The 61,076-nt window shown below is 39.6% G+C and overlaps 2 protein-coding genes across 3 annotated transcripts; one reads left to right on the top strand and one right to left on the bottom strand.

Annotated features, from left to right (window-relative positions):
• Positions 1-2,433: 2,433 nt before the first annotated feature.
• On the bottom strand, positions 2,434-38,547 carry galnt13 (UDP-N-acetyl-alpha-D-galactosamine:polypeptide N-acetylgalactosaminyltransferase 13). 2 transcript variants are annotated; one of them, XM_061054327.1, is made up of 14 exons: positions 38,078-38,547; positions 34,247-34,531; positions 27,368-27,536; positions 24,668-24,834; positions 23,993-24,200; positions 21,844-22,014; positions 21,079-21,196; positions 19,417-19,597; positions 17,528-17,667; positions 15,158-15,256; positions 14,439-14,573; positions 14,123-14,152; positions 11,727-11,945; positions 5,419-5,552 (listed from the first exon to the last, which is right to left on the bottom strand). In XM_061054327.1, the coding sequence occupies exons 2-13, from the start codon at positions 34,386-34,388 to the stop codon at positions 11,760-11,762; spliced, it is 1,746 nt and encodes a 581-aa protein (XP_060910310.1). In that variant the 5' UTR covers positions 34,389-34,531; positions 38,078-38,547; the 3' UTR covers positions 5,419-5,552; positions 11,727-11,759. The 2 variants fall into 2 exon arrangements, with proteins under 2 accessions (XP_060910311.1, XP_060910310.1); XM_061054328.1 differs by lacking the exons at positions 11,727-11,945; positions 14,123-14,152 and having other exon boundaries at positions 2,434-5,552; positions 38,078-38,546.
• A 4,568-nt stretch (positions 38,548-43,115) lies between these two features.
• On the top strand, positions 43,116-43,424 carry rprma (reprimo, TP53 dependent G2 arrest mediator candidate a). Its single transcript, XM_061052979.1, has one exon. It carries the CDS (start codon positions 43,116-43,118, stop codon positions 43,422-43,424), a length of 309 nt encoding a protein of 102 aa, XP_060908962.1.
• The last annotated feature ends 17,652 nt before the right edge of the window (positions 43,425-61,076 follow it).

Below are 61,076 nucleotides of genomic sequence, written 5' to 3'. Positions count from 1 at the left end.
CAAACCTTGTTTCGTAATTAAGAAAGATAGATATTATATGAAAATCTTAAGTAGAAGTTTGACAGTATGTTCCAATAAGCCAGGCTAGATGCTTTCAGTCTTAAACTGATAAAAAGATACGCTAGGCTAACTGTGACTTTTTTTTTCTTTTTGACCTTATTTATTCATTTATGGACTTTTACTTATTTTAGTGTCTTTTTATATTGACTTTATTGTTGGCTGGATAAATGTATAATAATTTTTACTGCTGACTATAAAACAAAAAGCCCTCTCACAGGGACAATAAAGACAACATTCACCTTGAGCTAACCAGTTGTAGTTTGTTAGCTTTAGCATATATTTAGCCTACAGACATGCAGAATCTTCATCATTTTTGTACTCTAAATATAAGAACCAGCTTGTTAACCTAACTTAGCATAAAGAATGGAAGTTTGGGAGCTAGCATGTTTTTATTCATCACGTTTTTATGAAGATAGAAATACTGATTAATCACTGAAAGGAAGAAGTACTCGATTTCTTTTAAAGGGATACTTCACCCATTGAAACATGAATCTGTATTGACATTGGGTCATATATGGCCTTTTTGGCTCATGTAGATGAAAGACACCAAGTCCCAGAATGCACAGCACCGCAGGTCACTCCCACTAAGGTCAGGTTTACAGACATATTTACTTCAACACATAAGGCCGTTTCCTCAACTGATTCAGAGATTTCTTCCAGAAGGAATTGGTATCTTGGAAATTCCTGGCAGAAAACAGACTCTATGTCTGTGTCCATAGACAAACAGTGAGAGCACCGACACTACCAGTCTGCCCCAGCTCGAGCCGGCCCCGGCTCCTCGTCCTCACCGCCGCTGACAGGCAAGCATTATGTCTCGGCTGCTGAGCTGGCAGCTAGAGGCCAGCAGCAGTCCCTGTGGCCAGCGGCGGCAGCAGTCAAAACATAAGACCGGCCTGTCGGCAGCAGCCATCTCGCCGCTATATTTATTTTTTCGCCATTATCAGCTTTCTCCATAGAGCCTGTTAGCATAGCTTTCAAGCAATATGGCGGACGTTAAGTTTCGATCCTGGGAGTGAGTTCCCACCCACTGATCTGTGATTGGTCTGTAGCTTCAGTGGTCGAAAATATGAGGAACTAGCGTTGTAGTTTCACCCCGCTAACCGCAGCAGCTTCCAGTGACGCAAAATGACGATTTTTGCATCACTGGAAGCTCCTTTACAGACTCAGAAATACAAAGATTTCCCATCTCAGGGGAAAATGAGGGCGGGATGCACGACCATTCAAAAATACTACCAGGTTTCTAATGATACAAAGCTTAATGCTAATGGGTGAAGTATCCCTTTAAGCTGTCATCACAAGCAAGCTATCTGTTTCTAGTCTTTTAGCTAAGATATTCAGTTGTAATGTAGAAAAAATATATAAATTAATACATTATTTGAAGAACCTCTTGTTGGCTTAGCTAGGAGCATTTGTTTTATACACTTTGGTTTTAGATACATTAAAGGTTTATAAATTACTTTAGTTAATGATGATGGTTTTTATGCCTTTTAACAAGACCTGGCCAATGTTTTCCAGTCTTTACTTTTATATAAGCTAAACAATTGTGCCTTATAGCTTTTTTTTTTTTTTTTAAGATTTTATTTTGTGGCTTTCATTTTTCAGCTGGATGAGACAGGGCAGCTTTAGACAGACAAGAAATGAGGGGAAAGAATTGAGGATCACATGCACCCAACAGCACCAGGATGTCAAACCTGCAACCGGTTCAATAAGGACCATAGTGTCTGCACACATGATGCCCACTCCACCCACTGAGCTAAAACCCATCCCGTCTTGTAGTTTTTAATAGAACCAATAAGCTAACCAGTTGAGCCTCACAGTTTTAAATGTATCATAGTGATACAGGTTGTGAAATATTTTTCATCCAACTCTTGTAAATACTTTGACATTTCCCAAAATGTCAAACTTTTTGGTTGATCAATTATTCAATCAAGAGAAATTAATCAGTAAGTTTGATAAATGAATAGCCAAAGTCATTGTCAAGAAAAAATCCCACCTGCTGCAGCTTCTTAAATTGTTGGATTACATATTGTTTTGACATTTCACAGAAGAAAATATTAATGTGTTGATCAAAATATTGACAGATTAATGATGTGATGAAAGTAATTAGTTTTAGCCCTATAATGTTCACAATTCAAGTGTTAGCAATGAGCTACCTTCTGTTCTTCATTGAGTTGTGTCAGATTTACCACCATCAGCTAACGATCGAGGAGCCTAAGCAGACAGGAGAAAAAGAAAACACCCAATACGACGTTTCTCTTATGGCATCATGTACAGTCTGTCCTTTGGTCACCATAAAAGAGCGACTGTCATTAACCACCTTTAAAGCCCACACACTGAGGCCAGGGTAATGAGATGTACAGGGGTCTTAAAAGCTTCAAGAACAAGGTTTTATTAAACCACTGATGCATTGGTGTGATGTGCTAGTGTTCACATGTACATCAGTTGCTTCACACTGAAATTAATGCTAAATCTATGTTCAGTTTTTCTACAAAAAAAGGCAAAATGTACAAACAGGAAACATCACTTTGCAAACAGTACATTGAAACATTACATTCCTATTTAAACACCATGCACTTTAAGATAATCAAAAACAATAAATGTGTGTACGTATTAAGAAAGAGGTGATTGAATTTCAGTCTGAATGCAGACCAGGCTCTTGGCAAGGATTCAGCATTCAAGCAGCATTGATAATGTTTCACCGTTAGTTGCTCCCTCGTGTATGCTCGCCTAAGGTCCTTTAGGTAGTCTGAGAATTGGTTTCATGGGGCCGATGATGATTTCCGAAATACGCCGCAATTTCAAAAACCCGAGGTAAGCACTGGTTTTTAATACCACAATTCAAAATGAACCACTGCAATACCTCGTGATATTTTTACCATTCAATTTCTTTTTCTCCGAGGAGTGTTCAAGTTTTACAGCATCTTAAAAAAATAACTGGTTCTGTATGTACAACAACAACAGTGGTGATATAACAACACTGTGTACAATAACACATTGTTGTCTGATCCTGATCAGCTATGTTGTGAAACCTGCCATGCCTGCATGAATGACTGGTGAGTCTTGATATACCTAAGGGAATGACCAAATGTTTGATCATATAGGATAAGATTATCTTTATGAAGTCATGAGATATGCCAATTATTTCAATGAGTATGAAGTAGTTTTTATACTTAAAACAAACAGATGAAAATAATCAATCCCCAATTTCATTAACAAAATAAAACAAATCATCTAAAGATCAACAACGGCATTCAAAAAACATTCTAAAGGCACAAGTAACTATGTGGCTCAAGACATCATGATTTCTCAAGGTGTTAGAAGGATTGAACAAACATCTCAGAATCAGAAACCTGAAAACTTTAGTAACTGATAAAGGTGATGTGTTTTGTTATGTAGCTCACAGGTTGCCTTGATAACACAGTTACACTATATCAGGTCATTGTCATGATCATCTTGGAAACACTCTTACATTCATTTCATATCTTGTTCTATCTCCAACAGCCACAATATTCACTTCTTTAACGATCAGTAATAAATACCACATGTCCATCCAAAGAGCTGCCTCATATTTTCTTCTGTAACATACATTCTGTTTCACTGAATAGCATGTTTTTAAATAAAAAAAGGGGAGGATGTTATAGCTGCACTCTTGCCTTGCGATCTTAATGTTTACCCTCCAAAACGTCTTAAGAAATACAAGCTAACAGCTAGAGCCCAACCATTAAACAGGCTGATATTGGCTTATCAATAATGTTTCACTATCTTTCAACGTGTCAGGCAGTAATGAACAAAACATGTCAGGAAAGATATGTTTGATGTAATTTAAAAGTTTCTTGATAACAAATGTACAAACATTTGAAACTTAACTAAATGTATGCAATAATGCTCACAAAGATTGTTCTCCTTGAAGTCAAACTGAAATGTTCAATCTAGTTTTACAAAAAATAAATCTTCTCTAATTACCAAAAACAATACATGCTTTTATTGATTATGTTTACATGTGATATGAATTCTTTGTACTGACCGTAATCACACTTTTGTACCGTCTTACAAATGGACCAAATTCTGTGTGACATTCAAAGTGTGTATGTTACAAAAGGCTTTAAATGAGAAGAAAGTGGTGCCATAAGGACATCACTGGTTTTTGAAATATTGTTTTGGTGGGACATTTTGGCCATCACTATCTCCATTGTTTGGATTGCAACTTGTTTACCCTGTCTAACTATGACTAAAATATGTCAATAACTGTGGCAGCAAACTTTTCAGTAACCCTTAAGAACCTGCTTTATTGTTGACTAACTTTTTTAACTGGACCTTATTCTGCCTCCTGCTGGCCATTAGAAAGAATGCAGGTTTAAGGCACTTCCACATTGGCTTCACTCTTTAAACCAAGACGCTACATAAGGTCTTCATTTGTCACACAATGTCCCTGGTGGACTACAGGGATGATAGAGTGCTCAGATTAGAGGACTTTTCAAAGCTTCTGGACTTTTTCTAACACCACAACTTGACCCATTTAAAAAAGGACATCTAATGCGGGCTATCTTATCTACAGTGTGAAATACAATGTAAGCCCCTGTTGATTTAGCTAGATATGTTTCAAGTTGAAGAAAAACAAACAAAGGCTGTAGTATCATAATTCATAGTTTTTACATCAAAATGAGAATTTAATTAAATTAATACAATTTCAGTTTGACTTTAAATGGAAATATCAGCAAGCAGAAACTATAATCTTCTGATATTTTAGCTTGAATTGGTCAGGCTCTCAATCACTCTCCTGTTATCTGAATGTAACTCCGACACTGATATGGAAAAAGGAGGAGCAGCAGCTTTAATACAACAGTCCTGCTTTTAGATTGTATCGTGTACAGTGGACAATGATGCACTGCATGTACACGGCACAAGGAGGTAATTCACAGACCATCTCAGAAACATGCCTTCTCAGTGATGCTCTTCTGTTACATTTTGTCCGGCAGTCCGAGCAGCATGGTGGATGCTTGGCTAGCAGCTGGTCCGACACCGTGCGAGTGCTTTGATTTTCATGTTCTCCATGCATAGATCTTGCACATCGTTCTCCCTCGCTTCGACACGAGGTCCCCCAAAAGCCACGGCTCACCATGTCACATGACGGGGCAGGTGCAGCCTCTCGCATAACCTGTAAAAGGAGACGCCTCCATCGTGGAAGTTAAGCCGCTGCTGCTGCCTGGATCTCTGCATTGGCTGTTACAGGAAGAGGCGGATGATGTGCGTGGTTAAGAGCCACCTGTTCAGGGTTTGGAGAGCCAAGACTGGTTAGGATGAGGACAGAGTGTTGTGGTGGGGGGGGGGGGGGGGAGCAGAGAGGTGGGAGATCAGATGCTCAGAGTCATGTTACGGAGCAACCACTGCTGAGAGCGGCTGTCGTTGCAGTCTCTCAGGGTGGGGACCATCTTGTCCTCCTCAGACGGCATGTCCAAACACTGGTTGCTGTTCACGTGCAGCAGGGTGAGACGCTGCAGGCAGAGGGGAGGAGAAAATGACAAAGAAGTGAAACGTTAATAGATGAATAAGCCTTTTTGTTTGTGCAAATAAATAAATAAATTCCTTCCTACGGTTTGTTTTTTATGTGGTGTGAAGAGTTATACTTTCCATCAACCTGCCTAATTGACTGCTCCAGCTCTTTTCTCGAGGAACTTCAATCCACCTGGATGACTAAAACCTTCACAGACACACACATCAACTTCTACTTCAACTATTGATTTCCCACATTTCACAAAAAATACCTCTCAACACGGTAAATGGCCCGGGCTTGTTGCACTTGGTAACTGCAGCAGAAGCAAGCAAAAAAAAAACAAACAAAAAAAAACAATAGGAACATCAAGAGAGCAGGATTTTCTTGTCGAGAAAAAAGTTGGAGTCGTGAACCCTTATACAACACAACATGCTCTGAGGCTGCTGGGAGAATGGAGGCTCCTGTTTGTGTGAAGACTGTTGTCATCGCCACTTTATACAAAAGATTTCTCTGAGAATAAAGAAAGAGCTAAAAAAAATCCATTTCTCAACATCAGAAAGGCTGAAACCAGCACCTACTGCTTTTGTTTAGAGCCGAGTTCAGCTGTACTTCAGACACTCATGGACCATCGAATGAAATGCTCTAATGTGAAACAGTTTTTATTTGTACCAATACCACCATGCTAGTCTATAGCTCCTATGACTTTGGGTTTTACAAACAGATTCTACGCCTTTTTCAATGGAAGCAATGACAAGACAAAAATGGTTAATAAAGATGTTTGAGCTAAAGAATAAAAAATTGTTTCTAAAATGATGGTGGGTTTAACCAGGGATTTAATTCCAGCAGGTTTTAGTCTCACATGGAAACAAGACGAATACGCTCTGGTGGAATCATTGGGTCCCATTCAGGCAAGCTTAAAGATTTATTTTTTGGCTTTTTGTACCTTTATTCGAGAGATAGGACAGTGGATAGAGTCAGAAATCTGGGAGAGAGAGAGAGAGAGTGGGGAATGGCATGCGGGAAAGGAACCACAGGTTGGATTTGAACCCAGGCTGCCCGCTTGGAGGAGTACAGCCTCCATTAGAATCATAGTCAGGAAACTGCTCGGATCTTTTGGTTTAACTCGTGCTCATATCTGCAAACAAAGCCAGCTAACTAACAAGTGGAGCACCACTGACAGACCCCTGAATGACATCGCATAAAACGGGTGCTTAATCTGTCATGGCAGCAAACACAACACAAAGGAGTTATTTTTACCTTTAAACCGCTCACTACTGTAACTTAGCAACTCCTGGAAACCTGTGCTTCATTAAGTCCACCGTTAATCCTCAAAGTTTTTCATAACCCCACACAAGAAAGACTCACTTCTTACGACAAATGGATGCCACACTACATCCACTGTGAGCATCAAGGCCACTGATCTTAAAGGGGAAGGTAATGGGAGGAACTCTACAGCAAGACCTGAGCTTCTAGAAATCACTTCATGATCCTTGTTTTGCTTCATATAATCCTCAAGCTTTATCAATATTCTCGCTCATATACTTCTCATTAACTGAATTCCACACAATATCATAAATATAGATGACGTATGTATCAATGTTAAAACATTTATATGTAATATCGGATCATTGAAGTTTTTTTAATTTAGGTAGTTTTGAGATCAGAACCATTTAGATGTAAATCCCTGTCACATTGCATCTCTCCTCACACTGTCGTCTCCTCCTCACTGGTCCCGTGTTTTGTCAGTTTCATCCCGTAGAGCGGCGAGAACAGAACACGGAATACTGGCTTTTAAAATGTCAAGACTGCAAACAACACACCTGTTGTGATGAGCTCAACCCGAGCACCACACGAGAGAGTGAACCACATACATCTGTGGCTATCTGCCTCAGAGGATCCAGAGATAACACCACCCGAGTGGTCCTGACACACACACACCCCGACACACACACACACACGCAACTGGAAGAGAGCTCTCAATGGCCTTGATTAACCATTTATGCTCATTCCCTCAGAAGAAACACACTTCCGCAATTTGGATCCTCACTTGAGTTGCTTTTCTGGTTGTAATGATCACATGCAGAGAAGCAGCTCAGATGAAGTTGGTGCATAAGGAAAATGACTCTGCTGAGGAAAACAATGCCATGATAAAATAGGGGAAATTAAATTAAAAATAAAAATTCTGTTTTCATCAGTTGTAATTTACACATTGATTAATTTGTTAAATGCTTTTGATCACAAATGAGTAATGACCTGTTTCACGGGTCTGCTCGCTGCTATCTTGGGGGTTATTTTTTCAAACTAAATAGCATAGCATACATTAAGAAATAGATGTAAACAAACTACATACTAATACATACACATCGGTATGATGTATCCTGTGGTTATGATACAATTTTTCATTACAACAAGACTGTGCTGTGACTGTTGGCAGAGGATAGTCAGCCTAATGAGCACACACAGACGCTCAGGCCATGTTTGATCTTAAGCTATTAAACACAAGGGTCTGATATCCCCTGACTGGATACAAAGAGGTACACACACACACAAACACACACACCTTTTCTGAAGTACACATTGCAGACGGCCCTACAGGCACATTTGTTCAAACAAAACAAGAACAAAGAGAGCAGGTGGCGCTCGACCTTCCACACCTGCTAAAAAACAAGACCGAACAATAAAGTGGCTCTGCACTGGAGAGGTTTTAAAAATAAGAAAAAATATTCTACAGCTCAGACAAAGGAAGAGTCATCCCTCCCTAGTTTCAAGGACAAGTAGAGATCATCAAAAAATGAAACAATATTCAATGTGAAAATTACAAAGCAGAATAATCAACAAATACTTTTCTTAAAGACTTATTCATGCATGGAGCTTCTCGTATCTGGAGTTAGATCTAATCTATAAATGATAACAACCTCACAGAGGCAGTAATGAAAACACTATTTCATCCTCTCGTTCAAGGATCCAAACCCACTCTAGTAGCCGAGAAGACAGAGGGATAGTATAACGACGACGGCTGGTTAAAAAAAATACTCCAGATTTAATGAAAATACTAGAAATGTGGAGGTCCTGTCCTTTGCTCATAATTATTTCACAGCTCCTCTGGGGCAGAGAAAACTCCTATCTAAGCCTCCCAGCAAACCAACCGGCGTCTCCGGAGCGAGTTGCTGAGTGTGTGCACAGCTGAGACTGGCTAATTAAATGAGGATGGTTTCTAACCACGAGGCCGGGCTGAGGAGCATTATCCTCTTTGTCACCAAGCAGCATGCTGGACTTGCTGAAAGGCAAAAGAGTTCCTGTTTGATGTGATCTTGTGCTGACACTGGAGGAACATCTAGAGGGCGAGGACGTCTTTTGTGGGAAATACAAAACCAGCGGATTTCTTTTGTCTCTCGGCAGAGTCAGGCAACAGTCTCATTTGCACTAATGGTTCGCCCGCTCCTGTGTACATGTTCTCCTCTGGAGCTGGCTATGCCACAAGGACCTCGGAGAGGGAACAACAAATCAGGCCATCTAACAGCAGGTCACTTTACTGTCGCTGCTCTGAAACACACCAGCAGCCTTGGGAGTTTCTTACCCAATTTACCCTGCTTGGTCGCAAAAACTGAGATGTGCTACAGAGAAATGTCTCTTTAGCTTTTTAAAAGACACAACAGTACAGGACTCCAAGGTGCAAACTGGCTATAACTCAGCAGAAAAAAAGTTGGCGACAGAGAAAACGAGAGGCAGACAGAGAGGACTGAATGGCAGCAGAATAACAAACCTGAGTGACGGAAATGCTGAGCCAAAAAACCTTCTTTACAAAAAGTATGTAAATAAGCAGGCAGAGTGGTGGAAAGCTCTGATAATTGGAATGCATTGCTTCGACAATATGTACATGGCACACGGTGTACACAGCTGCTTCAGGCCAAAAGGAGAGCAGCCTGAGAGGCCAGGGCCATGAAAGCTAGGTTCACAATGAAGGATCACTTCAAAAGAACTTGTACACAATGGCAAGCCCGTTTCAATCAGCCCTGCACGGAGATAATCAGCCGAAAATAAACACGTCCTCCAGCTCAGGCATCGTTCAGCAAAATGCTGGCAGTGCAGTGAATTTTCCCATCAAAATAAAATATTTATGTTGGAAAACAAATGTCAAATGAGATCTAATTTAGTGTGAAGAACAGCTAAAGGTCTGGCAGATAGCATTTTATACACAGAACCATCTTGATGGGACATCCGTCATTGCTTAATGTGGCTCTGCTCTGCTCTGCATAGGTTTCCCTCACTGAAAGGTCACCGGAATGAGCTACTTAATACACCATGAAACTATTTTCATTCACATTCGGACTAATATCTGAAAGATCAACATCATAAGATCTGCATTCATCCTTCTAAAACAGGAAAATACTAAGTTCTATTTAAGCTCCGGTGGGGAACTTTAAAGTGGAGTCGATGTTGGCTTCCCCTGTGAACAAAGCCGACGCCGTACCGATTTTCTTTTTGTCTAAGGAAGTATTTTCTAAAAAAAAAAAATCTCATCCTGCTTTAACAGTCACACCCATCAATCAATCTCATATCATTCTGAATATTTGCTGTGGAAAGAATAATTAATGTTGTCTCCTCAGCATGTCTCAGAATAGCTCAGCCCCTTTATTGAGAAACTGGACAGAGTGCCGGCGAGTCAGCTAGGCTATCCACTGCTGGAGATGAGGAATTTTGTACCACATAATTTAGCCACAAATTTTATTATTTAACATTTAAGAAAAACCGACTTAGCAACCAAAGACAATGTAAATGCAAGCTATGCAAGACGTTTTTCAGCCACTTCTTCGGTGTAACACATACATCTTCTCAGCCTACAGAGCACCTATTAACTTTTTGGGCCTGCAGGTAACAAAAGAGACAACAAATACAACCAAACTAAATAATGAGCGATGTTTTCAGTGACTCTGACATGTCGTTTACTGTGGATACGAGAGGATACTTAAATGGATTGGAGTACACAGAGGAAAAACTTTTGAGGATGGAGACTCAACCTGTCTGAAAAGAGACAAGAGAGAGAGGGGGAAACTTCTGTGGAAACTGGAGGACCAGACAGATCCTAAGTCACCTGGTGGTGCAGGTATATAAACTGTGAGCCCACAAACCCGGTGAGTTACGATGGGGACTTGGTATAAACAGTACTTCAGGACCTTTCTGAATAAGAGCATACAAACTGCTCACATATATGCCTGCAGTCTGCATCAATCACCATCCAGAGTTCCCTGCCTTACTGAACACCGGTGTTTTATGGACTTTCTTCACATACTGGAAAACCAGAAAAGGCGAATGGAAATTTGTCTTGAAAGAACGTTTTCTGCCTGCATTGTTTTTGTATTGCATAATGACACAACCCATGGTCGCATGGCACGATATGTTCACCTTATCAAAAAACACTAATGTCTGCTTTTGAGAGTAAAAGGGAGATGTGTCATCTGGATAATCTTTTAACATTTGTTGCTAAAAATAATCTCAAACTGGATGCCATAATATCAAATAAAATGATCAGTCAACTTACAAAGATTCAAATCTCGACTGCTGCACTGTAGACCCAGTGCTCTGCAGGCACAGAAAGATGTATGTGCTAAAACACAAAGTCTTAATAACTGCAAAGTAAAGCACTGGAAACATTTGTAAATATAGGTTAAACTTACCTAGTTCAGATCAGTTTTTCCTAAAATGAGCAAAATGACGTGGTACAAATGGCCCCATCTGCAGTGGTGTGTATAGCCTAGCTTCTGTGCCAGGACTCGTTTTCTCAATAAAAGGGCCGAGCTGACTGGGATCACGTGTGGCTAACACACTTACTATTGACAAGTATCTCACAATCCCACAGAAAAAACAACAAACTATCCCTTTAATTAGCCCCTTCTACATCTGACAGCTACAGGGACAATGAATTACAAAACAGAAACATATTTCATCTCGTCATGAATAACCTTATTGCTTTTTGTAGGTCACAAAGAAGCCTTACTATCCAGTTCAGTCTGTTTCAGGAAAAGTTAACAACTCCCCAAAGAGGCAGCTTAAGCCAAGCCAAACAGATCAAACTAATCTATTCTAAGTTTAAACAATGCTAATGCTAAAATATCACTATGTCACAGCTAAAACGAGCACTCGCTTCATCTGCTCTAATCTCTACTAACGTGCTCACCTCAGGCCCCACAGTCCGCAGAGCATCGGGAGCTCAGAGAAAATAATCAGTGGGACTGTAGTAGAGGTTTCTAGCGACCTCCACGTGGGTGTAGTTGTGGAGGATCCAGTTTTGTATTGGACTGTTGTTACAGTACTCCACCGTGGGCCCGTAGGTGCCGTCCTGCAGGCGGCTGATGGTCAGACATGATTGGGTGATGATGTGGAGGAAGGTGTGCTTCTGCGGTGAGCCAGGAGTGAGAGGGACAGATGGTAGTGAAGGTAAGTCTTGTTAAATGAATTGGTCTACTCTCTACAGGAAACTCTTGTTAGCTTAATAAAGATGATGATTTTTTTTTTAAGCACTGATATAATTTGTTTTTATTAAATTGAATGATAGGTCCGTTTTTTTTATTTCAAACTGAGACTCAATATCAGCCTACTGCAAAATTAAATGTGATAAAGCTGCTGTGTTATTCATTATTTCAAAAACTCATCGTAGACAATCATCAGAGATACGAGACGTAAGGTTGTTAAAGAAAAAAGAAGCTTGAATTTGCTCAAACTGTTAGTAGGTTTTTTTTTTTTTAGAGACATATGCTGGACATCGACCTTTAGCAGGCACAAATATCAAAACATGTAAGCCTCATATCCCCTGAGACAATTGCATCATTGATAAAGACTAAATAACAACCCAAAAAACGATTTCAAAATTTGTGTAAAACTTTGTTAGTAGTAGTAGGAGGAATATTTCCTTTTCTCATTATGCTACTGTAGTTTATCAAGCTAGCTTATTTTTCTATTTGTCTCCCTACCCATTGCTTTCACCAGTTCTTTACAAGATGTTTACAGATCTTTATCATCCCATATGACAAGACCATGACATTTAGAACTTGATGTTTTAAATTGTGAATTTGATTCCTGATTAAAGGTCCACACATAAACAGTTATGTCTCATTGCTTACAGCCCTCTATTGGAAAACTGTAGTATAAGAGAAAAATCCCATTTAAAAGTGAAATTCTTTGACAACACAATGTTTGTTATTGTATCTTCATGACTGTCAGACACAGCCGTATGAACACTGCTAATACCAGTGACTAGAGCAGGGGAAATGAAGGACTGCGTCCCCTCATGCTTGTGAGTGAAGTCAGCAGATATGTGAAAAAGTCAGGTATTCCTGTGACAGTGAAACTGATGACCAGATGAAATGTTAATGGTACTGTAGTCGCAGAGGATTCGGTCCCTGTCTGTCACACTTGTTCTATAAATAACCCCGGCCACCCACAGCGGTGAAGCCCCAATGCTGTGTACAACGGAGACCAGCCCTCTAGCTTTATGAATTATTCAATCTTCTTCCCATATTAAGAATGCACCCAGAGAAAAAAGTGTAATGAAAGGATTCCTCCTCGGGTTTGTTCAGGGTTTGACGGAAAGCCTCCAGGCTTCCTCACCTTGCCATCTTTTCATGTCAGCGATATGACATCTCAATCACTGACAGGTATCACTTTATTCAGAGGAGTCTTTTCTTAGCCTCCCCCAGTGATTTGAAAATAAAAAAAGACCCATAAATAGTTAATTTAAATGATGCTTTATGACTTGTATAATCCATAATGTACTCTAGAGTGAACACAGCTTAATGAGAATATTTCTCTGAGCCTGCATCATCGTTTTCTGCATTCAGCTGAATATAAACGTCATCAGAAGAACACAGCTCACATAAATATGAAATCAAATGAAGCTCTGTTGTTTGATTTGCAGTTTTTTGGCTTGGTCATTTATCCCATCTTTGTTTTCATGTTGGTGCTACTATGGATAAATGAACAATGACTCACTCATACATTTTTGCGTGGTATAAATTCAATACGGCTTGTATGAGCGCGACTTGCAGGCTGTAAGGTCTCTAATGAACAGCACAAAAAGAAAATATCATGAAGATTATTTCTCTTACAGGCTCATTTATCTTTGTTTTGTTTTGATTTACGGGAGATTAGGTCAGTATTATTTTTAGCTCTGACATTTGTTTTATAGACTTTGTCCATACAGCTGTTTGTTCCATCATTTGCCTGAATGATTCGGCCACTCACTTTTGGATTTTTAATGGTCGATACTTTAGAGATACGCAATCATTTTTAAAAGCAACACCAACTGCAGCCTTTGAAACAATCATATGGCTGAATCAAAACGTTTCTCCTTCGATTTTACCAAACACATACTACAGTGCGTTTACTTTATCTATCATAATCTTCTAGATTTATTTTGATCCGACTACAAAAAAAAAGTCTCCAGTTTTAAACAAGGCTTATTTCTTCTCTTCTAATAATCACTGACACGTCACAGTGTTCAAGGATCTCACAAAACTGGGTGCACAGGACTCAAACTACGAGGCGACATTCAGAACGATGATTTGAAAAGCTTACCTCAAAATCATATTCCCACTTGCCAACATACTACATGAAGGAAACAAAAAACACATGAGAGGAGGGAAACAGCTGCTGGTTGGGAAAAACAAGTCAACCTCCACACAACGAAAAAAAACTGACACACGGCGCCATCCGGTGGCACCCAACAAGTACTACCCAAATCAAAGTTCACGCCACTAAAATGCAATCTCCTCATGCCGTGATCAATCAGCATTTTGTCAAAGTCATTTTGGAAATCAGAAGTCATGAGGAGCGAGAACGGCTGCTTGGATGTATGGATTGTCTGGATGCTTTGTGAGACATAAGCTCTTACCTCAGCATCATACTCGAACATCTGATTGCCCTTCATGTGGTGACACTTGAGCATGACCACAGGCCCGTTGAGGCGGGAGACATCCAGACAGAGGTCATCTGTCCTGATTTCTTTGTCTGCGGTGTACGAGAACACCTGGAAACAAAATATCTGTCAGCCAATGAAAAACATCTGCAAGTCCAACAATGGTCATCTTTCTTTTTTTTTAAAGAAATTAAGGCAGTCTGTCATTTGAATTGAAACAATATTTATTTTTGGTATATATTGATTGATGGTCTATACCTTAATACTAATCCTCCTCAGAACAGAGTACTATTATGTCTCAAGAAAATTGTTATTACAGGTAAGTAATAACACTATAATAATAACTTGTCACTTAATGATTTATGGTGTAAAACAGAGATGATGTCCAATGTCCAATGATTTGGACAGAAATAAAATCATATTCTAATGTGAACCATGTGGATTGACTTTGCAATTTACCCAACTTTGTGTCCAACCCGATTGAGCTGAAGCTTTGTAGACCAAATCTCAAAAGCATGTTTCAAAGATAAAGACTTATTTAAGGCTTGGTTGGTTTAGTATTCATTAATAGAGATTTCATGCTTAAGCACGATCCGGGACAATTGGGCCTCGAGTGAGTGTGTCCTTATACCTCCCATGTACAGTACTTATTCCAATAATTCTAAATACATGTTTTGATGATGTTAGGGAATCACCTGGTTTCCGCCCATGCCATGGCAGTTGAAGAAGCCGACTTTCTCGTTCTCCTTTCGTCCCATATTGTCCACACACTGGTTGGTCTCAACATTTCGGATCTACATGAAGGAGCAAGTTGAAAAGAATTAGAAGTATCATTTAACATTTGAGATTTTTTTCTGCAACATTGTAAAAGTTTTTAAGTGTTAAGAGGCACTTTACTTTATTAATGCCAGGGCTGATCTTTACAATGTATGTGACATACTTCAGACTTTGTGTCCAAAACACATGTTTGATTTTTAATGCCAAACTGAGGGCAGTCAAGTGCGGCTCAATATTTCTCACAAAGAATACATCTGTTAAACTTTTAATTTATCTATATTTTTATTAATTAAACCTTTATTCTACCAGATAGAAGATCTCTTTTTCAAGAGCGTCCTGGTCAAGACAGCAGAATAACAGTTTCAAACAGAGAACAAAAGACAGACAATAAACAGAAATGACATGAATCACCAAATCAAACGAGAGATCAATCCTGTCTTTTGTAGGGCTGTTGATTCAGTTCCATTACATTTTACTTCATTAAACAGTCAAATCAACATACTCCTTTTTTTAAGGTTAAAGTAGTAGGTTGTGAACAACCTCTTGAAGTTTATAAAGCTCAAACAGCGATCATTACATCTGTTCATTGTAGCAGCTACAGTAAGTGGATTTAAAGAATATACATCAGCAACAATCCTTTTACTATTAATCGAAAAATAATTTGAGTTACAGTATTTAATTAAAAAATTCTGGTTACCTTAACTCTAGTCTTTTCTTTGTTGTATCTCAGTGTAAACTGAATATCTTTAGGAGATATTTTGGGGACATTTTAAAGGTAAAATGGCAAACCAATAAAGTCATTATTACTTAATTCAAAAAGTCATGTACAGTACGGTTCATAAAGTTAGATAAATCCAAATTTCTCATTTTTCAACCTTAATAAGATGAAATAAATGAGTGATCTGATGGCTCAGCCTGACTAGCACCTGCATTCACAGCTTCCGTAGACTTTACAGTCAACTTTGCTTTCTAATGAACTCGTACATTCACAGAGCTAAAGCTGAGCTGGCTTTAAATGTTGCCATAGCAACTTTTATGCCCATCATGCAGGACCAGAACAGCGTTCATAATTAAGTGATATAAAACCTAATGGCTCCAGCTGTTAAAGAAGGGCTGACTGTGTGTTATGGAGGATGAGAGTCAGTCAGGAGAAGTCTGCTTTAGAGGAAGATGGAGAGAGAGCGAGAGAGCAAGAGAGCGAGAGAGCGAGAGAGCGAGAGAGCGAGGGAAATAGAGAGAGAGAAAGAGAGAGAGAGCGAGTGAGAGAGAGAGAAAGAGAGCGAGAGAGCGAGAGAGAGAGAGAAATAGAGAGAGAGAGAACGAGAGAAAGAGAGAGAGCGAGTGAGAGAGAGAGAAAGAGAGAGAGCAAGTGAGAGAGAGAGAGAGAAAGGGAGAGAGAGCATGTACTGCAGTACAGCACAGATGAAAAAATAAAATCCTGTCATCCTCAGCTGTATGACTGTCGGAGGATTACAAGCTCATTTCACCACAAGTTCTTAAACTGACATTACATTTAAATGGCCCTCGTCTATCACGCAGACAGCACAGTGCATGTCAGCGCTGACTGAGCCCTGTGCTGCATGTGTTACTGTCCACACACAGACATGGGCCTTAAAAGGCAAATTCAGGTCATAAAATACATTTCCCTATATGACTGGGAACTAACTAATTAAAGGAACTGCTATTATCTCTGACACAATTAACAATGCACTCTCACGCCTAATCAGGAAATGATCGCACAGTTCCCACATTCGCTTTTTAATTTCTAAAGGAGTTACTCTCCTAAGTTTCATCACTGCTTATTAACGTAATCATGTAATTAAACATTTCCTGTTTTTCAGATTTTTTTAAATTGGATATATTTATATTGAAGTACTTGCTGATTAATAACTTTGAAAGAAATTCTGACTGATATTTGCTTGCTGTGTTTTTAAGTGGGTTTTCTCCTGCTGAGAGAAACCCAACATGTCCAACAATACTGCGCAGAATGTATCCATGAGCCTTATCTCCCCTACACATACAGTAAACTGTGTTAACATGTGACTGGGATCAATACTGACCGCCCCAACATTTTTTTGTTTATCATACGCATTCAATACCAGCTAGGGCTGTTTGTTTTTATCTGGTTTTCTGAAGCCTCAGATCCTGAGATGTTGTGATTTTTCTCAAAGTGATATTGTATTTCTGAGAAAACATCCTAGAGGCTAAAAGGACATCTCTGACTGACTGCAGGGCGAGGCGGCATATCTGCTGCATTAGGGGAGATCAGAGTAGGAGAGAGGTCATACTTCACCAAGTGAGTAGTATCTTCTCGGGATCTGGGAGTCTGGGTAGACATTCTCTAGATACCAGGCAAATGGTTTGCAGTGCAGGGCCTCGCGGAGGGCTCTGCGAGAGGAAACGTCTCCATAGTCAACACGCATCACACCTGCAGACACAAGATGAGGATTCAGCCGTACAATACGCATCTTAGATCATCTGTATTTGAGAATTTTCATTTTGTGCTGCAACTTTAAGAGGTAAAACATGCAAGAGTGCATTACCAAGACTAAACACCAGGGGGACCCTGTGAAAAATAAATAAATACAAACCTACCAGAAATTATGAGGTTGTTCATAGAATAGAATTACTTTATTGATCCCAAACTGGGAAATTGTGGAAATTGTAAGATTTCTAATTAGTAAGGCATTAATCACCTCATTTCAGCAACGAGGGCATGTGAGGAAACTATGGCAAACCTTTTTTATTCATGTGGATTGCTTAAAGTGGGGCATAGCCTTCAGAAAGGCAGAAAATATACAATAATGTAATATTGTGTGCCATGATATGTTTTTTTTTTGTTGCCAAATTGATACTATGTGATGCATCAGCCTTGATTCAACTGAAGACTGAGTAAGGATTCCACACTGACTGGGCATGGACACATACAAATACATTAGGCAGATGGTTTCTCCCCAGAGTGCCTCTTGCAGACTCAGAGCTTGTGTGTGTGTAGATACATCCAGGGGGGGTAATTTATCATGAAAGAGCGTGACTGCAATGAGGGAAACAGAGTGCAACTTCCAAAAAAAACGGGCCAACATGTTTAACCTACAGCATTGTGTAATAATCTATCAAAAAAGGAGTCCGGCAATGCAAAGAGCACCTTCTGTCACACCAGCAACATTTTACACACGTCTGTGAAATAGAAATTTCAAGTTGGCAGATAAAAGCTATCAGCGGAAGCCTGCTCTTCCTCCCTTGGTGCTCTTGTTCCCCTCTCTCTCTCTCTTTCCCTCTGTAGGGTCCACGCATCACATGTTGAAGATGATGAATAGCCTCTTTGATCTTGAAATCACCAGTGTAGAGGAGGGAGATGCACTTTTAATAGGATCACTTGATGCCCCTCCCAAACTCAGCCTGAGCAGCATACTGTGCTCCTGTGTGCCAACAAGTGAGGCCTGGCAGCAGCGTGGCCCAGATCATTCTCCCTAATGTCCTGGAGGAACAGACAGTCAATGTAGGGCTCACAATACGCAGAAAGCTTCATCCATCACAACACCGGCTCTGTCTGCACACCTGCCCGTGGAGAACCTTCCCCGACTGAGCAGAGGAGAAGGTCACAGTTTGTGCCGGGGAGATCGGCAGATTATGGATGATCCCTTATAGGGAGGCTGGCATCTAAAACACTTAACCAGAGATTTCCGGGACACTGCTGTCTTCTAAAGGGTAATCACATTACTAAATCGACAGATGGAGGGGTACTCATCTCTCAATCTGCACAGTCCTATTGTTCTTGTTTGTCCAAGTGTGAATGTGTTTGAGCTCTGTCTCAGACAAGACCACAGTGAAAAAAAAAAAAAAAAAAAGTCTAAACGCAACTTCAGCAAGTTCCAATGTAAGACAAGAGATGAGGGAGAAATAAAAATTCTTAAACGATCCAGATAAAATAGTATGAAAAACTAACTGAGAGCAGAGGAGTTTTTCAGTGAAATCATTTAAATGTAATAACAGCGGACACATCAGAAGAGTCTGGTGGTGAGATTTGGTGCACGATGAATAACTTATTCTTCAGACAGAACAATATATATTTCCTTGAAATCTAAAACATTCAGAACTCTACTTGTTAATTATAGTCATCAATATGTGAGTCTACCATTTAGGTTTTAGAGAGAATGAATGAGACAGACAGAGGCACCTGGAGATATGATGTAGAAGAACTCTTTGAAATCGTCCATCCACACTTCTGCCAGCCGCCTGTTGTTCTTGTTGATGACTTGGCCCGTTCCTCCCGGGAAGCTGTATGGGGTGGCCTTCCGAAAGACATGGCCCACGTGTGAACAAGTTACGATTTCTAAAGATCCTCCACACTGCCAGATCTGCAGGCACAGACGCACGTTGTTGATTTACAGAGTGTAACAGTTAATAGAAGTCAGTCATAATTACCTGAGGTCAAGTCAGGTGACTCAAGACTGCTGATTATGATTTCTTCACTAAATCAAGATATACTGAATGTGCATGTGAATTAAACATAAAACTGATTCTATAGACTTTTCTTCTTTTTCAGTTTTAATGTGCATCAAAAGGTTTTCTCTTTCTGATCTCTCATTCCCTCCTTTAGTTGGATTGTTCAGTCCAGGAGGCCAGACGGGTCTAAAGCCTTGACTCTATGTCCTGTTGTCACTGCTGCCTTTAACATTTCCATTTTGTTTTGTTTTCATGTGAAGCTGCAGATGAAAAGACTGTGACAGGCAGAAAGTTGAATCTATCCCTTCCTTTCCTCTAAAATAAAAAAACATCTTAGGGCGCAGTCACACTGGCCATCTGTACCGTGCCCAAGCACGCTTCAACCCTAAAGTCCAGTTCGTTTGGCCAGTGTGACTGTACACTTCCTTGGCTTTGGCACACTTCGGAGAGGTGTGCTTTGGCGTGGTACACTTCATGCACGAGCACAAGCACGCGGGTAAACAACGCTGACAGCCTTCATTATGGAGAAATCCAGAGTTTCATGTCTGTATCTGACTGAAATGATACAATATAAGACACAAAGTAGCTGTCATGTTCTCTGTGTTGTTCTCCGATGTGCAGCCACGGACTCGACTGCCCGTCTCTTTTTTTTTCGCCTGTTAGTCAACTGAGCACGCTTCATAATGACATAAAGCATGCATGCGTTGTATTACGACGTACAAGAGGTAATCGTGCTTAAGCACGGTTAGTCCTGGCCAGTGTGCCTTGCCAGCCAGCGTGGGATTGGCGCAGTGGGGGGCCACTCGTGCTTGAGTACGGCACGGTACGGATGGCCAGTGTGACCGCGCCCTTAATACCTTTAAATACATTCTAATCGTTATTCGATGTAGATACATTTTTCTTTAAAAAGCTCATAAGGAAAAAAAAAGAACTTGGCTGAGAAGTGAACTCAAAGAAGGTGCTCTGGCTGATGGTCTAAACAGCCCTTTGTTTGTAGTGCACAATGATGAATCTTATATTTCACATTGCTTACTTTGTCGATACTCTTAAAGAAAATCTTTTTAAGCTAGGCTAGGGCTTATATAAGGGACTGTTGCCCTTATTATATCATATGGTATATCTGAATAATATTTCTGAGGGAACATTGCTGTGTATTCAAAGCCGATGAATCTGTTGCTTTTCATGGCACTTGAGAGTTTAAACTCATCTCACTAAATATTTTCAGGATTCTGCTTTCTTTATATCTTTTTTTAAATATCTCCTTTGAGTCTGATTCAACGAAAGATGCAAGTGAGAGTGAGGGCAGTCATGAAAACATTGAAGGGAGTTGGCATGAACTAAGTCTGGTGGCACACCGACATCATGATAGCGTCCTTTCCCCGCCGTCACTTACTCTAAAAGACATTTCCAGGTTCTCTCCGCCCCAGATGTCCATCCCAGGATCGTAGTTTCCAATTTCTTCAAAGTATGCTTTGTCTATAGAGAACAATCCTCCTGCCATTGTTGGAGTCCTGCAAGAGACGCAAAATAATACTTTTGCTTCATTACATCTCGTTATGTTGTATCTCTTAGAGATGATGGTGATTCTGAGGAACATTCAGAAAATAATAAAAGATCAATTTGTTTGACAATTCTGAACAAAGCCTTGGAGATGATATAACTTCAGGCCCTTAATTGAGGACATCGTTTGTTCCTGGGAGTGATTTGCATACAGATGACAAACTGTGCATTGTTTTTTGTAACTCAACCCCCCCAAAAAGAGAAAAACAAAAGCACCCAGAGTATTTCCTATTTTTAAATTGAATGAGCTCACCCGTACTTAGATTTTAATAGAGCACAATCAGAGTCATGTGCTATTTAGGACTTTGCTTGCATAAGTTGGATACACAGAGGAAACGAGTCTATTTCTATCTGCAGATAAAAATGGATCTCTTTCATAAGATGAGTTTTTGTGAGGGAATGTGACTATTCATGTTTGCCCTTACACATAAACCCATCAACTAATGTTTCAACTACTAACAGTGTCTTTTCACCCTTTTTGGCCTCAACTCCGTTATCCATATTCAAAAGACACTACACAAGTGGAAAGTCACTCTTCTATTCTTCGTAATTGATCCAGATTTAGCTCCAGAGGAGGAAGAAACATTTTCTCTTGTACCTGACGGGAAGTGTTCTGTCCCCCTTGCGTCGATCCATCTCCCGCTGGGGAACCGGGTACCAGCGAAAGTTCAGCTTCCAGTTGAATCCTCCATAGGTCATATCTGAGCCTGCCATGTATTCAAACGTCTCGTCGCTGATGACGTCGATGATAGGGCACACGACGGCTGTCCTGAGAGACACAAAGGGAAGATTCAATGTGGAGATAAGTAAGAGATTGAAGGGTCTTGTCAAAGAGGAGCAGAAACTGTAGTCATAACTTCTAGGAAGCAAAAGAAAGAATCCTGGAATGATTTTCTAAAAGCATCTGTCCCCAACCCAATGATGTTCAGGTGTAATATAACAAAGAAAGCTAATTATCTTCACGAATCAGATGCTGTTACTGGCAAAAAATGGGGCGTTCTGGGTAAATCAGAGATCTAATAAATCAATGATCAAAATGTCTGCTGATTCATCGTTTGTTGGACGAGTTAGTTAACTATTTGATACAAGCCTTAGCACAATTATACTAAAAAAAGTTCAGCTGCTGCATATGCCTGGTGTTTTTCTGCTGCGACTAAAATGAGGAACCCCAAAATGCTTCAGATAACTTTGGCATTATTAAAACAACTTTTTTTTTAAAAGGGCTTTTAATTATTTGTCTATCAAAGACAGAAAAAGAACGGTCGTACTAGTACACACGTAAAAACCCTGGTAGCAGAGTCAGTCTGCTTTTAGTTTACTACGACCAGAAGTCTAACTAACTATATCAAAAAGGGCCAGCCTGCAGATATACATACATGAGGAAAGTGCATGCCTGCCATTTTTGTACAGTGTTTGATCAGTGCAGTAATCAGTAATTTATCTAACTTTAGAACTCACCTTTAGGTGAATGAAAAATTTAAAGTAGAAAAAATAGCATGAATAAAATAATAATATGTATTCTGTACCATGAACTTGATAAACTAGTTTTTAATGTTAACATACACCGCAGCAGATCTGAGTTAACTTTAATTAACATCAGTTCATTGTTTTAGTTTTTGACAACTTGTTTTTTTTATATACTTTATTAATCTGTGAGGGGATATTCTGGTTGACACTATTATTGAGAGAGCCTGAGCTGTTGGGGGTTCAGTGCATTGTAAAGGACACCTCAGCAGTACTGTACTCAGGAAGTGATCTGTCACACCTCTCCAGCAACCAGACCGACTTCCATACTTTTTGGTCAGTACTGGGACTTGAACCAGGGAAACCTCCGGTTCCAGACCCAAGTCTCTTCAGACTGAGCTAATTCTACATCTCACAACATTCTGACCTCACAAACCTGATGTCAGCCCTTTTTGCCCTCTGTCTGATCAATCATGTGAACTGGAATTATCATCTTCTGTACTATCTCATAATTCTACATCCATTGAAAAAGGCATTGATGCATCATTAATACATCAGTGCAGTAGCATTTAGTGAACGTGTAATGGCTGAATAATATTCAGTTCATATGGTAGTGATTTATCCCTGATGGATAATGATGGAACATTAATAATGTGTCTGTCCAAAGATGAGAGGGATCACAGGAGAAACATTACCAATCCACACGTCTGTTAATGCCAAACAAACACACCATAAGTTTTTTAACAAGCAAGTAAAAGCTATGACCAATAACACCCTGGATCTTTAAATTAACACAGTTGACTTAATAACCCCAGCCTGAAGAAACCTGCAGAAAAAAACTAAAAACTAAAGGTCTCATAAACATGTATCCCACTTTAATCTTGATTTTACCTCAACAGCTAGCATCAATTGGAGCAGGGTTAAAAAAAGAGGAAACAGTAACTTGAGCTGGTTATTCCTCTGAGCCAGCAGCAGATGATGCAAAATGATTATCTTCTGCTATCAGCAGCGTCAGGCTCAAACTGTGTATTCAGACCTGATAGTTTGCTGTCCCATCAATATTCAGATGGAGCTTTGGCTCAAGCAATCAATGATGCAACTTAAGTGAAATTTGATAATCACAGTATTAATAAAACATGTCTCAGGACTGAATAGGCAAACGATTAAAATGATTGACAAGGAGAAGCTCAAAAACACTGTGGCGACTGGTCCTTAAAAAAGGAGTGAATCCAGTCGTGTCATATCAGAAAGAACCTTCAGCGAGTCTGTTAAGTTCACCCTACCTGTCCTCTTTGATACGTGCCAGCAGGGGCTCCAGCCAGCCCACAGTGCACTCACAGTGAGCGTCCAGGAAGGTGATGACCTGACCTTTGGTGGCGGCTGCCCCCCTTAACCTGGCTCTGATGAGACCTGAACGCTGCTCCATCCTCAGGATCTTCACCGGCACCTCCAGAGTGCGCACATAGTTCTCCAGCTTCTTCTTCAGGAAGTCTGAAAAAAGAACCAACAGATCATTTCTTCATCTTTTATTTATTTATAGCTACAGACAGAGAATACTGAAAAATGAACAACAACATAATGGGCATCAACAACAATGTATACTTATTTAATGTAATTATCTGTATTTAGTTAAATTACTCTGTGCTTTTTTAATTCAAACCTAAGAATGTGATTGATCAGATTTAGTTACAAGCACATTTTCATAAATCTATACAATTTATTTTAGTTTTTCATATCTGTTTTAAACATGATGGTGTTGTGTAGATTTCTGTGGTAGTCAAAGTATTGTTGTGTTCATGGTTTTTGTACTACATCATTTTAGTGACCCACTGAGCCCTGTTCTTAACCCTGAGGACAAATTGTATATCCTTTATCCTTGACTTCAGAGTTGAATCTTTGTCACCATTGGCTATTCCATCATGTTCATTCTTTTAGCTTCTTGAGTATAGATCACTAACCTCGCTCACTGGCATCGTCCACTAGCAGAATCTCGGTGAGCAGGTGTTTCGGAGAGCGGTTGATGACACTGTGAACTGTCCGCAGCAGAGTGCTCCATGCCTCGTTGTGAAACACGATGACTATGCTGGTGTTTGGCAGGTCGTCTGAGTACACTTTGGTCTTACAGCTGGAAAACCAGAATTGGACAGAGAAAAGTTCTTCAACAGATGATTTTATTCAAACAGTTTTGAGAGGCCTGTAAAGGTTGTATATATTTTCACAGGAAAATGCAAAGATGAAAAAAAGATACCAAAATATAAACATGATTTTGTTGATCATCAATTCATTTTTATCCATTTATATACTCATCTGGCAAGGCCTTTGTTCATCTCAGTACCCCTAGATATGAACTGTTTGAGACTACACCACCAGATTGTTACAACAACAACAACAACCAACTATGACCATGACCCTATCATGTATTAATATTGATTATAAGATATATTAATATATTTGTTTCTTAATCTAGAAGAATCCCCAGCATGTGTTGCTTAAAGCTCCTCAGATATTCAGTATTTTAATGAAATGTGGATGCTTGGCATTCTTTTTCATTGTTTTGTTTTCTTAAATTCAACAGACTAAATTATTTGATTGTGAGGTTTGAGTTGATCTCAGCTATCATTGGGTAAGAGCACCAGTGGAGTGACAAGTGGAGTAACTTTACTTGCATGTCTTGGACTATGGAAGGAAACGTTAGGTTACCAGAGTAACCCCAGTTCTCTGAAAACTGAGTTAGGTATCTCAGTATGTGTAGCACTGTCTGGCGTACCAGAACCCACATGGTAGGCTAAAAAGCCCAATAGACCTTAATAGTGGAGAAGGCTTTGCTAGTGTCCAGTGACTGGGGGGTGACTCCTCACCTGCATCCTCCGTCATATGCCTCCCCGACATGAGCTAGCCAGGGCCAGCTTATCACTGGGTTTAGCAGTGGCATTGGAAAAAACAGGGTGCTGAAAAACCAGCAAGTGACATTCTAGTATACTAGTTTATATAGTGCTGCAGTGCTCGCATGACGCCTGGGCATGCTCCACACTCGTACAAACGATGCAGAGGGGATGGGGGTCCCTCCCCTAGATGGTAAACCTATATGCAGCCAGTCAAGGGCATGACGCAACAGCCCTAACCCTATCCATGTTTGATCCCAGTAGCCATGTTAGCCATCGAGTAAAAAGCGACAGCTAGCTTCACAACACACCCACAAGCGCACTTTGATGTGTAAGCTTGATGGGTGCTGTGATGACCAACCTTTAACAAAATCTGGGGCTGTTCACAAACTTCAATCACAGTGCTGTTTTTAAGCCTGTAGCTTGTTTTGCTCTGTATGAGTGTCTGTGTGCTCTGCTGCTATTCAACGCTGTTGTCAGTGCAAATGCATTGACATGTGAGATTTACTGACAAATAACCCCAGAGAAAGTGGAAAACTAAACCCAGTGTTGACAGCAATGTCAGCAGGTCCATGGAATGATGGTCCGTCAGAGCAAAAGAGTGAGACTATGTCAAACTCGGGCCGTTGCTGCAGGCGATGATGCAGAATACAGAATAAGCTGCATTATGGAAGTGGACTGCCCGAGCAAGAGGAGGAGTGGTGGGAGGTGACGGAGGGTGAAAGAAGCTATTGGAGCAGACAGCATCACTGGTTTTGTCCTGTCTATTCAAAGTGACAGGGCTGACTGACACATCTAGGCCAGGAGGTTGCCTTCAAGACAATCCTGCCTGCTCTGAATGATCTTCACCACAGAGCTGCTGAATTTTCGCGAGGCTAAGCTGCGTTCTGTGATAAAGCTGCTGTAATATTTATAATCAAAAAGGTTGGGGCTATTATGGACAGAAAAACTGGGTTGCAATTAGCTGAGTATTCACATTTTCTCAGTAAAATAGGTCTTCTTTTTCACCATGCAGGCAAAATGAATTTTTGTATTTGTATCTCTGCATTGTAGAAAGTCCTGAGCGTCTTTCCTTTTACCAGGCAAGAATAGCAGAGTTCAACCACAGGATGAAAGTGTGTAAAAAGGACATTTTTGTGGCCTATAACCTATGGTGTATTTTAATATTTAACAGGAATCACACTAGTGATGTCTCCAAGAGAGTGCCAGTGCAGTTTCATTTCAGCAGCTGTTGAAATATGTGCTCATGTTTTGCACAAATTGCTCCTTGGAATTTCATTAAGAGCTCAAGTGGATCTTGAGTGACAGTAAACAAAACCCAACTCCCATTCAAATGTCAGGCCTGATGTAAACACATGAGGGATCTGATGGATTCTGCTTCAAACAGAGGTGGTAATTACACACATCTTTCTGCATTAAATGCAGTATTAAAACTAGTCTAAGCTAACCAACAAACAGAAAAAAATACTCTCATCAGCAGAATAAGGTTTTAGAGAGCAGTTCATCTGCACAGTCACCATCTGAAACCCTGCTGATTCTTTTTTGACAAAGAGGGAGAACCCCTGCTGCCTTGCTGAGCCATCAAACACATTTGTCCTAATGCTGCAACCGTTTTCGTGAGCCTAGCATAACAGTCTGCCACATTAAAAGACGAAAATACCCCGAAAATAAAAAGATAAAAATACCAAAAGCAGAATGCATCAGCCAAAATGTCAAGCTTTTTGAAACCTTACAATGTGTGAAGTGAATCAAAGGCAGGTGTTGAAGCTTACGCACCCGTCTAACCGCACATCCGGCAAACTCCTGTTCAGGGCGATCATGTCACTGGCCATCAGATTGAACTGGTTGATCTTAAAGAGCTCCTTCATTTTCTCCTGGTCGTCCTTGGGAATGTTCACTGCTTTGCCCATCTCCCCCGGACCCTCGTGGCTTCGAGATATCACCGCTGTAACATAACACAGGGAGAGGGGAGACCAAAAAAAAAAGAATATCTGATGAGGAATCCAGGTGAGAAATGAATGTCAAACTGCACTGTAAAATTAATCTCTGACTATATGAGGTCGACTGTTAATAAGGAAACATTATAAGAAGAAGTACCAAGTTATTAAGGCCCACTAAATTACAAGTGCCCCACACTTCTCGTCCTTAATGGGGACCGAGAGTAATGAGTTGTAACTGACCTCGCTGAACTGAGTCTGTTGGCTGTGGGCCCTGTTCTCAACAGCGGGGTGGGATAAAAGAGATGTGGTTTTTCAAGAACTCTATGAACCCAGTATGCCAAAACTAGATCAATAAATCCAAAACAAAACACTTGTATGTCCATAGATGTTGGAAATGTGTCACTTTGATCATTACACCAATGTCTATTATCATGTTCTGAGAAAAAAAAGTGTGGCTTTAATCATAAATGAGTGCATAGCAAAAGGGAAGAACAACAAACAGTCTGAGTTGTTCTCATCTATGTGAGATGTACACATTCTGAAGCGGACATCACAGTTTCAGGGTTAATTATCTGCTTCTTCAGGAGCGTAGCCGAAGCATGCTGGATTTTTCCCTGTAAGCTCTGCACATTGTATTTTTCTATGATAGATAAAAGCCAGAGTGTAAATGTAGTTTTTCCCGATAAATTTGCTGTTATGTCATTAACAATGGTTCATGCACTTGCGACCTGTATATAGGGTATGCACTATGCACATATGAACATTATGCTGCATTCCCCTTAATAATATTTAATAACACTGCACATACTGAAAGTGTGATGGCATTCTCACTCACACTGTAAAAGGCTTTGAGAAAAATATGCTCCCTCACACATCAGTGAACATAGTAAGACATTTGATAGAGCCAGTGCAGCCGCTCTGCTTAAGCTCTCTCCTGGCTGCTGTGGTTTGGGCTGAGTGGGTATTAAGGCACTGCATAGTCCGTAAGCTATATTTAATTTTAATTTAATCTATTTGGAGGTTTTTAATTCAGAGATTTGGGGGGAACATTTTAATAGATGAAAAAGAAGTATGAAAGCAAAATCCTTTCTTCTTTGCTCTTCCAGTCAAATGCCTGTATTCAGGAATACAGTTCCTTTTCCTGCTGCACAGAGCCAGCTCCCTTCATCAAAGGTAAATAACCTTCCCTGGATTTATTATTGTCTCCTTCACAATAATCTCTCAGAGCAGACGCAGTGATTTCCATGAAAGGGGGACATGCAGTTCACATTTGCAGCTTGGCCCCAGGTTAAGAGGATTCCCTATAACCCCTCATGGAGAAGGTCATGTGTTTGCTGGATTGTTAACCTCAACTGATCCTGCTCTTTTCTTTATGGTGCTGCTGAACACTCTCCATGTGGACACTGGCTTAAATGGTGATGGACACACCTCGAGAGCACAGCTTGATGATCTCCAATGCATCAGTCTATATGTACAGATCAACACAGAATATAATGCATGTTCATTTAAATATAATATTAACAGTTTCCAATTCAGCCATGACAAAAGATTACCAAATTAAATTTGTAACAATACTGTCAGATGTGCACTGCATGGGCAGAATACATAAGATCAGATAAGATAATCCTTTATTTATCCCACAATGGGGAAATTTACATTATTACAGCAGCAAAGAGCAAAGATTGCAAACAAAAAGTGAACACAGTACAATTTAAATAAGAAAATTAAGAATGTACAAAAAAATAGATAGATACCACAATATAGAATTAAAAAAATAGATTTTAAAAAATAAAAAAATAGATTAGCTGAGCTGCAGTTTTGACAAAAATGTAGTCTGTAATATTCCGTGTAACACAGACATGCACACAGTACACATAAAGTGTAACATGTTATTGCACTAAGTCGATTTGGTAAACATAATATAACATCAACATAACATTATTATTGCACAATGTCAGAGTGAATTGTCCGGTTGTGTGTGTGCGTTTTGCAGGAGACAGTCCTCAGGCTTAGAAATAACAAGGCAAACTGTCATCCCCACTTTACTACAGCACTCCTGGGCTCTGTGTTGGATCTTGTAAGTTAGGAAATATCAGACAAATGATCATTTTTCAAGCATGGATAAACCAATATGTGATACACGTAACAGTCAAACGTTATAGTGACTTTTTCAGGATAAATGGGGTTCACTTTCATGATGTCGTGAAGAAATGTTCCATTAGTGTCAAAGTACATCTCAGTCTTTACTGCAGCTGCTACAGGAGCTTCCCTTATTATATATCATTTGTTGTACGTCACTGTGTTCTTATTTATATTTTTCTATGTAAGCTGCTCCAAACCAACTAAGCCAAGTTGAATCATCAGATGAATGAACCTTTGTTACCTCCATGACACTTTATCTATGCTAGCAGTGTAGCCTGAGTGCCCCCTACCATACCTCTTACCATGCTCGTTAACACACATTTGAGAGGAGCCTAGGAATAAAAACTCTCTATGGCAGTGATTCCCAAACTGGTGCCCATGGCCCCTAGAGGGGGCTTGAGGCTATGACAGGCAAGGGGAGCAGCAAGGCTAATTTAAAAAAAAAAGGATTTCCTGGTATATACCTACTGTATATGTTTCTGTGTTGATGTATATGGTGAGAGTAGGGGGGGCATGAAAATATTTACATCTGCCACAGGGGGCTCAAAAAGTTTGGGAACCAATGCTCTATGGTATGTTCAAGCCCAACATGTTCTCCTCCGGACACAGAGCATTCATTATAAAAGATGACTGACGTCATCCAGGAAGGCAATAGTGGCCGCTGTCCTACCTCCGGTCAATCAATCTAAGTCCCTGTCTCTGCCTGCAGCTTAATCCGAGCAATTACAGTGAAAAGGTTTCCCTCACGCTCACAGGTAATGAGTCTTCAGATACACAATAAGTCAATATTTCAGTGCTGGACAAAAATAAACTGTCATATGGCGCCATATACCTGGGCCGTTATGTGATTCATGAGCTCACCATTCTGACAAGATGGCAATTCATCACTCTCTTTGGTATATGTTGACCTTCTCTGAACTATATGTCATGACTGAAAGGTCTCACGAGACTTAATCTGGACTCTTACACTCCTGTTTGTGAGATTCAGACACACAGACACCATTCTGTTTACCAAAGACTTTTGCTGCCATGCCAGGTGAGTTGATGGCTGTCAGTTTGAAATGTAAAAAGACATACAATCAGAGGCAGAGCCAGACCTTTTGACCAGGGTGGATAAACTAGGGGAACTGACTTAGCAGTGGCATGAAGTTTGTGTGCACACACAACATAACACATCATTACACACATATATTATCTTTAGCTCCTCTCATATAGGTTTGTGAAGTGGTGCAGAGTTGTAGGCTGTATTATAGCTTGATTCATCCTCTTTCCCACATATTTTACCTCCACCTCTTCCTTCTGCTGCCATGCTCCAGTTACTACCTGTGAGTGTAACACAGCTAGCAGTACACTACGTTATATATCAGAGAAGCTTCTGTTGAACACCAAAACCACAACATGCTAGAGACAGACACCCTGCAGAGCACTACACTGATCTGATGATCAGGTGAGTTGTGGCTCACAGAAAGAACAAGGATTTAGGGTCTAAGGATGCTGGTTGTGCCTTATGGTAAGGGCACACACCCTATGTACAGTATCCTGCACTTTACCTTTTATGTTTGATTTTGTAATCTTCAGTTAATATTATCGCAGCATCGTGATATTATGGTTATCGTGGGTCATGTAAAAGGTTGGAAACTAACTTTTGCGCCTACATTCAACAGTGGCTGGTGGATTTAAAACTCACTAGCCATTTTTTTTTTTTAATCAGCCTCTTTGTTTTGACTGGCAACATTATGTAATCACGTATACAATTATAATAAAGGCTTATAATATTCTAGTAATGGGCAATTTTATGAGGAAATGTTTCAACTGTTGAATAAAATACTGACATGCTCTTTGTCTTGCTCATAAATAGAAAAAAAAAAGTTTGTTTTTGTTATTATACTTTATTATTTTGAGGCAGTTTGAGTCTCCATTGCAGACATGTTCTCAAAGGCTGATTTTGCTGCAACTAAACCTCGACTCAGAAGAGTATCAATGTACGTATGTGTTAAACGTAAATGAGCTCATGTTAGGAGAGTCATCACAGTCTGTCACACATCACTCTGTTACGTTACTTTTATTTAGCCACCATCGTGGCCGGAAGGTTGAGCAAATTCATCTGACACTGTACAAACAACATCCTTTTAGGAAGGCTAATTTCCAAACATGGTCATGTATCATATCATGGTGTACCATAGTTTAGAGCAGTGATTCTTAACCTAGGGGTCTCTTGGGGTTGCCAGATGGTTGTGGAGAAGAAGAAAAAATAACATTATTTAAAATGAAGGTATATATGTTTACCTGGGGTTTGGTTGATGAATTAAAGCGCCTGTACCAGTGATGTAACTTGTAAGGCTGGCAGTGGGATGGTCTGCATGGCAGCTTCTGTATGTGCATCATGGTACTGACACATTGGTTTCAGGGTTTAGCTTCAAGAAAATGATCTCCTTTACATTAAAAACTAGACTAAACTAAACTGTACAGAGAGAAGTGGAGACAAAGAGAAAGAGAGATGGCACTGGAGGAAACATCTCCCTATAATGTCATGTTTTTGATTATTGAATGTAGCTACTTAAAGCAAACATGAAAACGTTTTCTATACTTTTGTTGCCATGTCCAGGATGCTTTTGGATAAAATGCAGGTTTCTGGGGCTAGGCTCATTAAAAACAGACTTAGAATTGGGTGTTAAATTTACATAGAGAGACAGACAGCAGGAGAGGAAGATCACACCTGAGAAATATCACCTTTAACCTGATCATTTTTCATTATAAGCATAGCATACCCACAGCCATAAGTGACTGATGACATTTCTTTAAATTCCAGCAGAGAATCAAGAAAAGGGCTTTGCAAGTGACATTATCACCAAATTACTGCCCCAGATATAAATTCAGAATAAAAGTATTGTGTGTGAAAACAAGGGGATAGAGATTGATTATAAGGGGGTCATGGCTCTAAAACAGGGGAAGGCAACTGGCGGCCCGGGGGCCACATGCGGCCCCCTTCAACCCTCAACGTAGCCCTCAGCTCAACTTTGACATATCAATTAATTGGAAACATGAAGACAACATGACAAAATCTGCCAAGAAATCATGAAAACCAGAAATATGTCCATAATAATATTTGATCACTGGTATATGTTGAGTTAAATGTGAGACATAATTGACTGTAATTGTTTTTTGTATCCTACAATTTGGCCCTCTGGCAGTGAGAATTAAATTAATGTGGCCCTTGCTGTGACCAAAGTTGCCCATCCCTGCTCTAAAAGGTCACCGGCATAGAGTAAGGTAACATAACGTATCGTAACGTAACATATTGTATCGCATCATATCGCATCGTATCAGGGGTTACCCCGTGAATCCCACTCCTACTAAGGAGCGCCTGTTTTAATAACATATGAAGCACAGAATTTTGTCAAGCTGGCAAAGACCTGTTCTCGGTCCCTGAACTAGTCAAAAGATCATGTAATGGAGTAAAAATGCACTACAAGCCTCTGAAAGGTGAAATCTCTGAATATTTATCACAGCACTCAAGGTCCCATTCAATTTTGTAAAACCTTAAAAGCAAAGTTTGCAGTGTCATAACAAGAAATGCGATATAGGTTTACATGTTATATCATCCATTTCTTCTATTGTCCTTTGCCAAACAACTAGACACTACTTTACCAGCAAACTTACTGAGCAAGGCGTTTACATATTTAGAGCACCACAAAGGGAAGGACGACCTATCTTTGTCACACTTTAAGTCCTCCAGGCATCAACTTAACAGAACAGAGATGAGCTAACAGAAAGGTTTAAGTGTTAATCATTCAAGGGTAAATGTTGCCATCATAAGGTGAAGACTTAAGATCATTATGTCAAGATTTGCCAGATTACACCTTAATAGAAGCAAAAATTTAAACCACAAAACATCTGAAGTGTCAGGTAAAAAAAAAGTGTCTGAAAAACATCTCTTAAACTTTCATCATATATTTAGAAGACTATAATATCTCCTATAAGCATAGTGAGTCATGTACCGCCGTATTGTGTATTGAAATGAGTCTCAGTAGCTGGCAGCTCTGCATCCTTCCAACTTTAAAAGCAGCTTAGCAAGCCTCTTAGACTCCTTCTTACTGCAGGTCATGTGAGGAAATGAACTCAGCTAATGAGGCACTGCAGTTAAGTTTGATCTCAGAAAGGGTTACGAGCAAACACAATCCCACACAGATTGTTTCAAGCCATACTATAGGTCGATTAACTATTAAGTAATTAACTATTAAATACTAGCTCAGAATACTGGATGCTGGACAGAGACATCAGAAAGCTCCAACAATCCAAACAAGTCTTTTTGTTTACAAGTCTGAAGAGCATAAAACACTTTATTGAAAGTTTTGATTAATTACTTAGTTCATGTTTCTCTGACCTTGCAGGGAAATATATTCCCCTGAGTGAACTGCATGATGGGATATTTGACAGATGATGAAGTTTAATTTAAAAAATCCTCGAACGTTTACAATCTATGGGTTACAATTACAAACACAAAACAGATTTTTACATTCCGTCAGCTCGATGTCTTGATTAAAACGTGTCACAGCAGGGATTGTGGACTCACCTCGGAGGGCAGGGAGCAGCGAGCGGTCTTTCCTATCATCACATTTGTTACACTCGCTGAAGTAGAGCAGCAGGAACACGTCCACCAGCACCCACACTAAAGAGGTGGTCAGCACCACCTTACAGTAGACGAACCGTCGCATCACCTCCCCGGGACGTCTGCCAGGAAGCCGAACAGGGAGGGGTTCAGGGCAAGTGCTCAGTCTGCTGACGAAGCGTTTGAACTCTGGAGACCGGGTGAGGAACGAGGGAGGAGAGCGAGTAGGTTTGACCAGCAGTCGTCATCCTAAGAGAGAGAGAAAAGATATGTTGAGAAGATTCATCACTGTAACAGTAAAGATAGAAGGCATCATGGGAATTTACTTTTGTTTTGCAGCTATGGTTTAATAAAAAAATAAACTTAAAGATATAATATATTGAAGTGATGTGTAATCACCTTCTCCAGATTTCTCTTTATGCATTTTAATAGTACTGTACTTCACGTTAATGTCACATTCCACAAATGGTAGAACATATTAGACAAACATAGGCATCACAAAATGAACAGATGATGTAATACCATGAGTTGGATCGGGTAATGATGGGACGTTATCTGTTATTGGGAGAACTATGATGAGCCTGAACTATATTTCTGCCAGACTATATTATTGGGTCGATATCAGCCCATCAAAGTTATATTGGTATTTGCACATGTGTTTGCGCCATTGACGATATATAAAATGGATGATGGGTCTCACAGCAATAGCCTCAGCTCTGTCTTCAGTGCATTTTGCAGAGCATTACAGCTGTGCCATTTTTGATTTAGGTCAAGATTCGCTATATCAGCAACCATATTTATAATTTGTAATCCTTGTAAAATCTCACATTTGTCTGGCTTTAATCATGTGTATTTTGTTCTATGCATAATATAAGGGGTCATTTTAAGATTAATAAAATAGGTAGAAACCCATATAGAAAAACAAAGTACAAAAAAACATAAATCGGTAGCTTAGAGGTTAAGGCTTCAGTTATATTAAGCAGATCCAGTTGCTCCAACACTCTGGCATCATAAAAATCTTAAAAAATTGCTCCTATCAGGTAAGTTTATTTAATCATGGCAAGTGGCCAATCCAGTTTGTAGAGTCACAGCAAACCCTGGCATCATGCTGCTTCAATTAAAATATGATTTCACAGAGGAAAGGAAAACAGCCTTTAAAAGTGGGTCAAAGACAGCACTAATCTGATACAAACATGAGTACTGGTAAATACCCTGAGTGAGTTCAGGTGTATATTGGGAGGAGAAAGAGTGAACTATGTCCCTTTAGATGTTTACAAAGTCAGGACAGTTGGGAAATGCTCTCAGTCAAACGACAAATACTGTATGGCAATAATATTCACACTTGAGTTTATAAGAAAACAACCCAAACAGAGGCAGCCAGGAGAGAGGTCAGATTGTTTTTGCTTCTCCATATTTTTCTTTAATAGAATTGCTCTCATCATTTCTGTATTTTATATTACAACACTTGGTGTGACTGCCATCAATGGTACACAGACCTGTACAGGAACAGCCCATTGCATGTCACCCTCAATTTCCTGTATAACACTGACCCCTAGATCCTCCATATTTCTACATCTAAAAGGATGCTAATTTCCTCTTTAATGGTTTTAATGGTCCACTCCATCAGTAGTACTGCACGGACCATCTGGGAAGCTTTCATACCACAGGCAATTTGCAGAGGTTAGCTATCTCATTGGCATGGCCTGTATGTCTCACAACTTACTGATAAAAAAAAAGGAACGTAATTTTCTGTCAAACAGGATTTCTACTCGACTGAAATTACAGTTTTCTTGTTGACTGAAAGGCTTATGAAAGTATAATGAGAATGATGCAAAAAAGATTCTTTCAGCCATAAAGAACCACTTAATACTCCTCCTTTTAGAGAAAATAAAAGGTAAAATGTACCTCCAGTTAATTGTAAATGATAAAGTTAAAACTTTGTTGTTTAACTTAACCATTTACTCTTGCAAATAGTGGCAAATGCCTGCAGCCCTTCCTGTTGGGAATCTGACAGAATTCCCTATCTTTCACTTGCAGCATGGTAATGATTTTGTACTCCACATTCTGCCCCCCACCCCACATACACACACACACACACACATACACACACACACTGTCCTCTCTGCTCCCTGTCTAAATGTCCATCACAGGCTCTGACACTGCTGCCCTGGGCTAATTCTTATCTCTTTCAAAAAAACAAGGCAGCCTCTGTCCAGCTGCATTAAGAGCTTCAGACTCAGATCACAGAGTGGCGAGTTATTTCAGAATTTAAAGCACCATTTACTGGCTTTTAACCTGAGCGCGATCTAGACTTCCAGGTAATGAGTATAAATCAGCTAAATGGTCCTGGAAAAACTCTTGACATCCAAATCTGTATGTATCATATCATCCCAAACTCCCAATGTAGACAGATCAATTACAATGCTGTCTGATCTTGACTGTTTGCATCTCCAACCATCTGCTTCAGTGCTCGGGTGGCAGAGACGTGTTTTGGTTTCACCGACGGTGCCACTGGCAGCAGCTTGCTGGAGTGTACGTCCAAAGAAGTCTGAGTCAATTAGCCCAAGCATCTGCACAGATGAATATTTATTATCTGCTGCACACATCTCTAAAACCATGTCCCCCCCCCTCAGTCTTTACAAGACACTTTTCCAGTCCTTTTGAGACAATTGTAAACCACCTGCATTACGAACTGTTTCTTGAAGTGACGGTTAATTTAACACTCCTTCATGATGTCAGATATCTGGTGCAGGGTAATGAGCTAAATTTAGTGTTCCAAGTTTGTTCAATCGCAGTGCTTCGACTATGTATGCTATTGCAAGACTAATTCATTACAGTCCACGCTGATACAACTGGACACAGCAAAGTGTTAAAGAAAAGCTGGAATGGTGCAAAGGCAAAACTGACTCTGTCACTGACTGTTGAGGTAAAGACTGAAGTGCTATGCTCATGGGCTATACTTCAAGGATACAATGTTAGACAATCACATGTTAAGAACCTGTTGTGTATACACATAGGGATTCAAACCAGGAACTCTCTAGAAGGACTTTCAAGCAGACAGTGAAGCTGTTAACAGAATATCAGTGGATACTGAATTCAGAACAAACTGTTTATCTTGTATCAAGTGCTGATAAGACTTGATAGTGGGCACTACTTGATTGATAACAGTGTTACACACATACAAATTCTGAGTTGTGGCATTTTTTATTGCATGTTAAATTATGTTTCTAAAATAAATGTATGCCTAAACCTTGATATGTGTTTTATAACTGTTTTTAAGGATTTATAGGCTACCAGTAATATAACTGGGCCTTCATATTAGCATTGCAACCAAAATGTAATATTGCTAAATCAACACCTACCAAGTGAAACAGGAGGTGATAAAGCTGATCCCAATAAACTCATTAGGCCGGTGACTGTAGCTTCTTTATAACCCAAACAACCACAACAAAGATTACTTTTGGCCTTATGGTGGTTTAAAAGGTTTGGTGAAAAGAACATAGGCTACACACACACACACACACACACACACACACACACACACACACACACACACACACTAGAATCCAACCATGTCATGTGAATGTGCATTTTATAGCCTACAGGTTTAGGAGATAATTTGGGAATTGTGTGATGTGACAGGTTCAGGCTATGTTAGTACAGCAGTAGTTATGAACCAATAGGCTACTACTCACTCATTCATAATGTAAAGGCAATTTCTAAAGCGTAATGACTGCAGCTGAAGACGTGTTGTGTACAGCTATAAGCGTGATAAATAAGATACTGTCTGCTTACCTAAATTATGGATGGAGTGAACCAGTGACCTGCTCCAGCGTCGCTCTCAGGCAACGTGTTGAACGCACACAACATGACCCGATATCCAGTTCTCCAGCGGCTAAATACAACTATCATCTGCTCCTAATAACGCAGTGAAGTTGCAGTCCATCTCAACACAGAGTAGTCTACAATCCAGCGTGATACTGTACGTCCAGTAATGCCGCTCGGGGTACCTGTTTGGACTCCTTGATAGGATTTTTCTCTTGCTTAGCCGCAGTACACCGCTGAAAATCCACAGCCTCCATTAATTGTTTTTTCCCTTTCGTTTTAATGCCACTGCGGTCAATGCTGTTACCTTCTTCTTAGCAACGCACCTGTTCTCCGGCTGAATATTATAACGGTTAAGAGGACAGCCGAGATAATATTCCGCAGCACAATCTAACCTCAGCTCAGAACCGACCTGCTAGTGTGTCGTTTCTGCTCTCTGATTGGTTCAAAGCGATGTCACTCAGCACATCTTCTCGAAGAGGAGCGTCACGGGCGTCTGGTAAATGTAGGCGTGTGAATCAACACCGTCACCCAGGCAGAAGGCATGTTATATGCAACATGCAAACTAGGCTATCTATTGTTTACCATTTAAACAATCAAGATTTTATTTTTTTATTTTATTTTTTTATTTTTGGGGGGGGGGTTTGTTTGTTTTTTGGCATATATAGTCTAAACTTCCATTAAAACTTCTAAGTGCATTCTCAAAACTATTTCAGAGGCTTAGGAGTCAGACATGTTTGCTTTAGTTTTCTTGATGAGATAATTGAACAAAACGGAATGCACGTTGATACATTTTGTGTTTGAGCTTAAGTTTATAATACTGACATCATATGTGAGCCCTCTGGTATCTGGAGAAAAGCCTTGATGACGATGGGCATTTATCTTGCTTCTTATAAAATTGGTAGAAAGTGTCTTTTTTTATCTTTAAATTAGTTTTATACTTTCAATAACCTTGTTTGACCATCACTGAAAACTCCCCAAACACCATGTTGTTGTTTTTTTTTTTTTTTTTTACACATAATCCACTTGTATTACTAAACATAAGTAGGATATATTACATACATTGCATGAGTCCTCCACTGAGTGTACTGATTATTGGGTCATATGTAGCCTAACTTTTCTTTTTTAAATCTGATTTGTAAGTGAGTAAACAAGCTGTCAGCTGGTAAAGAAACCAAACAGTGGAACCAGAGTGAGGGCTACAATGGGTGGAATTTGTAGAGCACCAAAACACAGAACTATATTGGGTTAGCCATTCCTCTTAGTAAGAGAAACGCACCTCTGGAACACATCAGAAATTAAAAAACTGACAGAGTTCAAGGTTTTTAAGACACAAGTAAAACAATGGCTGAAACTGAATCAAGTCTGTGAGCACTGACTGGGTTTCCTCTTATACTTCTTATTTTACTGTTTGTCCTTCTTTTAGTTTCTTATCTGTATTGCATTTTAATGTCTGTAGGTGTATACTATCACAATTTCTGTATCTTTTAATGTCTAATGCTTCTGTTTAAATCCTAAAAGCCCGGGATAGGGGTTGCAAATGAGCCATGGCTAGAAACCTATTTTGTATTTTACATATGAAGTAATGTTCATTCCATCGGTCCCTGTTGAATAAACAAATGAATGAAGACAAAATAAAATAAAAACTATGGCTGATAAAATGATATTGACAGATTGGCAGTAACATTAATATTACATTACATGGCAGGCCTTTGGTGAATCATGTTGAACAATACTGCCATCTGCTGCTACTCTTAAGGGACGTTCAGTGCTGCATTGGCCTCTGGGAAATGTCAGAGATCAAATGCCCATCATGTGATTAACATTCAGTGATTCAAGATAATATTGATGTAATGTCAATTAAGCAAACTGTAAACTATGTTTTAAATGATATGTTTTTAAATGTAACTCAACTGAAACGACTGTAAAGGAATAGTTGACTAATAAAGGCTTCTGTGGCAGGGGCGGTGCTGCACATGGTAATTATCTGGGGCTTGTGTCATGCTTATTTATCTTCATGAAAAATGCAAAACTTTGTTACAGCACTTTTGCTAGATGGCTTTTTAAAAAGTGTGATAGTTTAAAGTATTTTTTTTTGACAAGCCTCAAAAATCGAACCACCATGTTGCATGATAGACCAGCTGGATCTCTGCTTTTGATCATGTAGCAGCGACAAATGTGATATGTTCCCACAAATGGGCTTTTCTGTCTCTTTTATAATCATCTGCATCTTCTCCTTTTTATCGATGACCTTGGTGATGAGTCTCACCACTTCTCAATGAGACTGGTTATGGTTATCTTTATGTGTTCATACAGTAACAACTTATGTCTTTTTCCAGTTATTATGACATCCTCTCACTGAACAAATCATAGTTATAATCTTCCAACACTAACGAGATAACTCACTTAAAAATATAGATTTTCATTTCATTTGTTTGGTTTTGTTCTTTTTAAGCAGTACAATGAAGAGGACTTTCTTTTGATTTTTTTGCCTTTACAAAGAACTAAAGGGTTCAGGAGGAATAAAAAAAAACGTATAAATCTACCATCCTACCCTTTGTACAAGGAAAAAATAAATAAATAAGAATAAATTACCTTTTTTTTACAATACATGGCCAAAATAAATACTTAAATACATGCACATTTGCATAAGCCAAGTGGGAGCTCAATCCACTTAACAGATAGCTGACATATTGAATTCTTTCTATAGAAAATCACATCTTCAAACTACAATACTAGCTTATTGTTCAACTGTTAGTGATTCACTATACGATAAATAAAGCACAATCAGAAGTACCAGGTTACCATGGAACATAAGGGGAATTCTGCCATACTGTTTAATCACAGAAATGAAGCCAAATGTGTAAACAACATTCATGAACATAAGTATAATGTGTTCTCTTTAAACCATATCAGATACAATGAGTATCATAGCTTGTTGCTTTGGCAGAGGGTTCCTCTATTTCATCTTTCTGCAGGAGATTGTGGCTGTGACATAAACTCAATTAAACAACGGTGAGTTCAACACCAATGGCTGCACACTTCATCTCTTTAAAGAGCCATCTCTTAGAAAGTTATTACTTTCTAATATTTAACAATGATAAACACACTTTCTTACAACATCTTTGACATCTGCAAGAACATCAAAACATCTTATCAGTGATTTTTCATTCAATCCGTAATAAATAACTTTCTTTACTTGTGTTTACTTATCATTGTGTTGCTGTCTAAGACTCATTTCCACATCACAATGAAAATGTATCATGTGGTTTTAGGTTCAGAAAAGCATGCATGTTGCTGGTGGTGATGTTGGAGTTATGCGAATGTTTTAAGATAAGATATTTAGTTAAATACATTTTCCCTAAAACAACTTTTTTTCTTTATCATAATCATAAATGTGATTATTTAAAGTAAAAAAATACATTTAAAATAAGAAGCTAATAGATGTATTCATTTACTTTATTCATTTTTAAATCCCTATATTCTAGACAATTATAAACAAAACTCAACCAGCATGTTAGGTTAAAAAAAACCCGTTAAAGAGACATTGGTGATTAAGGTCAGAAATTTGCAATTTGTCAATTTATCACACTTAAATACAATTAATAAAATTATAATTTGTCTGTCCTTTCAATCAAGGCCAAGCCATGTGCCACTGCAGATGCAAGAATCCGCTCATACATTGAGACACAGTTCAAAATAATCTTTTTAACCAACAGTTCCGAAAAATGTCTTTTAACATATTGCAGTTTTTACATCTACAATTAGAACGCAGACTTAATTGATAAATATACTTTTTGCCAATGCCTTGCTCGGTGCCTTGACCTGAGGTCACCACTTGGGATGTGATCTGGCACCTCTCCAGCAACCAGCCAAACTTCCATACTTTACTCTGTACCAGGACTTAAACTGATGACCCTCCAGATCACAACCCAAGTCCCTACAGGTGAGCCACTGCTGGCCTAAATACACATATTCACAAAAATGCAGGTTGTTAGGGAAAGTAAGGCCCAAGACCACAGTTTTATTTTTTAAGAAATAGTGGGTATTGGTCTATAAATCAACTAGGAATAACAGAGGTCAGCTAAATATTACTTTAATTATCATGAAAAACTGTCATGTGAAACTAAATACAAAGTAAAACTAACTCAACCCAAATCCCCTCATGACAGCAGAGTACTATAGTAACTTCCAATGAGCTGGCTCCAGCATAAAAGTGTTCACAACCCTGCAACTTTTGCCATCCACCAACCACCAGGTGACTCAAAACTAAGATATTATGTTTATGCATTTAAATTAAGAGATGTTGGCGGCTATAGCAGCCATCACATGAATTACTTTTTAAGCTTTAACTTTCTTGCAAAGTACCAATATCAAAGGAACTTGATGAACACAGATGTCATATCCATAACACCTTATATTGTGCACTACAGTGTCATAGCATTCTAAAAAGACTAGCTAAAAGACTAAAAAAAGATAAAGAAGTAAAAAAAAAAAAAGTAAAACATAAATATACAACTAATCATTTTAAAAGATAATTATAGCAAGTCTTATAAAGTCACAAAGAGAGGAGGAAATATTGCAGCATTGTGTCAAAAAAAATCTATATCCTTCATCCAAGCAACACTTTAATTAATCTACAAACACACAGCTATACATTCCATACGGAACACAATGTACCACATGCATGCTTTGGTGCACTCTGGTCGTATGGTGGCGCTCTTGGAGCTCCGTCCTTCCTCTCTAACGCAGGCAGGTGCTGCTGTGAGGCTATTTAACCACGGGTTGGTGGATTCATTCTGCTCTGAAATTGGCGACAGAACACATGAAACCTCCAGTAATGCGATGCCAAAGCAGCTTGTTGAACTCTACAAGAACTTCTCCAGTTCAGCACCGCATCATTTCCACTTCTATGACTTTTTCTCCTGGATTGTGCCAGGCGCGTCTTTCCTCATCGCTCGCACTTTAAAGTTTGATTCTTTTATTTGGGAAAAAAAAAAAAGTGGAAATGAACATCACCGGGCTAAATCAGACGGAGGCAGGACTCCTCAACAGGACGGAGGAGTTTTTCTGCTGCAACTTTTCCTCCGTGGTGACCGATAATGGCTTTGTGGCTGCAGCTCCGGATGAGAGGAGCCTCTTCATCATGAGGGTGGTCCAGATCGCCGTCATGTGCGTTTTGTCCCTCACCGTGGTGTTTGGCATATTTTTTCTCGGTTGCAACCTGCTTATAAAGTCAGAGGGAATGATTAACTTTTTGGTAACGGACAGGAGACCATCTAAAGAGACTGAGGCAGTTATTGTGGGAAACTACTGATGGATGTGGACCCGTGTTATTGTTGGAATCAGATGGAGACAGATGGGAGACAATGCAACTGCCTCAACAAAACCCGTTTTCACAGCTGTATTTAGAAAAACCTGAGAGAAAAAAAATAGCCCCCCTCCAGGAGGAAACTGAACCTTTCTGGTGATTGAGCCTCACCTAATTTCTTGTGGCCTTTTAATGCCAACAAAGACTCCTTCATCTCCAAGAGGTATAGAGCGTTTTAAGCCTCTTTTGTTTAGAAAGTATTCAACCAGGCACTGATGTATTTCCAGTAGTTGGAGCACTGTTTGTACAATAAGTGGAAAAGTCTGCATTTTTTTTGCCTCCTATATTGCTAATGCAATATAAAACGTAATGTTCAAACATGTACTGTATGTTGTATGTGTTTTTGCATACAATATGCAACATATTAATAATGAGTGTATTTCTTGGGATTTCCTTGTGATAACTGCATGACTGTCTGCATGGGCGTTGGGGAATTTCTAACATGCCATGTATCTTGTTAATTGGAATAAATTCATTTCTGTATTGAAAGATTTCCTCTAAATGAAGGTTTATTTCCACTTATATATATAATAATGAATATTGCCTTCATCACCACGCCCTGTGCCAAAGTAATTTCAGAAACTCAAATGACGTGCTTTAAAGAGCCTTTTTTAATTTAGATAGTATTGTATTTATGAGAGAATGACATTGATAAGATGGAATTAGTGCTGTTGAATGCGGAAGGAAATTGGGTACTCTATGAGCATTTATTTATTTATTTAGAGCAATTATATTAACACAGAGTGAAATTCAGAAGATAGAGCTTCACATTAGATTATTGTCATCTCTTTTCAGGTTATAGAGAAAAATCTGAAAGTTATTCCCCTTTTCCTCATTATTTCATGTACCAAATGATATTCTATTTGAAAATCTTTTGTAAAATGATGTACCCTGTACATATATTTACATTTTATATTGTATTTCTCTGGATTCTGATCATCCATGTACCCTTTCACATCCTTCCACTTTCTGTCACGGCATCTGTTGTGCTCTGCTCCTGTCTCACCTGGATGTCAGCTCCCGTGGGTGACACCAGCAGCCTCAGAAATGACTTGTCATATGAACCTGGGGAGGATGAAGCCACCAGGCAATATGCTGCCGCCTGATTGCCCACCTGTGCTCCACATAACACAGTTAAATAGTTTGCATCTTGCTTTGCTTAAAAATGCCCTTCACTTCAGTTTATCTCGCTTCTCCTCCTTCTGTCCTGTCTTTCTGATCTGCATGTCCGCCTGGTTCGGGGTCTTGTTTTGTGTGGTCACGGATGGCTGCTGCTTGTCAGGAAACATGGACCGAAACTGTCTTAGACCCGGAACTTTATGTTTTCATGCGGATCAAAAGACAGCCGTACAAACCATCACAACAACTGTTGTGGAAATGTTTGCTGAATTTCATCTTAAATAAGAAACTTTTGCAGATGAGGAAGCCCAAATTGTACACAATATTTTTAATTTCCACAGATTAAAGGACCTGGACAAGGCCTTTCAAATGTTCTGAGGATTGTAAAACCATTATAAGATGATCAGTAAAGAGGCGACCTCTCTTCAGCTCACAATGTAAAGTTCCTTTCAATATGTTGCAAGATGATTACTACATTTAGTCATATCCTGCATTTAAGCGCAGTCTAACACATCTAATCTAAAAGCAACTGCTTGAAGAATTCCCCAAGCTCAATCAACACCAACCTGTTTTACAACCAAGCTCAGTATTAGAAAATAAAAAACAGAATTTAATCTTTTTCCATTATTGTCGTGTGTAAAATTCTCAAGATTTTTTGTCACATGAACCCCTGAAAATATAGCATTTCAAAACTTCCCCTGAAGTCCGCCTGATCTGAATCTTCACACATGCACTTCACAATGGGAGTCTATCCATGTCAAGTGGGACCAGGGGCCAGGGGGTCTTGAGTCATGAAAGTGGTGGACGAAGCAACAAAGTCCACTATACAAAGCTATAATGAGAATATTTGCCTTTATATCAATGCTATGTGTAGTTCAACAAAATCAAAACATCAACAAAAAAGCAGATAAGAACAGACAGACGAACAAAAAATATAATGAAGCTGTTTCTTTACATGCACAGAGATGGCAATGGTTGCGTGAATAAAGTCTTGGGTTACAGGGAATAAACGTCACCACCCCATCCCACTCGCTGGAGGTGAAATCTCCTGATTGGACTTTTGCCGACAAAATTCAAGTGGGCTGACAGGAGAAACTCTTGATAAAGTCTGAGTGAAAAGTTCTGCTGTTTGTGTTCACACGCAGCTCACCTCGAAAACTTTAGGAGTTTTTCAGAAGTTTTGGGTAAGTGGGAAAAAGCCTCAGATTGTATCATACTTCACAGGACTTCTTATCTGTTATCGAGTCAACACATGAAAAATACTATAAATTTATGATCATTTTCTTGCTTTCTTCAAATCTCTAATAGGAAATTGCTGCATTGCAGAGAAGATTCTGAGTGGGAAGTTACATTTTTACCTTTAAATCACTTGAAGTACATTTTCAAGCATGTCAAGCATACAGCTGTTTAATGTGGGATGAATTATATTTGTAACTGTGCAATGTGTTAGTCTCATTTTATCCTTTGTTAAGAATAACACATTAATAATGACCCAAAATGTCTTTTTTAAGATGTGTTATTGAAACATGGAATGGATTCAGACGATAGAAAAAGAAACTCAGTCCAAACCTAATAAACTGTTTCTAAATTGCTACAAAGAGCCAACTGTCTAAAATAACCCCATTGACCTGATGCCATATGTCGTGTTGCAGAGAGGAAAAATTAACAATCTCAAGCAAATGTAAAAAGGAGAATTACTTTCCTTATGTCACACCGAGTGTTTCGCTCTGCTTTGTGTGATTGCTTTCATTAGGGAGCGCTGGGAATAGCTCCCAGGAAAATGTTGTGGCAGTTTAATATCCAGCGGAGAACAATTTTCTGTCTGCAGCTGAACCACTGCTCATTCATCCAGCTGTGTCTCACTCATACCAATTCAATCAGGCCGGATTCGGACTGATTTTGGAGACCCTGAAAGAGGTATATTCAAAGTTGAAATGAAGACACAAGTTTTGAAAATTCGAACTTTATTGTAAAAGTATTTCTGTTTGAATTTTCTGCAGGGAGCCGGTTCGTTGATAGACAATCTACACTGGCAGAAATATTTTTCAAGACCTCCCACACTCCAATACCTCTGGCAATACAGCTGTCGGCAAACCAATAGTCATCTGCAGGGCTCATGTACTCCTTCCCCTGATATTTAGGCTTTTACTCAGTAAAAAGAAGAAAAAAAACAAAAAACATGAAGCAAGGGCCTTAAAAACACGATTCCATTCATAACTTTCTCCTGGTATGACAGTGTTTCCTCACATTTCCCACAGTTGTGGATCAAACAAGAAAGAACAACAGAATCATGTTTTTTTTTACGCCGTGCTCTGACACACTTATATCACCAATGTAGCCCAGGTCAAAACAGCCACAGAGTCCTATGTCTACTGTCGCTGTGATAGCTTCGGCAGGGTGTTGATTGTGAGCTACAAGAGGCTTTAGGTTCTGGCTTGCTGTTATGTGATTGGCTGGACGAGTAGAGGTCCAGTCGATGAACTGGATAGGGACTAAAAGCTCCAAATAGCAGCAATGCAGCCACAGTCATCTCCTTCGTACCCCCCACAGCCTCTCATCCACCTGAATCTGTGAGGTTCTTCCATTATTTCTTCTTCTTCTGCGATAGAATATACACATCCGTTAATGTGGTTTAAAATGTATACCATTAAACTGTGTTATTCTTTATTTAAAATCTTACACTATTGTAGGTCCTTTCATTTATATATATATAGATTTACATGGTATTGATTTTATAATGTGGTGTTAGAACTTTTTCCCTCAGTGAGAACAACTTTGTGTTCTGAAGGAAGCTTGATAGATTTTTTTTTTAAGTGAACACATGGCAGACACTTCCATCAGAAGCAGCGCCTATTCAGTCTGAACCAAGCCGCTGACGACGTCCTGCGGCGTCAGGATTCTACGACGGCGGCAGTAATTGTGGAAGTCAAGCTGTGACAAATCCATGCAGACAGGCTATGAAGGATGATTCCATAAGTTGACATCTCTGATTCAAGTTATGGAATGAGTCATGGCTCTGTTGTACCGTTGATCGTTTCACACTTAAACGTCACAGGGATTTCACATCTGAACATTCCTGCTATTAACACTTAGCTGTAATCCATGGATTGTGTGTGTGTGTGTGTGTGTATAGAGTATAGTTTATGTGAAGACAAAGAGCCAGTCATCACAGTAAACCATGTAAGTTCTCATTTCAAGAGTTGTTTAAATCTTTTGCTTTCATTTTTATTTGCTTAAAGATATCCCCAACAATATTTGTACATTCAAATTTGGACAAATGAATACATATCTTCACTCTGTAGGTAGTGGTGAGGAAATCCCAGAGAACTGTCAATGTTGCTCTGTACTTATGTAAAGTACTCAGTGAACCCATTGGAGTATATAGCAACCAAAAGGTAAGTGCTATAGCTCTCTGTAGGTTTAAACTTAGCCTATAGCACATCATGCATTATAAAGTCCAGTAACTGTCAGGTGAACCAATTATGTAATCAAAAGACAAAACTTTTGTTAGCTGCCTTATAAATTATAATGGTAGCCCATCTTTTTATTTTCTGAATCTTCTGTCATTAACATCAACATAATGTTAATGTTTTACCAGCTAAGGCATAAAGCTTTCATGAAGACCTTTAAATTAATCACTTGTATGAAACAGCTTGTAAAAGAACTAGATAAATGCAGGCTCACACAAGGGCAGGGTTTGGTAAAAGAAAGAGGTTATTACAGGGTCCAGGTCGGTACACAGGTAATCTGTCGGCAAGGCAAAGAAATCCAAAAAGGGAGCAGGCAAAAAAAGTGTAAGGGTGAAAAATCAAGCAATGGTGATACACTCCAAAACGAGGAAAGAAAGTTTGGATGAGGCGACACTAAAGGAAACACACACCCAGTGGTGGACCAAGTACACAACGTCAAGACTTGAGTCAAAGTACAGATACTTCTGGTCAAATATAAGACCAATACAAGTGAAGGCTGCATCAACATTGTTGTATTTTCACAATGCATGAGTGCAGTCAAGAATACATGAGTGTACATTCGTGCTACAGATTTCATGGGATTAAGATATGGCCATGGGGGCTCAGGTGGAGAATTGTCAACCTTTTTTTTTGGGGGGGGGGGGGGGGGGGGGGGGGACAGGACAGGACAGTGGATAGAGTCAGAAACCGGGGAGAGACAGAGTGGGGACTGACACCGGAAAGGAGCCACAGATAGGAGTTGAACCCGGGCCGCCCACAGCCTCAGCACACTAACCGCTAGGCTAACGGCACTCCGAGAATCATCAACCTTCTCTGCCATAGCCATCATTACCAACAAACTACATGATCTGAGTGATGTTTGCTCTGTATTTGCTCTATGTTCAACCATGGAAATGTGCGACGTACAGGTACGGCAACACCACTTAGACAAAACACACGCAGAACTACATGAACACGGATTATTGTCTTTTGGATCAGATTCGAAGAAATGAAAAAAAGGAATGTATCTGCTGTCGCGAAAGAAAAGTGTAGTGAGTAACAAGAACATTTATAGAAATGTAGTTTCAAATGAAGCGGAGTTCCCCAAAATAATAATACTAAAAAAAACTGTCAACATGAGGGAGGACAAAGGAGGTTTAAATACTCAGACAATAACGAGACTCAGGTGAAAAAAATCAGGGCAGGGGAGCACAAGGCGGGAAAACATGAGGAGCAGGAAGACAGAGACAAGGGTAAGTACAAAATAATACAGGAGGCGAAAATGACAAAAAAATACATATATATATAAAACATGACCTTGTCTAACTTAAAGGATCTCGTCAAGCTATAGGTACAAAGAACATTTATCTGCTAGCGGGACTTGACACAAAAATGAAATAATGGATTTACTAAAAGCTTGTACAACCTGGTCAGGATACTGACATTAACAGTTGGTGGAGACCAAAATAGAGATAAAAGAGATATGACTATAAAACCAACATGTTCATGCAGGACAGAAGCATGCAGTGATTTCTTGCTTGTTTTTTTGGGCCATAATAACTGATTATAAAACGTAGGCTAATCTTCATGAAGTTAGGATAAGTGTTATGTCATTGGACCATTTTAAAATGTACTCTCATAGTTAGAGGGAATCATTATATCTGTTAAAGAAACACATTTTCTCTTCTAAAGCTCGGATACAGCAGGTTGTTCTAAACTAAATAATATCCTGTTTGAATCATCTTTCCTTTCTTTTCACACAATGCAGCATCATTAGACAATCAGCAGCAACTCATTAATCCTTGTAGTTATGCAAATAGTGTTGGCTGTTTAAAGAAAATAATTGCCGTGATGATGTGATATTGAGCCTGAAATCCATTTCTATTGTCGTGTGAGCGAGTTTCAGGCTTTGTTGACCCTCTGATCATTCAGCTCTCTCCGGCAGCTACATCAGCCTGAGCACAGTCTTGTCTCTGCTCTGAGAGTGAACTATTACTTTGCTTTTAGAGGAAGGTTACCACATACTCCATTACCACAAAGGTAATAACCTGTTCATGAAGGCAATCTGAGCACAGATGGAGTTTCAAGTGTTTTAAAAAAATAAATAAGATAAACATGCAGAAGGAAACTTGCAGAAGGAAGAGAGGGCTCCAATAGCAGTTGAAGTGATATAATGAGACACACAGTGTGCAGGAGATCTGGATGAATTATTCTGAGTAAAACCATACCTGAAGTATTCCCCAGTCACCACATTTCAAAGAGCTTAAGTCGACTTACACTCTGTATGGTACACTCTGTAAGTGTACTCTGCCACTAATGTAATGCTTCTGAACCTAAGTAAAGACACCATTAGCTGTCATTTTCTAAATCCACTTTGACTTTGCAAATCAAATGTCCTAATGCATAGCAGCCTGCTGGCTTGGAGAGCTCCATTAATAATGGACGGCAGGTGTGAGGAGCAAAACCTTCTAATCGTAGAGCAAGGTGTAAAGTAGAAATGTACATTATTTAGACGAGATTACCAATGTCTGTCTGCTGGGTTCACGTTAGGTTGCAATCTTTTCTACTATAGTTCTAATTGTATTAGCATCTAGGGCAAAGTTAAGCACATACTGTAAGCCCCTTGTATTGGGTGTATATAATATGCTGAAAGGACTAACTGTAGAATCTTGCACTGAATAAAATGTCAAAACGAGATACTCCATATCACCTGATTCTATATGCATCTGTCGGTGTATAACCTTTGGACATTTCCACCTCCTATATATTTTTTTTCAAAGATGTTTCCAGCACAACACTTCAGACCCCCTGGCTTTCTTCTTCTTTTTATAGTTTGCAGCACCACATTCCTCCTGACCTGTCACCATGACTCCAGTGTATTTGAACATGTATTATTTTTTCATCGAGCTGTAGAAAAGGTCTTCTCTCTTCTCTCTGAGACAATGCCAGGAGCGTTTCGCTCTGACAGGTGGTTTCAGTGGCCATGAAGGGATCTCAGCTACTACACTGTAACATGGTTTTATACTCTAGCTTAATGCCTGCATTAATCATCATCATTATCCTCACCAATAAATGCCTTCCTGAGCTGAGCTGACACCCAGAGACTGTGTCTAACTATCACCACAGATGGAGAAAAACACATTTCTGTATAATGAAAACAACATTACAGTCAGTATCAATCGTAATATATTTAGATTCTTACATACCACAAAATAAATCGTTTAGGCCACACATCTTTGGAGTTATTACATTTTCATAAGTGCAAAGCCCTTCCCTGTACTCTTGGCTGAGCAAAGATACGCTGATAAGAAGCATCCTCTTCAGACCTGACTGTAGAAATCAACAGTGACAGCTTGGACCTGCCTGCCAAGTAGCAGTGTCCTGCCTGGCTGTGTGGCGCACTCCCGTGCCCCAGCTGTCAGCTGCACTCAGTCACTGCCCCAGTAATGAAGCACCTTTGGCTAATCCATCCATTACCACAACGTACAGTATGTCTGATCCTCTTCTAACCACAACATCATTCATTACCTGCATCATTTACGTATGATGATGTTGTTTTGCACTCCCCCCCCCCCCCCCCCCCCCCCCCATGAATAATTAAAAGTTTTACATTGTAAAACCTGACAGGGTTTTTTTTTTTTTTCAGATTAAATTTGAGTGATATACAGTGTTTTATATCAAATCTGGACACAGGAGCAGCAAGTTCACAAACTATCCCCCCAATGTTTCCAATCAGATGCTCCTATATGCCTCGGGAATTCATGCTCTAATGGTACACCTCCTGGTTCTGTCACAGCACATGAAAGGAAGTCATGGTGCAGTGTGATAAAACCTCTACAGGGTCATGACTTATTGAGCTCCCTCAAATTGCCTCTCACGGTGCTGCAAGCTCTTCCTCCCTCAGGCCGGGGGCCATTATCGCCCAGCTCCGTCTGCAGGTGCTTTCTCCGGTCACATCACTGACTTCCCTTCGTTTAAGCTATGCTGCAGCTCAGCTCCAGGGAAAACTAGGTTATCGCATTAATGGAGGAAGAAGTGTTAACTTCTTCACTCGTTAAAAGTACTGATACAACAATAAACAATACTCCATTTCAAGAGAAGCCCTTCGTTTATAATCCTACGTGTGCAAATTGTGTGCAATTTTTTTTTGTTGAAAAATGTCCCCTGCGCTAGGAATAAATAAAACATCTGATTCACATACATCAGTTCGTTTATTTTACTGTTGACAATTCTGCATTTGTTTAGAGAAAGACCCATGCACAACTTTCCAATTAAAAGTACTATTTATATGAAAAAGACATTGTCCTTAAAGAGGAAACTTTCTCAGGAAAGATAAGTACTTACATTGACAGAAAAGATCTATCCTAAAGCAGAAGAGACAGAGAGAGGACGTCAGATTAGAAGAAAGACGTCAAAGCGAATGAGTCAGCAAAGGAGATGAAGATGCCGCTCTGTGTAAATGATGTTACCTCAGCACAGAAAGGGAAAGTCAATCACTCGCTGTCAGAATCATCCACCCCGCTTCACAAGCTAGGTGTGACTTCACAGCTTACTGAGCAGGATGACATTCAAAGAACGTCGCTTATTTAACACTGCTGGTCCCAGTGAAGAGCCGTGTGAGGCAGCCGACGAGGAGCCAGGCTAAATCTGCTGCTCTTATTTCACAACTCTATAAGTGCAGAAAAAACATTAGTTTTAAATCTGAACATTACCTAAAAATATACATCTTTCTTTTCAGGGTGCTCTAGTGTAATTCAATCTGAAGTTCAGTTCTAGTAGAGCTCAGTTTCTTTTCTCAGTGTTATCTCTACGGTATTGTGGGTTTCTATATGTGTATGTGTGACATCTCTCTCCCCTGAGCTCCTACTCTGGGAGGGTCAGCATCCCATCATGGACCTTTGCGGCATTGTGTGTGTGTATATGTGTGTGCATGCGCGCGTGTGTGTGTATGGGTGTGTGTGTTAAATGACATCCCGGCCTAGCAGAGCCACACCTTACAACACCACATGTCACAAAGGATCAGCATCCAGCCCACTTCACTCCAGGAGCCGCTTTCTAAAAGACCTCTGCTGTTCTGTTGTCCTGCCTGTTTATTCTTACCAATGAAAGGTCAGCTGCATCACATGACCAATAAACTCCCGCCTGTTTGAGTGTGTCAGTTTGCATCAGCTCAGGATAAGCCACACTAAGAAGAATGTTGCACCGTTGTTTCTCAAGTTATGCGTCATTTTTTGTATAATTAAGACGGCGTTATTATCTTGGGTTACACCCTCAAAAAATACCTTTTGATAACTATGCACTTCTAAACATCTTCTGAACTCTAACATCACATTTTAATCAGTAATCAAAAACACGCTAATTAGTCTGTAAGAGGCTTCAATTAGATGTTAAAAATTATGATTGTGACCTTTATTTAATCAGCATAATCAATTAAATGAGCTGCGAAACCCCCAGCTCCTCTAGAGCACCACTCGTCATAAAAAGGCTGATTATACCCGAGTGACATCATTGCATTTGCATCTGAGCTGTGGAACTACCTTATTAAATAAAAAAACAAAGCCTGGCTTTAACATTGGGGTCATTTACGCAGCTGCCTGAGTCGCCACATAAAAGCTTTGCTCTCAGAGCTTTGCACCTGGCTGGTGTTAGAGATGCTTTGATCTGTGTCACTGCTTGTGTTCCCCTCTTTGTAACAGTTAAAACAGACCCCCTGCTTCCTTTGAGGGGAAATTGATTTGTGATTAAAAAAGGAGAGAGACTCCACTTGTGTGGGTGGCTTTATAGAGAGCTGTGGATATGGCAGGGCAGTTCAGCATTACAACATTGACATGGCTTACGCAGTTAAAATCCAACTGGTGTCCACACCATCACCTCCAGCAGACAGTTATATTTTTGCCACTTCAATTAGATGTCTATGTTTTTGTTAGTACGAATTTTCATGAATTCATACATTTTGGTAACTTTGTGAATGAACCATTTAAATCTGTCTGCCATCTAAGAGTAACTCTTCTCTTAGGTTGAAGCTGTAACCATATCTATGTAAAACATCTCAAAGCAGCAGAGTTATATTTGGATTGGAGCAAACTGTCTGTTGTAAGCGAAGGTTTGCTAAGAAAGAAATGTATATGTCTGACAATTACGAGTCAAGCTGATGTCTTCTTTCCTTCCTTATAGAGATGAACCGAAGTAGCCAAGAATTTGTAGGATGTACCTTCTAGCAGAATATAAGCAAGTCTGTTAACATAGAAACTTTGTCAGTACTTTGTCGGTTCGTGATTGTTAACAATTTGTGTTCTGTTGTAACTGTCTGACCTCGGCCGATTAAACCATAGAATAATCCACAGTCTGTTTCGCGATTTCATCACTGAATTTATACAGCAGCAACAACCCCCACCCAACAGTTTTCTAATGTTTTTACCTTGAAATCCTGATTAAATTATTTCTGTTTTTTCTCAAGATATCAAAGGTTTTTTGGGTGTTTTTTTTCTCCATAGAAGAGGCAGATTTCTTGAGAACCGCAGGAAATAAAACAATGTTTTTCAGGCATGCTGATAAAGTTATGGAGAACTTGAATGAATGGTTGGGTTAATTTAATCACACCTTATTTTAAAGAGGAATGAGGAGTTTTTTACTGGTTATGAAACAGACTGAAATGAATACTGAAGCCTCTATATGACCTACTAAAGCAAATAAGATCATCACCAACATGATTGTTTCTTTATATATTCTTATTATTAATACCTGAAAATGCCACAGGGTAGGTGTCAGATGAAGTGATAAACAGCATGATGCTGATGCAGCATGTTTTTTTTAATGTTTTCACAGCCTAGATTCTCCATGAATCATAAAATTCACTGTTAAAGACAGCAAGTCAGATTTTCCGTATAAAAAAACACTACTGACGCATGCACAGGATGAAGATCAGCAAAGAGATAAGGTTAGTCCTCAGGGGGGCTAAGGGGGCGACGCAAAATTAAAACTCCTCACGGGAGATATAACCTTCAAGAAAACTGTCATGCCTTATGATGATGAGGACATGCATGTTATCTCCAAACAGAAAGAAATGAAATCTCTGCCTGAACTAGACCATGAGGTACATTCTGCTGCATAAATCGTTCATTTGATATTCTTTAGGAATATTGAGCATAAAAAGTTTGCTGCAGTGATCAACACACTGTCTATCAATGCTGACGTGGAAAACATTATAAGTAAAATGTTGATTGTCTCATTTGAGTGATCTAGAGGTATTGGAAGATAAATGAAAAAGCTTTAAAGCCTGGCTGCTCTCAGCTTCCAAACACATACCATGATTTAAGGAGATTTCTACCCAGGAGGATCAACCAACCAGTAAGGCATGTCAAGTTTCTGATGAATGCCAATGCGTGTGATAGATTGAAAGGCTGCACAAAACTAAGGCAAAGAAGTTGCCTACACAGGTGGAATGTTTCAACTTGAAAGAGCATATGTACGCATTCAAGGGATTTATATACAATACACTGTTAGTGAACATGGACCGAGCCTGAGTGATGTCACCCATTGGTTCCTGCAGGGTTTTGGAAGCCTCCATTGATGCAGGTCGCCATGCTGTCTCAACCTAACTTTGAGTCGAGCAAAGGACAGGCTAAGAGAGCTGGAGCTGAGGCTGGTTTTAAGCAGGTCACACACACACAGACACACGCACACACACACACACACACACACACACAGTGTACATTGCTAGCTAGATCAAATTTGTACAGACAGTTGGTGGTGTAGTGCAAATAAACACAGACCGCATCAACAGTCCAGCAGTCATTCACACAAAAAGACTCGCTCTGAGAATACAAATTGAGCAGTTTCTAACTTTCATAACTTTCTTCATTTCTCTCTAATATCTTATTTTCCTTCACATAAAAATATTCAAATCAAAACACTAAGCTTCAACATGGGTGAAGAATGTTGGTCTGTTGATGCAGGGCCAAAATGGAAAGAAATGGGCTCATTCTGTGATCACGATGGCTCAGCTTGTCTAGAATTGGAATCAATCAGGCATGTCTAGAAATGTGATAAAGTTTGGTGTGAATATCTCCCCCCCAAAAAAGTGGAAATAAAGCTGCTATGAGTGCTAACAGCCTGGCAGGCCACTGCTGCTGAGAGAAAGGTGTGAGAGTGTCATGGCTGTCATTAATCTGAGCCCTGCAGTCACAGCACATCTCAGCAGATACAGCTGGTCTGTACCATTTTAGGCTGACTTCCTGACTCTGACTCTGACCCCCCCCTCCCCTCCATCACTTGCAGGACTGATCACCTCCCTTGACAACGCCTCAGGGCTGCACCTGACCGATGGTGCCTTTCACTACACCTCTCATCACGCATTTAGCTGTCAATAGGGATTCTCCTGGTGCCTGACAGGAAACATCTGTCCTGTGTATGCCCTTTGAAAACATGTAAAAGTCAAAGCTGCTGAAGTTTTAATGTTGAGAACTCATTCAGAAAAGTCTGAAAGACATCAATTTTTTTTTTGCATATTTCATGGATTCATTGTTTTTAAATGGTATTTCTTTATTTGTTTAAAGGATTAATTACTTACAGATGTTTCCCCAATTTTGAAATGGGCAGTCAGACTATCAACCTTAAAGGGATAGTTCATTTGGGACACTCTTGGGAAATTGGGTTTATTTCATACACATAAATCTACATAAGATGTCTGATACAACTTTTATGTTTTTATTGTATAGTAAAATTAATGGACAACCTGTTAACTTGGCATAGGTAACAGCACCCTTTAACAGACACCCCTTAAAACTCTAAAGCATGGCAGCCTTGTGTTTGTGTACAGGTTTTGTTACCTCCAGACAGAGAACAGAAAATTGGTTACCCCTGTTTCCTGTAAGCCTCTAAGCTAAGCTAACCGGATGCTTTTTGTAGCTTTATATTACCATTAAAACGGTAGATAAAGAGTCATGGCCAGTGTTTGCAAAATTGCCACAACATTCCTTTACTGTTGAATGAAATGGTATTTAAGAGTATTGCTTCCGAATCAGGATTGTCAGGTGTAAATTAATGTTACTGAGGACCTGAACAGAAAATTGAAAAGTTAGTTTGTCACAAAACACATGAAAGTGAGGCCCTGACTGTGTATACTGATTAGACAGCAATGACCGTCTCTTAATATCTAGATTAGAGCTTTATCAAGATCCACAGCATTGTCTTGACATAATTTTTCATCATAAGTAACCATGACCCTAAAAAGAATTCCAACACTCTAGTGTCAATGTCGCAAAACAGTCTAAACAGTCACAGTATGACGGATGACCAGTGTGACCGCGCCCTTATTAACCAAAAATGTATTTCATATTATTATTGCATGTAAACTCGCATTGAATTCCATTACAGAAGAATAACCCACAAAAGACACAACCGATTCCTTAGTCCTGCAAAAAACTGCACTGATAAGTATTTTCTCTTCCTGAGAGTAACATTTACAAAAAGTTTAGAGAACCACCGACGCTTGTGATTTCAGTTTTCTGGATTCAAACTCTCTTACATACATTGCCTGAACAAAAGCTATATCCTGCCGAAGCACACCCTCGTACAGCCCAGTACTTCTCCTTCATGAGACAGAATTCAAATCAATGTGTATGAATCCATTAAGTTTTCCACTGTAAAGTGACACGCAGCCTTGTCACATGTTTTGCTCAGCTGTGAGCTGTAGGGAACAACACTGTTTCACAGACCTTCCAATGAGGCGGACTGACAACAGCACAAAAGAGTCTTCCTCTCAGAGAGACATTTATAAATCATCAACCATAGCACAGTGATGTTTCCCCAGGTTGACCAGTTCAGCATGAACTCCCTCAGCTGACAGCTAGTAAAGGCTGAACAGGTTCCTGTTGGAGTGACCCCAGGTTGGAAAAAGAGAAAGTAGCACCTTCCTGCCACACAAACACACACATATTTCATATGATGCAGATCAGAGCATCTACAAACAGGCAGCCTATCAGGGGATGGGGCCCTTTGCTGTTTCTTTTCTGGGTATTTGAACGATTATTAGGGGCAAATTGGTTTCCAAAGGTTTCTTCTAAAAATAGCTCAGTCAATGTGGTGCCGTGCCATGTTGGGTTATTTTTACCCCAGAAGATGTGATGCTCAGGGAGTGTCATGACACCAAATGGATTGGAGCTGAAATTTTATCACCTCCTTTCATCTTTTCTAACCAAAGATGACAGGAGCACACAGCAGTGGCTGACGTGAAAAGAAACACACTTTTATCCCCAGCATGTCATTGTATGTGTTTTTAGGATCAATACTTCAGCTAAATGACAGCACCAGCCCCCAATGGACATAAAGGTGGTATGTGAGCTCCCACCACTCTCAATAAAAACACAAATATACTATGCAACATGTACACAAGTAGGATTACCATTTCTGAAGAGGTAATGGCTCTTGCAAAGGATCCTGGGAGAGGATGACATCCTGTGTCCTGTTGATCGATGACAGCACTGAAAAACACAATATATTGCAAATAATGCATTAGGAAACAAACAGAGAAAATAGTGAAAATATACAGTGAAATATTCATCATTCAAAGTAGATGGTCCCCTGAACTGTTTACTTTTATGTGCTGCTCGTAGAACTGTTGGGTGAAAGCAATAAAAGCAATATCACACTCGAGCTTGTACTTTTGAAATGAATATTAGCACGTCTGTTATTTTGACTTAATCACAGACGTACTGGTATTAAGGATGACAGAACTCCTTCATGTGTAATATTGCTGAACTGATAAAATACTAACAGGTGCTGGATGGATTGATGGATGGATTTTGTTTAAGCTGGAGAATATCAAACCTGCATGGTCTCAATTTCCCAGCATCTAAGTCTATTCGTCTCTCTGGTTTTCAGTGGTCTCCAGTCCTCCACTCTGTACCTTTTTTCTGTCCCTGTGTGTGTGTGCGTGTGTGTGTCACTCTCTCCGGGGTCCTCAATGTCCCTTTTCCTTGCTTTCAGCCTGTGTTTTGGTGACAGCAATGTCAAAACACATCAGCTGTATCGAGAGCAGAGCAGGTTCCAGTGGCACATAGGCTCTACCACCTGGATCTGTGATGGCTGCATGAATAATCCCACACAGAGGCTACACACACCCTCCTCTCTCCCTAAAACCACGACGTTAGAGCTCTTGCCCCACCAGTCAAAATAATAGCATTGTTTGTGATCAGTTTTCGGCAGACTGCTCTGGGCTAAGAGGAACATAAATTGAACTCTAATACCCATGAATGTGATAATGTGTTTGCTGAAGAACGATGGGGCTGCAGATAGCAACGTACATAGCAACAAACCCCTGGAGACGAGAACAGGATGAGATGTAAAAGATAGAGTGGGACAGCCATAAGCTACAGGTACGGTGATTAACTTTACCATTAACAGGCAGCACATTTGTCTGGGTTTTTCATCAGAGAACAACACAGCTCTGTTTATTTAGCAAAACATTGGTAACTAAGATCGCTTCTGCAACCACACAGTCTCATTGTAGGTGAATACAAACTCCCAGGTCAGGTTTCTGGACGTAAATGAGGCAAGTGCTCAGAACTGTTAAGCCTTTTAATCCTCTTTTGATTTTGTGGTGTTCAATATCAAAGGTTCCTTTCAACATGCTTCTGGATGGAGCCCTCAAAGAGATCTATAAGAAGAGCTAGAGGGCAACTGCAGCTTTAAAAATGACATCATGAGTGTAAATATAGAAACTGACAATTGCATCTTGGTTTAATTAAAGCAAAAGGATCTTACTGTGAAAACATAACCTTGATCGCACGTGCAATGATTGGAAGTGCAGACTCTACAGTAAGAAAAGGTGAATAAGTCCTCATCAATAAATAAAATCTAAATGTAAGATAACACAAGACGCCAGATAAAGCATTATTTATGAAAAGCATTGGAAGGCGTTGGTTATGTACACCACCATTTAAAAATAAATAATGTATGAATCATGTGTGAGGTAAAACAGCTAGCCAGGGATCAGACTAAAAACAGTTTCCTTATTTTATGACCACATTTTATTTTTTTAATTAAAATGATCTGACATTAGGAAGGAAGTACCAAATTATAACATTGGAGCAAAAAAAATTGAGCTAAAAAACGTGTCAAGAGAGAATTAGAAACTAAAAACAATGTTGCAATCAAGGACTTGAGCTTTGTGTATTTTCAACACAGTTTATCTTTAAATTCCAAAATCACTGCTTCATGAAATTATTTTACAGGACACACCCACATTCTGCTTCAAAATCTCTATCCATTACATGACAACTTGTAGCATTGGCAGCATCATCCACCTCTTCTGCACTTTTCTTTACACATTATCAGACCATGAAAACCTCCATTAAGACATGTTGATTAAATGGACATGCAACCATCTCTGAACAGGGATCCCACATATAGCTGTGACTAGTATACTTTGTTTATAAGGCTGGAGGAGGGGTGACATGCTGCAGGGGATTAACTGTCACTTTATATTATTCTGCAAATGCAGACTGATTACTGGCAGGTCAGATGGATTTGACACTTTAAGATTCGAGTTTGAGTACCAGTGTCACTAGAATGGAATGTGGCCTGTATGTCTCTTAAACCCTGTGTTGTCTGGTCTAACAAATTAGTGTTAATGAAATTGTTCTTTCCATTTGGGTACTAAATGAAGCTCCTAACCTTCACTTTCATTTTTAGCTTTAGAGACTAAAGGGGTTTCATCCTTCAAAGATTCTATAATGTCTGACCTGTAGATTTACTAATGATCATACATAGACTTCATTCACTCAAACTATGAAACCAAAATCACCGTGGTAACACATATTTTAAAATACATCTGAATATATAAACTGTGTAAATTTCTGAGCCCCAGAGTAAAATTTCCCATGAAGTTGGGGTGAGCCAATGTGTAAACGCAGCAGATGAACATATTCAGGAAAATTCACAGCGAGACTGATGACAGTTATGTCCTATAACCGCTGCGTGATCAGGTATGAGGCTGCTTCATATTATTTTCTGCTTGCCAGCATGTGCT

Source organism: Labrus mixtus, chromosome 13 (genome assembly GCF_963584025.1).
Source record: "Labrus mixtus chromosome 13, fLabMix1.1, whole genome shotgun sequence".
NCBI lineage: Eukaryota > Metazoa > Chordata > Actinopteri > Labriformes > Labridae > Labrus > Labrus mixtus.
Note: the sequence above shows the minus strand (reverse complement) of the source record. Positions and strands in the feature narration are given on the sequence as shown.

Bases quoted from the DNA above. Each gene is read 5' to 3' on its own strand.
- galnt13 (XM_061054327.1), bottom strand. From the start codon at position 34,388: ATGCGACGGTTCGTCTACTGTAAGGTGGTGCTGACCACCTCTTTAGTG. The intron at 19,598-21,078 runs GTAAGTGACGGC...CTGTGCCTGCAG, and splicing joins ACCTGGAAATGTCTTTTAGA to ATCTGGCAGTGTGGAGGATC. The intron at 14,574-15,157 runs GTGATTCCCTAA...TTTTGTTTCCAG, and splicing joins ATGGCATGGGCGGAAACCAG to GTGTTCTCGTACACCGCAGA.
- rprma (XM_061052979.1), top strand. From the start codon at position 43,116: ATGAACATCACCGGGCTAAATCAGACGGAGGCAGGACTCCTCAACAGG.